The sequence below is a fragment of the Salminus brasiliensis genome, chromosome 11, assembly GCF_030463535.1.
Source record: "Salminus brasiliensis chromosome 11, fSalBra1.hap2, whole genome shotgun sequence".
Taxonomy (NCBI): Eukaryota; Metazoa; Chordata; class Actinopteri; order Characiformes; family Bryconidae; genus Salminus; species Salminus brasiliensis.
Window position 1 is genome coordinate 22,802,933 of NC_132888.1, and position 72,089 is coordinate 22,875,021.

At 41.4% G+C, this 72,089-nt stretch overlaps 2 protein-coding genes across 4 annotated transcripts in view; both read right to left on the reverse strand.

Annotated features, from left to right (window-relative positions):
* Positions 1 to 17,479: 17,479 nt before the first annotated feature.
* On the reverse strand, positions 17,480 to 60,229 carry snx19b (sorting nexin 19b). 3 transcript variants are annotated; one of them, XM_072692226.1, is made up of 12 exons: positions 60,130 to 60,229; positions 57,017 to 58,693; positions 56,108 to 56,246; positions 55,903 to 56,003; positions 55,681 to 55,800; positions 54,076 to 54,197; positions 53,887 to 53,980; positions 52,594 to 52,777; positions 50,065 to 50,191; positions 25,364 to 25,548; positions 23,601 to 23,688; positions 17,480 to 21,785 (listed from the first exon to the last, which is right to left on the reverse strand). In XM_072692226.1, exons 2-12 carry the CDS (start codon positions 58,676 to 58,678, stop codon positions 21,662 to 21,664), a joined length of 2,946 nt encoding a protein of 981 aa, XP_072548327.1. In that variant the 5' UTR covers positions 58,679 to 58,693; positions 60,130 to 60,229; the 3' UTR covers positions 17,480 to 21,661. The 3 variants fall into 3 exon arrangements, with proteins under 3 accessions (XP_072548327.1, XP_072548326.1, XP_072548328.1); XM_072692225.1 differs by having other exon boundaries at positions 57,017 to 58,716; XM_072692227.1 differs by lacking the exons at positions 17,480 to 21,785; positions 23,601 to 23,688; positions 25,364 to 25,548 and adding an exon at positions 32,019 to 32,067 and having other exon boundaries at positions 57,017 to 58,716.
* A 4,357-nt stretch (positions 60,230 to 64,586) lies between these two features.
* rps6kb1b (ribosomal protein S6 kinase b, polypeptide 1b) overlaps positions 64,587 to 72,089 on the reverse strand; it is a 10,729-nt gene continuing 3,226 nt past the window's right edge. The window contains exons 6-15 of the mRNA XM_072692228.1: positions 71,694 to 71,751; positions 71,385 to 71,485; positions 71,177 to 71,267; positions 70,570 to 70,660; positions 70,272 to 70,379; positions 70,107 to 70,169; positions 69,921 to 69,998; positions 69,719 to 69,826; positions 69,496 to 69,608; positions 64,587 to 65,537 (exon numbers count right to left, since the gene is read on the reverse strand). Coding sequence (XP_072548329.1) covers positions 65,291 to 65,537; positions 69,496 to 69,608; positions 69,719 to 69,826; positions 69,921 to 69,998; positions 70,107 to 70,169; positions 70,272 to 70,379; positions 70,570 to 70,660; positions 71,177 to 71,267; positions 71,385 to 71,485; positions 71,694 to 71,751 — 1,058 coding nt within the window. The 3' untranslated portion in view covers positions 64,587 to 65,290. The remainder of the gene's footprint in view (positions 65,538 to 69,495; positions 69,609 to 69,718; positions 69,827 to 69,920; positions 69,999 to 70,106; positions 70,170 to 70,271; positions 70,380 to 70,569; positions 70,661 to 71,176; positions 71,268 to 71,384; positions 71,486 to 71,693; positions 71,752 to 72,089) is intronic.

Genomic DNA, 72,089 nt, shown 5'->3' on the forward strand with positions numbered 1-72,089 from the left:
GCATAGGCTGAGGCACTTGACCACCTTATCTCTGCAACTGTCCCTCTTCTTCTCTCCTATGGACGGCAATGTGCCTTCAAGTGTAGATGCATTAGCTCACCCGTGGCCAAGCACGTCTTCTGTGTTTCCACCCCTGAGCTTCCCATTACCGCCTCTCACCAGTGTACGCAGAGATAATTTAGCTCCTATCAAGGAGTCCTGTCCACTCCTGTGAGGAAGAAGAACCTGCTTTCCCAGGGTCACGGGCATGTTTATCATTCCCAACCAGATCAACAGTTCCTCCCTCCTAACGTTACTGCTGTTAGTCCAAGTAGGGTTCCTTCTACATAATTATGGTATGTCAGTAAGTGGCATATATTTGAGAGGTGGTATTAGTAGTGTCATGCACAATGATTCTGTCCGGCCTCTAAGCCTTTGATCTTGTCCAGGGATCTATCCATGGTCCTGCTTGCACTCACGCACTGACCTTTTGAACTCTGAGAGTGTTGATATTGTTCTCTCACTGAGAACAGCTTAGTTACTCCCTCAGGATGAGGGTTGCGTGAGGGTTGCTTTGCTGCCCAACTCTGCTTTTGTTCCCTAAATCAGTGACTCTTCTTATAATTGCAATGCACTGGAGTTAAGAGCTCTTGGTAGAGATTACACAGTCTATGCCTACTTTGTGAATTATACAGACAAGAGGAAGGGATATGCACATTTCCTCCCAATACATATCCCATAGGAAGGTAGAAGCAATTGGTTGCATTAAACCAAAGGTCTGGAGCCTCCATCAAGCCTCAGGGTCCATTCCCCAAAAGGAGCATATCTGAATTGTTGGCTTTTTAAGGGCAGTTACTGACATTTGCACTGTGGCCAGCTGGGCTTTGCCATACACATTTATCAGGTTTTATTGGTTTGATGTCACTGCACCTTCACTTGCACATGCAGTCCTCAGTGTTGACATCTCTTTGGAAAGATTGTAGGCACATCTTCAATATATCTTACAAAGGGCTCAGGGTGTCTCAGCAGTCTAATGTGTTGCCACTACAGCCCTGGGGTTGCGAGCTTGAATCCTGTGCCATGCCGCTTTGCCATCAGCAGCCAGAGTCTGAGAGAGCACAATAGCACAAGCTCTCTCCCGGTGGGTAGATGGCACTCGCTCCCCTCGTTACTCTTAAAGCGATGTTGGCCGGTTCAGGTGTCTGTAAGCAGGCAATGGGTTGGACAGTTTGAAAAGAGGTGGTGGCTGGCATCGCATGTGTCGGAGTAGACATGTATAGTATATGGCTTTGGAAAGCATGCAATACTGGAGTTTCCCAAAGTGAGATACTAAACGAATGCTGAAAGGGCATGTTTGGTCACTCGCGGTTCTATCCCTGGTTTTGTGATGAAAGAGTGAGCATCTCACCACTCTTTCCTTTTTCTGTTAAGCACAGAGAAGAACATACTAATATCACCATGGTTTTCCATAGTGTGATACCTCACTTAGTTTTTTATAGACAACTGTGGTAAGGCAAGCAACCCTACATTTTTCTATATAGTTTTTCACCTTGTATTAAAGCAGGGGGACATAAAATTAACATTAGATATGTCCCGAACCAGAATTAGGAGTCAGGGTTTGGTCTCCAGTTGGTCTTCATAAAATGTGATGGTGTCATTCACTGCATTATGTCAATAGCATATTGCTGCCAGAGTGAGCGACAGATAAGACAGGTGGTATAAAATACTTTACTCAATAATCTAATCAGTCAGTCTGACTAATGCACTGAGTACTGGTAGCATCGCCAGACAACACCATAGACAACTGATTGTTTGTAGTCAGCTTCAAATCCCATTGACTGCTCCACTGACAGATGAAACCACACAGCACAGTTACAGTACCACACTGTGGTAAATATATTCAAGGCGTTACAAAATTCCACACAGTCCGATTTACTGGTTCTGTTTCACCCCTACTTCCGACAGATAAACTGCAAAGTAAGTACACTGCCAATGTTTTGGAGTGCAGGTGCCAGGCAGTGCTGGAAAAATGGCCATGCCACAGAATGTGTAACACAGTGCTGCAGTGTTCTTACACTCTCTTGTAAAGTGTGATCTCACATTGCAGTGGGGTTGCTCGTTTTGAGAGTGTGGGTGAGAGAGAGAATGAAAGAGAATGAGAGAGAGAGAGAGAGAGAGAGAGAGAATGAGAGAAAGGCCGAGAGAGACGGTAAGGCAGAGAGAGAGAGAGAGAGAGAGAGAGAGAGAGGGAATGATTGAAGCAGACAGCAGCTGCAGCTGAGAGAGGGCTATTAATCGGGAATTCAATAAACACATACCAGTTTCCTGAGAAACTGTCCACTCCTGCAGATGCTCTTGTCAGTACATCCAAAAGGACCAATCAGCTGCTTTCTAGCAGAATACAATAGAGATCGAACACCTCGAAATAAACAGAGGGAAAGGAAGAAAGCCTGGTGAACCAGTTTCACATTTAAAAGATGGGTAAAGTAACTCTATTAATGATCTGATATTCATCTGCTGACTGGGGAGGAAAGACTTAAGAGGTTGTTGCATTTTTTAGATATTTAGCTGTTATGGGGTGGTGTTACCCAACAACTACTGTTGCAAGAAAAAGTAAGAGAGCCTTTTGGAATTACCTGGATTTCTGTAATGATTACTACTAAAATGTGCACTGACAATGTGGTGGACAACCTAATAAGACATGAAAAGAACTGTCTAAGTCTATGTTTATTGATCACATTGAGTAAACATCCACAGTGCAGGCTAGAAAAAGTAAGTGAACCTCTGTGTGAATCGAGGTTGGGTAGTAACAGAGAGAATACATGTAACGGCAGTACATAATCAGGATATTAAAACAGAATTTTAAAACAAATAAAACAGTAACAGTTGTGTTACAGTGAAAAATGAAGTAATTTAATTACAGGTACATTTAAAAAATAGGGTAATTACCAGCAGAATTACATCACAGCTTAACATTGATCATTACTCCTATCATGATTTTTTTCTATAATTGAGTGAGCGGGTGTGGATTTGTGAAATTTACTGATATGGTTGTTCGTGACTTTTAATGCAGTAAAAATGCATTCACTCATAGAAATAGAGACAACTTTATTGTCCCAGTATTTCTTAAAGGTATAATGGATTCTTTGCGAAATGCCATCGGAGAACCACAAGTTGGTCTTTATAAAATGTGATGAACTTAAATAAACTCATTATTTTGGATTCTGTAGCCATTAAATTTTTCACAACTAAAATTCTTCATGAGCTACAAACAGCTCTTTAAGAAGTCATTAACAGCAAATTTGTGAAAAATGGAATAGTAACAGAATCCAAAATAATTTGTATATTAAAGTACAGTAATCTGATTCTTCTGATGAGATTGGAAATGTGGGTTTCACTGGTGTGTTGCAGCTCATCTCAAGTTCAAGCCCAAGACCATGTGGATGTGTCACAGTGCTTGTGGGAACTTGTTCCTCCAACTGTTGTTTGAAGGACAAAGAACACTGCACACCAACACCAAAAGGAGATGTTGGGTCATGTAACAAGACAATAACCCAAAGCATGCAAATAAAATAATGAAAAAATGTCAAGAAATAATGGGCTGAGGTCAGAGTCCTGACCTTAACCTTACCTTTAAATGTGTATTATTAATTATTTTTATTTGCATTATTATGAGTATTATTATTATCATATATATTATCATTATACTCAACTATCCAGCTTTAAGCAGAGGAGGATAGGTTTCCATGCTCTTTAAGGAGGTTACCCAAGTTTACAACAGTCAACACTCAACTGAACTTGTGACACTGTCTGCTGTGATCCACGTTCATCTACAGCTACACGGAGGCCGAAAGGTTGTACAACACCAAGCATCTACGTTACAAGCAACTCTATGGTCTGATCTTGCTACTGCTATTAATGCATTATTATTTCATAACTAGCCATATCCAGATTCTATGCTCTATATCAATACAGACCTAATCAGCTTCTTATAACAGTGAGGGCTATTCCATGAGGCAACATAAGACACTGACTGAGCTTTCACGTCATTGGCTCACAGGCTCCATACCGTTTCTGATCCTGAATCTGTCAGCTCACTTAGACCTTGCAATATACAACAGCTTTTCTCAACCCCTCCTGCTTGTAAATGAAGTTACATGCAGTTGGAATATTTCAAGTCACAAATACCTGCTTTGATCATCTACCAGTTCGGTGTATCATACAGTCAGTTGCCATAAGACAGGCCTTACTTTTCCCAGTTAAATCAGGCACCATGCTGCTAATGAAGACCATTTGTGTCCCCGGTTAACCATGGGATCAGTCATTTAGGGACACACTGCCCCTAAATTTTCCAACTTCAGGCATGTAGATAACAGCCTAGACGTCTTAGCTATTGGTTCCTAATGTTCTGGATGGAGGTTCATCAGGTACAAGGTAGGCTTAATGATAAACCAGGAAAGAACTATAAGTTTATAATTCCCCCCTTACTCCCCCTTATATAATTTTTTAAAAGGCACTAATATTCAGTCCCATCTTTAATGTTTGAGACAAAGGCACATTTGCTCCTCTGCTCCACAGTTTATAATTCCAAATCAATCCAATCAGATACGATTAAAGTACACATTCCAGACGTTAGGCCACTATACCCTAGGCTTTTTGTAGTTTTCACTTGAAAACCTATGCTAATCAGTTACTATTATACATGATTTAAGCTACTATTAAGTATAAATTACTTTAGCTACTATAATATCCAGTAACTGCTTTGAAATAACATGTGAAATGTAATTTGAGGATATTGTAATTTGGGCCTTGGGGGTTTAAAGGTTTAATTTCAAGGTATTTGCACAGTTTCAACCTTTTGAAATGACACCACTTTTTTAACTCCTTAAAACTCCAAGGGCCCAATCTTACACCCTGCGTAAGGCATGTCGCGATGATAATTGCTATCTTACACCCCTCTAACAGTCTAACTTTTTTACGTCTTTCACCTATATATATATATATATATATATATATATATATATATATATATATGTATATAAAACATAGGTGCAGCTCTGACTGAAAACGACCTAGGCAGATGTCAACAGTCTGACGTTCAACGCAGCAGAACACAAACCTATAGTGTGCGCAAGTTGTCAGCTATGCACATTTTTATATGAAATAAACAGAATACTACATAAAATAACATTAATCTAGAGGCGAGGCGCTCCAACGCTTCAGCAAGCCTTCCCAGATCGAGCACAATGCGTCACTGAAATAGCAATCAGCCACAGTCAGTCGCCTTTTGTCATGGCTTTGGCATGTATGGCTGCCACAGTTACTGCCACACTTCTAATTATTGATTATGTAATTGCTGAAGGCAGTAGCATGATCAATTCGGAGGTGTATGGGAACATCTTATCCGCTCAATTTCCAGTAAATGCCAAAGAGAAAGCTTAAGGGAACAAGGCCTCGAAACAAGCAGGAGTTGAAGATGGCTGCACTAGAGGTTTGGCTAAGCGTCATCAGAGAAGATACACCTGGTGATGTCTATGAGTTGCAGATGTCAAGCATTGCAAGATGGCATTGCACGCAAGAGATCTACAACAAAGTACTAAACATGACTGCTTTAATTCACCCATCATTGCAATGTCCCAAACACTATGGTGCCCTGAAATGAGAGGGGCTGCTCAAGAATTGTTGTCATTTTAACATGGTGAAACTGAAAGTATGCAACTACCCTTAAATTAAAGTCTGAAATGTGAAGAATATTAAAATTAAAGTATCAAATACTTAATGCCTCAGATATCCTTCATTTAAAAGGGAATTCCTCCAAGTGTTTGCTCCATTCTATAAAAATATACAGGAAATTGTTTACAGTGCTGGTGATAGGAGGATGTCAGAAGATTGTAATGCCAGTAAAAGCCTTATTACATTACCTTACATTTATGAATATGCTGCTGGATACCCAGGGCGTTTTGATGGAAGTTTCTCAAACGTATTTTACCAATAATGTCTTTTTTTCTTAAAATCCATGCAGAAGAGAGAGTTGTAGGGTATTGTGAGACAAAATAAACTAAGACAAAACTCCCCAATGAAGAATTCTTTTTTTTTTTAGATTTACTGCCATTTTACCATTACTTACATGTAAACCTGTGAAGATACACATACGTCTACTGGTGGTTTGAACAGTAAATACAATATCTATTTATTTACTATATTTGAGTTGAAAACACTGTAAGTTCACTCCTCCTTTGTAGTACAAGGACTCTCAGTTCAGTTTATACTCTCAGCCCACATTTCGAATGCCACAATAAGACAAATTAAGACAATCAGCATGTGCAAAATAACTGTGTCAACCATCAGAAAAACACTGAGCAAGAATGGTAAGACGATGATTTTAATTTCTAGAACAAATTCTAACATGGTGAAAAAAGCTAACATTTTTCAAAAAAACTTGTGCCCACTATGAAGCATGGTGGTGGTAGTATGGCGGTATGGGGATGCTTTGCTGCAGCGGAACCTGGACATCTGTCTGCTACTGCTCTGTGTTGGAGAACTCTTTAAGAAAATGTCTAGTCATAGGTTGCTGGACACCGTAAATAAAGAGCTCAGTATAAGTTTATGGCAGGATTCCAACTATAAATAGGAAAAATATGGAATGGATTTAAATATGGATCCCAGTTTGTGTGCTGTTCTTCCAATAGATAGCTAACATGCATCTGACTAAACGGCAAACAGTATCAATCCTTGATCACACCCAACACGTGCGCACAGACACGTTAGCACATTGCGTGATGTAAGTATAAAAACAAGGCTCTCAGTGGCTCTGGTCATGTGAACTCACCACTGTGAGTCCAGCAGGCTCAAGTCCTCTAGATAATGCCTCATATCTCTACTGACAGCCTGAGACAAATGAGTCTAATGAAGAACACCCACTCGGAGCAGACACAGAAACAAGAGCTGTGCATGTCGCAACCTTTCCAGACTGCTTCACTGTGTGTGTGAACATGGAGCTGACAGCTTGACTGCTCAGCAATAGCATGACTGAGGCATGTGGAGTGGGGCAGCTCTCAAATCTTATATATGCTCATATATGCGCCCAAGAAGGAAGGAAAAGAACGTAAAATCGGGTTTGTGGAACTGGCATTGTAAAAATAGTGGTGCTCAAGATTTTGGCAAAGGTTGAAGGTGGAAGGGTCCTGAGAAGCAGTTTGGCAGTAACTGCTAAAAGAGATGGTACTAAGCTAATCAGACTTCCTTATCATACAATGCTCTCAATCAAGAGGCAACACAAGCACACAGTGGACCAACAGTGCTCCAGAGCCTTGGTGCAATACAAACCAACACACACACACAAACACACACACACACACACACACACACACACACACACACACACAATAATTCTGTCCAAATCTGTATTTAATGCCCATTTTACACATAAAAACAAGAAGCCTGAAGCCTGAACATGCAAATCACACCATCTGAACACCCTGTACATTCACTGCCACCCAGTGGATTTGCTCAATCAAGCCCAAACACACAAACTATGACAAAGGCGCCCTCTGCAGGCCACACAAAAAAAACTCAGCACCTCAAAAGGCCTCAGATTTTACTTCTGCAAGGTTTGAGTGGAGGAATAACCAGGTTTCAGTGTGCATGCTTTGCTGAAATGTTTTTTGAACTATGAACCTTTTACTTCAGCTTTCCACAGCCCTATAAATCAAGAAGCAAAAGATATCCCTCCTAAGAGTCCATTCTCTGACCCCCACTACAATATCACATCAGTTCTATCCTACAGTGGAAGGCAGGCAGGGGGCGCTAAGTGAGGAAAAACTCACAGTTCAGATATTACACTGAACAACACAGGCCACTCAAAACCAGTACACAGTCCTCATGGCATTGCCATCCAGTCATATTCATCCAGGACCTCAGTCAACAAATACATCCATACTGTCCTAGTCACACTGTGGACATACCTACAGATTAAAAGAGGTTGCTGCTATTTCCCACATTTCAGGATTATAGTGAAAATAATAATCAATAATGTGAGGAATAATTGGGTTATTTTTAAAGCCTTGGCATGGCTTTGTACACTTTTGACAATTTTTAAAGCATCTTCATGAGAATAATGGGATACTTTTTTTATGGGGAGGGGATCATAAAAAATCACCAAATGAATATACATATAGCGGTCAAAATGCACCCAGCCTTGAGATAAGTAATTCATATCTCTGACGTTTCTGTGCACTCCAGCAACTGTATGTATTTGCTCAGTTCCACTAGCAGCTGATTTATTTTAATGAAGCATTGGTTAGATAAACTAGGTACATTATATTTGATATTTTAAGCAAGTATTTATTTTTGTTTTGTGCAATTCTAGAGAGAAAAAAGGAAAGTAGCCATGTGAACCAAGAAAATACCTTTTACCAAGGTCCCAAGAGCCTCAATTAGCTTGTTAAGGCCCAAATCAGCCATGGGCTCCTCTAAGCAGCCGCACTCTAGCAGCACTCACTTAGTAGGAATAACTAATTCCTACTTAGTGTCTACATTTTCAGGTACCGCTTCCTTAGCTTGTAATAAGGAAAATGTTAGTTAATGGGAACAGTGGATGTCAAGTTGAGGTCTGGAAGACCCAGAAAACTTTGAGAGAACTGTGTGTATGACTGCTACAATTGATAAAGTAAACGAAAACCCCCATCTGAACGCAAAAGACCCTCAGGAAGATTTAGCAGACTCTGGAGAGGTGGTGCACTGCTCTACTGTGCAGCGACACCTGCACAAATATGATCTTCTTGGAAGAGACCTGATGGATCTTTCCAATTGTTAATCACAAAAGGGATTGATCATGCTTGGGACTACCTTAAGAGGTGGAAGCTTCAGCCCTCACAGTCCCCTATAACAAACACCATAGAAGATCTGTAGATAGACCTGGAAAGAGCAGTGCAGGCAAAAAGAATGGACACAACCCCCCTCCCCCCACACACACACCCCACCCCCCAAAAACGAACTGAAAGTCCGAGCTGGACACAACAAGCATTTTCATTTGATTATCATCAGAAAACGAAAAGTTTTAAACACTTGGTCAAACTGGCTGATCAGTGCAGTTACATAAGTCTGACAAGAGAAGGACGAGCTCAGGGTCCTATCTGTCTTTACCCAGGATGAGTCCTCCTGCATATTATTACATAAGACTGAAATAAAAAACAACAAAAGCAAAAAATACAAAAACAAAAAAAAAAACAATGTCTCTCCATAGTGCCAAACTCAAGCCAAGAGCTTTTGTGTTTTAGAGAAAGAGCATTTAGAGAATGATTGCATAACGACAGTGAGAACATGTGTTTTCCATGTAAATGAGGCCACGAAGGTTCATTCTAATCTTCAGTCATCTGGAGGGGGAGCAGGCAAAGCCGAGGAATAAGAGAGAAAATTCAGATCTTGTGAAATCAATTATCAGATCTGCATATGGTTGAAATTTTCTGTGGCCATGACACAACAAATGATGAACCAATTAGGAATATCATTTGTCTTCACAGTGTGACAGCTGTCAAATATAACCCAATCCAATACCACAACTGTTGCACAACTCCAACTCCATAATTCCACTTTTGAGAATGTGAAATGTTCTTTAAAAAGAAAATCTGTATTATCATTACCACGCTGGCCAATCAGTACTGGGCCGGCCAATTGGTACTAGCCAATCAGTACTGGCGAGAAGGACATAAACAAGGAATAATCAATAATCAATAATACACATTGTCGCTGTCATGCAATAAAATCTTTTTTAAAAACTGCAACTTTACAGGTGAGGAAGCCAACATAAAAAAATCCCAAGTCATTTTGGAGCATTTCTATTAGTCCATTCATGAAATTACTAACTCAGCAGTCTAATGCACTACCACTACGGCCTGAGTGGCCACGAGTCCAAATCTCGAGCCATGCTTTCTCTACTTGGGTGGGTAGATGGCAATTTCTTCCGCTCATCACTCTTAAGCGATGTTGGCCAGCCGGCACATTACACCATGATTAATATATTATGATTATGATCAGAGCAGTTCAACAGTATAGATGGTTTGGTAACTTTTGTCAATAATTTATAAATAGTTCTGACCAGAGGAGGATGGGTCCCCCTTGTGAGTCTTGGTTCCTCCCAAGGTTTCTTCCTCCAGCTCTGAGGAAGTTTTTTCTTGACACTGTCACCATTGGCTTGCTCACTGGGGGTCTTAGACTTTTCATGTGTTTTAATGTTATTTATTTTGCTTTTTTCTGTCTTTTGCTAATTACTGATGATGTAAAGCTGCTTTGTGACAACAACAGTTGTAGAAATCGCTGTACAAATACATTTCATTTGACATGCGTCTGTTAGCTGGTGCTGTGGAGCTGTGGACCTGCACTTGCAGAAGTTTGCAAAGAGGCGCTGGCGATGGCTCCTCCAACTGCCATGCCACTCCAATTTCTGCCCAAGGCAGTTCAAAAAGAGACGGTGGCGATGTCTTCACAAGTATCGGAGGAGACATGTGTAAAGTTCTTATGCTCCTAGTGCTGGGAGCAATGTTAGTGCTAGGTGAAGGTACACCTTTTTTCGGGTTAATTGGCCGAAAAGAATTGGGAGACAAAAAAGGAAAAAAAATACCAAAAAAAAAAGGTTCCTTTTCCTCTCAAATACATTCCCAAACTACAGACTTAACCCTTTTGAGAACCAGCCCATTTTCTCTCAACGCTAATCTCCTGTATTGGAAAGCTTTGAAGTGTAAATAGTCTACAAGACATTGGCCTTTCCCTCCAGTCTCACGGTTCTGGGTGTGCTTCATTAGACCTGCTTTTCCAGCCTGTGGAGAGGAGGAGGCCTTTTCACCTCAGTAACCAACACATACACTCCAAATATGTGAGGCAGACCGAGACCACACTAGTTGGGGGCTTCATACTTACAGTCACCCAGTGTCCCACATGGTCAGTTGCCTCAGCGACCGCAGCCTAGCAGTCTGTAAATGTGCCGCTGCAGAACAGTCAAGTGCAACCCTTTCACCAGTCGCTCGGTCTGTAAAAGTGAATGGATTCACGCCATACTGTGGGTTAGGTCACTTAAGGAGTTCAGTCAAACTACATCTACACTATTAAGGATGAAGCTTCTTGAAATGGCTTTTTAGGCCATGCTACAGAAGAACTACTTTTGGCTCCATGAAGCAACAAGAAGTGTGAACGTCCAGGTAAAGGTTCTTCACACTCATAAGCCGAAGTGGTTCTTCTAAAGCATTTGAAGCCCCTTTATTTTTAAGAGTGTAGGGTTGCACCACAGCAGAAATGTGCTTTGATATCCAGGGATTCCCATAAACACACATGGACAACCTGAGCATTCTGGGGTTATGCATTTTTTTCTAATTTATTTCCTTTATTTCTAAAAGGTTACAAATGCAGCAAATAAAATGGGGTCATTAACCAGAGTTCAATAAACACACCATCAAGGGCCCTATTTTAGCTGTCTTTAGGCTCGTTTTAGGGCATGTCGGTAGCATCAGGAAAAGTGCGCCTTGCAATCAGCCAATCAGCGTGTCACTTGCCATTCCCTTTAAGAGGCAGGTGCGGTCTGACTTTGGCGGGTTGCTATTTTAATGGCACGCCGCACTCGGTCTGAGAAGGCTTGCTGAAGCGGTGGAGTGTCTCACCTCTAGAATAATGTCATTTAGTTTCTGTTTATTGTTGATGTAAATATTTGCACAGCTTCCAACTGGCACTTGTTAGGAGTTTGTGCACTGCTGTGTGTTCATGTGTGTATAACAAGAGTGGGTGTATGTTGGGCTGCACGCACCTGTGTTGACAACTCACTGCCAAGATAGTGACGAACATCTGACTGTTGACATCTGCCTAGGTTGTTTTCAGTCAGTGGGGTATATGTGTTTTCCGTTGCCAAGATAGCAGCAATACGCCAGAAATTCACCTGAACACACCTCATTTCGAGACCGCCTTAAACGAAGCAGGTGGAAGGTGTGGAAATGGACTGTTGGCAGGGTGTAGGAAAGCAATGAGCATTGCGATGCATTTTGCGCAGGGTGTAAGATAGGGCCCTAAATGTGTGTTGGCAAATATCGTTCAAATTCAACCATCTATCCAATGCCAATATCTTTCTTTAGCAATTACCTGTTGATTTCCCCAACACCCTTGGGGGTCTTGCCTGAATGTGACTTTTAGCCATGTGTGTAAAATACAACCCTGTTATTTTTCCTCAGAATAAAACACACTGTTTTGTTTTATGGAGGGCTCGTCAAAAAATGAGCTAAAATGGAAAGAATGAAGCTCTCCAAGTTGAAGTTTCACTGGCTTTTACGGCACCGCAGCGGCTCACAGGTGCCGAATAGCATGACATAGCATACCGTAGTGTAGCATAGCTTATGAACATTCAGCAGCACTTTGCTTCTCTGCATTTGGCCCTTCTCTGGTGGGCCTAGCAGCAACTTTTAGCTCTTTTAGCCTCGTTTCCATATTTCTTAAAGAAGCTGTTACTCTTTACCGTTCAAATATTTTATAATTAGCAATGAGTCTTTGATCTTTGAATGTTATTTGTTTAAAAATGTGGACAATTTTTAGTTCAGAAACCCAGTGATTGTGAACACTGCTACTTGCACAGGTGTTAAAAAATCAAGGCCATTCTCTGTGTGTCTCTGACTGAAAAGACTGTTTACTCTCTGCAGTCATATTCGTTTCTCTCCTCATGGGCTGGTTCTCTTGAGGTTGAGCGCCGACGCCAGCATGTTCATTCAGCCAAAACAGCGCTGACAGGGATTGACTAGAGCCAACGTACAAACCACGGTTGATGGTCAGCCACCAACACTCAGCGACGGCCTTGAGGCGTCTCACTGATGACAGTCGGTTTGGTCAGACAGGGGCTACAGATTGAAGTCATGCATTAAAAACAACAACAACAACAACAAAACCCAAAGAGACAATATTGTTTTGTCATCCAAAACTAGTGGATTAGTTTGGCATATTTGGTAGTTTGTTTGTTTTTCTGGTGTTTTAGCTGCAAGGCTAATGTTACTAAGAAATAATGGTGGCTTATGCACACCAATTAGCATCATGCCAAAATAATCATTTACTCACCCCAAACTATGCTGTAAAGCATCTTCAAATAGAAGCTTTTGCAGTTTCTGACACAGAATGGGATACTGGTATCTATAAAAATGGACAAAACTACATGCCACAGCAAACACATTGGTGGTTTTGATTATAGCTTTGTTTTAAACCTATTTGGTGGACACCCTTATCCAGAGTGACTTTCATTTAGTAACTTATGTCTATTTATAATAGATAACGGTTTGTCCTACAGGCCAGGAATCATAGAATATCTTGTCATGTTATATATTTAATGCCAGGCATGTATTAGATTCATTAATATGATTTATCTACTTTCTACCAAACATTCAGATACTTCCACTCAAATCTGTGGATGGACGCTGGCGTGTGATTCACAGAGGGCCTTTACTAACTGATTCTTCTTTGGCCTCCATGAGTTGTGTCCAGTTATAGTCACTGTGAATCAGAAATGAGTTATTACTTACCAACCGTAAAAGGTATAAAGGGTATTTGTCACTGTACTATGTACAGCGAAATGTGTCCTCCGCATTTAACCCATCTGTGGTAGTGAACACACACACACTAGTGAACTAGGGGCAGTGAGTACACACACACCCAGAGCGGTGGGGAACAGCGAGGGTAAAGGGCCTTGCTCAAGGGCCCAACAGTGGCAACCGCTCAGCCACCACTAACCGCTGAGCCACCACTGCCCAACTACTACATACTAATGAAGAAGAAATTATTTTGACTATAATGCCCTCACCAGTGAAAAACCTCCACAAACACATAAATTAACCACTTGCCTTATATACTGTTGGACCTACCAAACATCAAGCTCCGCTATAATATTAAGGTAGGTGTCAAATTGATGTCAACAAGGATGACCAGACCCAAGGTTTTGCCAGCAGAACATTGGCCAGAGCATCACGCTCTCTCCACCAGCTTGTCGTCTTCCCATAGTGCCTCCTGGTGGTGCACACATACTCTAACATTCTCCATCTTGTCATGTGCCACTATGATAAGACATTCAGCTATTTACTTCATCTGTGAGTGTTCGGAAAGCTTTGCCCACTAATTCTGACTTATTATGGCTGTTAAAAGACTTTTGCACCTATTTGAAAATAGCTGAATGTTAGTAGAGGGTAAGAAAACTAGATCGTCATCCAGTTAGATGATATTTTAAAATATGTAAATGATAACACGCTTATAAAAATGTGTTAAAAAGCATAAAACCCACGTAACAATTTTCAAACACTGTATTCAGCCTTTCCTGACCCGGAGAGACCCATCGTAAGGCCTTGATGTAGCATGTAATATTCAGGAGAATTCACCCTTCTCTTTTTCCTGTATAAGATTAAGGTCTAGTAACATAAACAGACCCTTAGCCAAAGCTCTGTTTGTCATTGGAGTCCCAAAAAATTGGTCCCAGAGACTTGATCTGATTTTAATAATGGGAGGTCTGTTTTATCCATTTTTGTTGATTTTGGACCGAGACCACCGTTCCTCTGGCAAAAAACGAGAGCTTGGCAAACGCATTGAGAAATGTTTTTCTGAGCATCTGCTTAGAACTGTTGAATGTTAAGATCCTAAACATGCACTTATATGTTTAAAATGTTTGCGGAAGAACTGTTTGACCTTGTCGAACATTTGATCCATAGTGTTAGAAAAGAAAGAAAATAAAAAAAACGATTTACACAAATGTATTAAATCACCAGTGCTTAATTACTGAAGAATTCAATTAAATTATCCTAAATAGGAGCAAGGAATTTTCCACAGTCCAGTAGATGGAGATGTGTAATGGATGTACACATCTGTGGAACTGTGACACATTTCATGTTGAATTCATATTGAATTCTTTATTTTTCTGTATCTACAGAATTAAACCGAGTCTAATGAAATATTTTAGCATCTATAGCTCCCCTAAAGCAAGGTCACACAGGAATGCAACCGGTCTTAGTCTGTGTCAAAGAAAAAAATGGACACGGGAGCACTGTCCACTTTCCTGCTACAACTATGTTACCAGTCACACAGTGTCCTACAACTTTAGCAGTGCTCCCTCAACCCCCCACCAAAAAAAAATGACTACCACTGACCTTTCCGAAGCTGCCAACCACAAGTATCCTGTCATTAGGAATTTGATGAGCAGCTGAAAAAAGTCTTTGGGATGTGCAACGCTCCCTAATCTCTAGTCCAGCCAGGCTGCGGTCAGGCAGGCAGCAACGTGCCGTGGAAGAGCACCAACTTTCCTCCAGCTCAGGAAACAGCCAGCTCCAGCACAAGGCCTCCAGCAAACACAGAGAAGTTGATTTAGTTGTTATCTCTAATAAACAGCCAAGACAATCGAATTACTTCATTTCACTGAGCAGATTGCATCTCTGCACTGTCTGTACTGAGGCCCAGTCAAAGCCACAAATCCCTTAAGTCCAGCTCAGCATCAAATAACACTTACAGTACCGTGCAAAAGTCAGAGAACACCCTGCATCTATTTAACGTCCACTCGTTCATTCGCTTCTTTAGGGTCTGACATTTACTCAGACGGCTCAACAACTACATATAAGATCAGACGTTTCCGAGTTTAGCCTTTACCTTTTGTACAGCTTCCTTGTACACCTCTTTCAGGTGACCTGAGGAGACCTCTGAGATTCAGGCTTAGAAATTTCTCACCATCCAAGTAACCCAGAACTGAGGAGACCATATTTTGCTTTTTTATTATTTTGATACACAGGTATTCATCCTGATTAGGCTGCTGTGAAAGGAGGAGTGTGTAGGCAGTGTAAATGTGTGTGTGAGTGGGTGGGATCAATTTGCCCCCTTGTATTACATTTTACAAGCAAAATTTATTAACCACTTAATGCAGACATCTTACGAGACACACTAAGGTGTATTACTCTGTAACAATAGGTGGTTCAGTAGAAACTGGTGGGGCTTTTTATTTGGTAATAGAATAGCCCCACTAGATGACAGGGTTGCGGGTTCCAAACCTGGGCTCGGCAACCATGAGCATGGCTCTTTACCCACCAAGCTTCCCGGGTGCCCACCGCTCCTGGTATTACTGTCACTATGTGTGTATTCACTGCATGGATGGGTTAAAAAGGAGGAGGTGAACATGGTTGTCTTGTCTTGTCTAGTAGAGGCTTGTAATAACACTTTCAGCCCACCGGTGGACCACAAGCTGTTAAAGGGGTTAAAAAGCAAGTTTTCTTTCATTTGAATGCCAAAATAATAATAAAAATAATAAAAATATGTAAACAAATTTGGCAGCAGCCATAAAATATATACTACGCATTACAAATGCACTAGATTCAGTCCGGCTGGCGTGTACGAAAGGCCATTTGGAAATCGCAAGCAGAGGACATGTCCATGTCCCTACCAAAACCTGGGGTTGGTCACTCTCAGTTGTTGTGAGAGAAGCAGCAGCTTCAGCAGTATGTTCTGTAGAAATGTCTGTATGCTTTTCTCATTAAGAGCTTCTTAAAGTTCCACATCAGTGGAGGGTGGACAGACAAGCATGTGGATGTTCTTGAGCTTTAAGGACTGTGTATCTAATGAGGGCAGGTTTGGAGGTCTGGCACACCTATAAAGGAACCCGTTTTCTTTTCTACCTTCTTAAGCTAGTAGATTATTTTATATTGAGTCTCCTCAGAAATGCTGCATCTCATGTACTGATTCCCTATTGACATCCCCACCTATTGACCTAAAATCGGTCTTCTCTCACAGCGTTGTGCAAGCTTTCTGGTACTATTTATTATTATTTTTATGAGTGCATGGTTAAAGCTCTTAACACCTCTCTTTTTCTGGTGGTAGCATCCTGAAACACTGAACATATTTCCTATGATCTGTCCCTTTCAAGCTGAAATAAAAAAAAAAGCAGCTACAGCAGAACAAGTGACAGAACCAGCTAGCATCTGCTGGAGTCTTCTAGGGTGAGATTTGCTGCAGGCATCAAAGTCAGGAATCAAAATGAAACACTTGATTATGAATCATAGTCCAGATGAACAACACTGATGTTTTCCAAAGATGGCTTTAGCGTAGCCAGGAGGTTGATGTCTTAAACAGAAAGATCCACCTGTTGCACATCTTGGTTCGGACAACACTAGCGAGACGCCGTGTCCTGAACTGTATTGGGTGTTGATTATAGAGGTTAACTGGTCTATTGTGGCGTGAGGATTGCTCTGTACCACTTGCCGGAGTTGCCATTCTCCTCTGCCAGCATGTGGGGCACCATTGTTTTGCCATTGGGAGGTCCATTCTCAGGACACGTTTATTGCGGTTCTAGGAAACCCCACAATATTGCTACCACCCATCGCTCGCTACCCTATTATCAGGATTATATGTGCAGCAAACCCTGTTTTGGTCTCTGTGACAACATCCCGAGCAGAGTTCATTCCAAACCAAGGGTGATTCTAATATTCTGACATGACTGAGACTGAGACTGCTGCTGACCAACTTTATGGAGATGCAGATTTATTTTTCCAACAGGACTTGAAGAATGCACCTGCACACAGTGCCAAAGCTACCAGTACCTGGTTTTACAGACCATGATATCCCCTGTTCTTAATTGGCCAGCGAACTCGCCAGACCTTAACCCCATTGAAAATCTATGGGGTATTATGAAGAGAAAGATGCGGTACGCCAGACCCAACAATGCAGAAGAGCTGAGGGCCACTATCAGAGCAACCTGGGCTCTCATAACACCTGAGCAGTGCCACAGACTGATCGACTCCATGCCAGGCCGCATTGCTGCAGTAATCCAAGCTAAAGGAGCCCCAACTAAGTATTGAGTGAATTTGAGGTTTTCATTAGTTGTCAGTTATAACCATCAAAATGAAAAGAAATAAACACTTGAAATATATCAGTCTGTGTGTAATGAATGAATATATTATACATAGTTTCACATTTGAATGGAAATAAATCAACTTTTTTTTTTAATGATATTCTAATTTTATGACCAGCACCACCCCCCTTCTAACCACGTGTATAACGGTCTCTCACCATCTCAGTCCAGATGTTGCGGTTTGGTGCACGCATACATGCCGGACATGTAGCCCATGTGTGAAGCCAGGTTCCACCCAGTAACCCTAAACTGTAGGCACTATGCAACATGCCCTGCTAAGCTCAGTTCAAGATGATTGGTGTCTGACTATGGCGAGTGCAAATGACACAAAAGAGCCACAAGACCTGCCTGCTTCCTTCCAAACTGTGTTTTGTGTTTGAGAGAGTATCTCAGAGGCGGACTATACCAAATTATGTGGAGGAAACTGCAACTAGCACTACTGTATGTTAAAGTAAACATGAACAGAAACCTAGCTATGTGCATTTGGGGGATATTTGGAGGGCATTTGGACAGCCAAACCATGACATGATCTGATCTGACTCGTGATACATGTGCTCTTAACAAATGTAAAAATTGGGATAACACCTGCGTAGGTCATCACTAAAGAGATCTACACTGATTAGGCACCCCCTTATGCCACCAAAACAGCTCTGACCCGTCAAGCATTGTGGCATTGACTCCACAAGACCTTTGAAGGCGCCCTGTGGTATCTGGCACCAAGACGATAGCAGCAGATCCTTTAGGTGTCCCTTAAGGTGAGAGGTGGGGTCTTCATGAGCATCATTGTGCTTTGGTCACCGGTTTACTGGTTGCCTTTACTTAGACCTGCTGTTGGGGAGCTGCTCTGCCATCACGGCCCTTCCTGCGCTTTATTAAGAAAGGACTGTTTACTTTTTGGATATTTTGTGCTAGGGGGCATTTCTAGTGCTAGGGGAATAGTAATGAATGGACAGAAAACATGTTCAGCATGTAAAGTTTTGCACATTACCTTTTACCACAAGCACGTAAATCTATAAGGCTTACTGTGGCTGGAAGCTGGGTCGTCACACATTTGTACAAGAAGTAAGCCTGTTACAACACCCATTTAAGCGGCAACATGATTGTATTTCAAGGCAGTAACTTTTAACAATGTAATAAATCCCAAAATAATTCCTCCAACACGATTACAAACAGTGCAACATTCAAGGCATAGAAACAGACCTACACACAAAACTGACCCCTTAACAATGCCATCAAGGTTGTGCCGCCATTACATGAATATGTGCCGAACATTACAGAAGCAATTTTGCATGGAAAGCATTCACACAAAAGTAAAAACAACAAAAACAACAATACTATATAAAAAAACAACAAAAAAAACAACACATGCCGGTACATTAGAACAGGCGGTTCTAAGAGGAAAGTTATGGATATCACACATAACTGAGCACATTTTAACTGAGCATAATGGCCACAAACACACATCCACATACACGTTAAGGCAGTTAAGACATCTAGGATCACTTTGAAGAGGCAACAGGACAACAACAACAACAACAAAAATATATATATATATATATATTCCGTCCAGTATTTACATCCACATATAAGTTAACAAATACACATGGCAGCATATACACTACGGTGCCAATTTTCTGTACCCATGATCTGAAGCCTCTACCACACAGGTGCACTTTCTAGGCTTACAATTACTCAGTGTAGCCCCTTTAGTGCTTTGCAGAAGCAGCATCTTAGTGTATTACGCTGGTATGAGTGCATCAGGCACAGCAGCGCTGCTAGGGTTCATACACAGCTCAATGTCACAGTAGTCCGCCAACCAACATATTCAGTCAGCAGTGGTTCTGTGGTCAGAAACCGACCGCTGATTGAAGTCTAGAGGCTGACTAACAAATTGTACATAGAACAGGATGAACTAAGAGGCAGCTGTGTCAACAAATGCAGCTACGGTTATACCGAAATGGTTTTTTTTTTTGTTTTTTTTTTTAGGATTTCATGTACGTACTGTATGGTTTAAAAGTCTTAGGCCACGATGAACATCCGAGATTTTTGAATTTTGACAAATTTATAACAAGGAAAACGAAGGGACAAGGAATATAAATTTAAGCAAGTTTGTTAAGGCCTTTGTAAATAAATAAATAAAATAATAATAATAAATAAATACATAAAGAAAGAAAAAAAATGAAGAAAAAGAAATTTGTTGTATTGAAGTAACTCTGAAGTGGATCTGATCCACTCATCAGAGGCCTTTGCACTATGTTGTGGTGTCCCCAAATACTAAAAAACACCAACAATTTATGTTAATATAAATTTGTAATATGAACTTAAAGAAGGCAGCAAAATAGAAGCATTCTTACTAGTGGTATAGTGGTTATATATATATCAATTAATTTCTGTAGGGCTACAAACACAGTTAAATGAATGACCTGCATATATCATACGTTAACATAGTACAGCCTAAATATTCTGCTCTTCCAGAGCACAATTACACAATAAATTACACAAAATGTCTGGCCTTTTTCTACCTGGGCCAAAGCAACACACTCTGATGCTACTGCCATTATCACACTAATGTACTTGCTGCACTGAGAATTTTGCCTCCTCCAAATAATATCTGTTGATGGAGGGGTGAGACAGAGAATGACCAACTGTGCAACAACAGATGGGCTATGGTCAGTAACTGTATACCAACAAAGTGCACCCATATAGTCGGCGTTTCTGATAAAATCGCAAACAAGTGTACGCTCAGCATAATTTAAATAATATCACACACACACACACACACACACACACAACATCGAAGTCGGAAATGGTTTGGAACAGAAAGGCGGCGTGTACACCGTTAAGACTTAACCGTTAAGACAATCCGTGTTAAGACAACTGGCCCCTTCTTGAGCTATTCCGAGTGATCCTGGATGTACAACCTTTCCTTGTAGGTCGACATTGAAGGCCAACATTAAGAACCGAAGATTCAAGTCACGAGCCATGCGCACACAGATTAAGTGGTAAAGACTTTGAAACATAGCTGAAAGCCCACAAAGCACGTACAGTCTCAGCATGACACCAGAAACACATGCCACATATGTTAACACGCAGTAAAGCGGAAAGTGCTAGGATGTCATGGAAAGAATACTCCTCCCTGAATGCAGGGCAAGGAGATAAGACAAGAATAGGCTAGTGATGATTGCAGAGGAAGGCTCTAAGCAAGACTGGAATCAAGTGCTTGACAGTGCAGCCCTCACGGGAAAGGGCATAAGAGGGAATCAGGTGGCTGGTAAACTTAGAACTGACTTGGAAAGGCCAGCAACAAAGCCGGGAATAAGATAGGAGGACGGTCCGGGAAGAATCCGCAGCCAATTTCCAATCTGCCCCGACGCTATCGAGTTTGAGATGGCATTTCAGGGACAGAGCGCGGCCGTGTTAAGTCCATCTGTAAAAGGTTTGCCCGAAAGCTTGAGCAGGAAGAAGGTGGATAAGAGCTCGCGAAGGCAGTGGAGAATCCGCTAATTCGGATCCGGTACAGGGGTGTTTTGCAGAGCAGGCTCGAGCTGATAAAACACAAAACAGGTGACCAGTAATCAGAGCTAGGCCGGATGCATGCATGTGTGTTTCAGACCCAAAAACGTAAGAGCTAAATTAGAGCCAGACCCTAAAACCATCTCGAGACAAAGTGTCTGTTCCTTCGCTTGACCGTACCCGTTGAGTCTGACCACTGACTGCATTCAACAACAAGTGTGTGTGTGTGTGTGATGTTTGTGCAAACACATGGGTTTTCAGGGGTGATGCCTTCCAGAGCTCCTATGGTGGTAGTTTCTCTGCATTTTTGGAAAGGCTGTGGAGCAGGGTTTTCTGAAAGTCCTCGTCAGATGCCTCAGGGATGAGGAACTCGATCAGCAGCTCCCACACGCAGTACACCAGATGCCTGTACAGAATCACAGTCATGAGTCAGACACAGCAGTGGTCACACAAACACACACACATACAAAGTCTAATCTATTACTGCTCGTAATGGACTGTCCTCTGAGTTCAGGTTATTCACCTGTTTTAAGGCCATTTAAGGGCATTTCAAACATGTTGTTTCATGTCTACATTTTAGGAAGGGCCCATATCTTACAATTTCAATGCTTTTTATTAGGCCTTCCTGGTTCACTTATATGATATTTGAGTACATTTACAAAAAACAGCCCTACTTCATTTGTACATGGCCATTTTCAAACCTCTCCTAATCTCTCTCATTTAAACAGGCTGTTATTATTACTGTGCATTGTCTTGGTCATGCAAAAGCTTTTAATTTTTCCCCCATTTTTACTTTTTGAAAATTGGAATCTGGCAATTAGCTGTGTCCCAATTTAGGGGCTGTATCCTTTAAAGGACGGGGTATACAAAAGCACAGCCACTGAAAGCTGCGTAGACCGAAAAAGCATATGTGAAATAAGACAGTCTGCTCTGTGGCAGTTTTCTTGATTGTGCAAGAAAGCAAACCTTAGTGGCTGCAGTTGGCACGCAATGAATCTCGGCTGAATCCTTGCTTGGATTCTTCTTTGCCATGGAGAAGAAGGATGTGTTTCTCACCCTGATATAAAGCAGCCTTCAAAATGTGACAGCTTAGTCGCACCACTGTGACGCAATCGGATGAAAAAGGATGCAGCCCCTGAACTGGGACACAGATATTGGAGAAAGCCAATTTTACATCAGCTTACAGATGCCTGCACTGACTAGCATCATGCTGAATGATGAGGGAGAGGGAGGGCTATCCTACCCTCCCAGAGAAAGTAAGACCAATTATGCTCTCTGGGACTCTTGGCTATGACTGTTCCATCACCAGGAATCGAACGAACCTATGATGCCAAAGGCAATATAAGCGCCCCTGACCAAAAAAAGCGAGAAATGCTTGGAGCAGAGTAGCACGAGGAGGCCTTTCCTTCCTTTTGCTCAAGAATGAGGAAAATGCCCTGTAGACTGGAATTTCTGCCACTGCTGGTAGACCCGTATGACCGCATGCTTCCAAAAACCCGCAGGTTCAGCTAATTCCTTCCTACTAATGCAATCATTCCTTTTTGCCAATCATTAACTTTCTTTCTATCTGCTTTTCGGCCCCTTTTCCACACATCTAACGAGACACTTGCTGCACTGCACCACCTCTTCTCAACCTACGAATTCCGCTGCACAACCCACAGGTATTTAAAGCCAGATTATCCTTGTGCAGCGCCATCTGCAGGAGCTTGAAGTTACAACCACCTTAAACACACAAGATGACAATTGTTTTGTCCTGGGAGCTTAGTTTGACTATAAGAATCTGTTTAACATCAAAATATGAATTTAGATTGGCAGAAGTTAGCGGTTGTTCAAAGGTTTTACATTTACTCAAAATCTGTACTGGTAATACTGTAATTTATAGCATAGCAGTTAAGATCAACTGTGTATCTAAAATGTCATTAAACACCCAAAGCTTTTACATAAAAAATTATAAACGCAGATTCCCAGTCAGTGGTTTGTTCCTTGAGCTTTCATATTTACCAAGAGGTTGAAGGTGAACCAGTAATCTACTGTGAACACAGAATTACTTGATTCTAATGACAGCATAGTCTCACGTACACCCCAGGCCTCTTATTTAACGAAGACATATTTGTGTAAGTGCAGGATTTGCAAAACAATAAAAGCCCAGCATGTTACATAATGGAACTGATTGCAGTATTGATTGCTCCATCTGTGTGTGTGTGTGTGTTCTGAGACAGACCTGTTTATGGCAGGGTCCTGGATAGAGTCCAGCACCGTCTGCCAGGAGAGCTTGTACTTCTCAGAGCCCAACATATCTGAGAGCAGATCTGTAAACAGAGCAGACGGCACTGTCACACGCTCGTGCAATAGATTTAGGAGTGCTGAGTGAAGCAGGCAAACTGTTTTAGCGCGGCATTGATGATGGAGACAATGTTATTGCATATTCACAAACCGGTGACTCTTTTTTTTAAATATATAATTTTGCTAAAAGATTATGCCATTAGTTTTTTTTTACGGTTCCCATCCAGTATCTAGATTATTTAACCAGTCCCTGGTTAAAGAAATTCAGGTGAGCTGCTGGTGGAACTGAACAGGTGCATACAGTGTCTAAAGTTCACAGAGAAGTCAGCAACCAACCCTGGTTAACCAAAACTGTAATTCAGAAGTCATATTTCCTTTGTTTTTCAATATTATACACAGAAACACATTTCATCAACTTCCTTGACAGTCTAAAGCCCTATTTGGACGGTAGTAGTTTTACCCTGGGGAGGTGGGGTAACGTAATTATGACCAGAGTTTCTCAGTTATTGTAGTCCCATCCGAATGTGCAGTCAGCCTGCATGCTCTCGATTGCAGCACCTTTTATTCTATGTAAAACGAGCCAAAAACAATAACCCCAGGTCATATTAATCCCATGAGAATCAGCATGTGGGTAAATAGGAGTTTTCTGTGGATCATCGCAAGTATGGAGGCTTCGAGAAAGCATTTAGAAAGCACAGATACCTCGGGCCATTCTGTGGCAAGCCTCAGTCAAATGCAGAGGACGAGCCAAAGGACTCCTCCGAGGCAAACCGCTTTTGTAAGCCGATGGCCTACATGCATGTTATGAACATGTAGCTGCTAATTCTCAACTACAACTTAATTAGAAGTGAGTTAGAACATTACGTGGTTTGCATCACGTTTTTTTAGGTGGCAGCAGTACGGAAATCGAGCAGCCACTCCCATCTCAGCCATTTATGTTGAGATTTCTTATATATTTACATTACTCCACCTCCCCATGTAAAACATATTCCATCCGAATAGGGCTTAAGACTATTTCATCATACTATAATGCATAAGAATCAACATGCAAATATCATTATATCCTCACTCACTGATTTGCACTATTGTGTGTGAATGGCTAGACTTCGTTCTGCTTACTAAAGCAACAACTGTAAAGTAGCACAAAATGTTTTTCAGTCTTCTTGTTTTAGACCTGTTCTAGTTTGACATACAGTACCAGTCACCTGGTTGAATGTATGCAGATCATCATCTTAAAAACCATTTGATCTCAATGCCAGGGTGACGATAAATTTTAAAAAAAAGAGGACACTGGGGACAGGAACACGGATATTCACCGTAGTTAGGATGTTGTGGCTAGTGGGTTTCAAGCAGGCCTAAGTTGTAGGACTGTGGCCGTGTGTATGTGTGAGGGTGGAAATACCTCTCAAAGCATGCAGCTACAGCATGATAATGTCCATTAACACATACACATCGACTCATTTAGCAAGACCAATAAATAGCTTTAATAGCCTATATGACCTACAGTAAGACCTACTTTAACCCCCCCGACCACAACAACATATCTACGGTGGATATATGGTGACCCTAGCATAATGATCAGCACACATTCAACCAGGTGTGTCCACTGAAGCTGCCGTACATGATTACCGGCTTACACGACGATAAGATGTTTGACCACCTCTACTGCAGGGCCAGTGTCGTGAATAAGAGCAACCCTACCTGGCACCAGCTTCATCAAGCACTGCAGGCACTGCTGCTTGGTTTCATCTTTCTGCTGCTGGGTGCGCGGAGGCCGCGGCTGGGTGGGCAGGCACCCCCCTGGCCACACGGCATCCTGCAGCACCTGCAGGTAGGTCACCCAGTACTGCGTACAGGTCAGATTAGCCACGCCGACCTCCAGCCACCTGCACACACGAACAAAAAACAAGCTACAAATAAACACAACGACAAGACCTCCCAAGCGTCTGAATCCATACCCAAACAGCATCGTAACTGTCACAGAGAGTCAGCGTCTGACTCGCAAATCTTCGCGGTTCCAGCATGAGACATTTAAGGTGAAACATCTCCAGACCACAGGCTGGAAACACACATCAGCAGTTGTAAACATGACAACACACTTGCTCTTTCAAAGACAATAAAGACTTCTGGCTTGGATTTTTGGACCGGTCTGTGACGTCTGTGACAGTAACATGTCCTGCTGAATCAGACTTTGACAGCGGTGCGCAGATTTACCGAATGGGAACAGAGAGTGCACAACACATCGTAAAATAACAGAAACACACAGACAAACAAAGCAAACCCCAAGAGGAGAAGGACGGGAAGGACTGAGGAAACAGAACCACATGAAATAGGTTCTGGACCAGACATATGTTCTTTTTTTGGAGCAACAACCATGTCTGCTTCCTCACAGGCTGGACAATACCATATGAACAGGAGTTGCGTCCAAATAGCTGAATGCAACTTGTTTTCCTTGGGGTTGCTGATTGCAGCCTCGCTAACAGTATGGATAGGGCTGATTTGCATGAGGGTCCACATGCAAACAACTGTTCATTGAGCAGAGGGGGGAGAAAAAATGAAGCCGCTTGCTGTTAGTACACTGGCGTGGGGCTAGTGCATTAATTCACAGGTAGCATGTCGGCTCAGGGCTAGGGCCTTAGCTTGTAATTAGAAGAAGAAGAAGAAGAATGTGCCTTTATTGTCATTATACTTACACATTTGGTATATTAATATTTAGGATATTGAGCCAACAACCCTTCGATCAGTAACCCAGCGCTCTTACCACTGAGCCGCCGCTGCCCCTGTAAGCTTGTTTTAGCAGGTTTGCTCAGGGCTAGGGGGCCTTAGCTTGTGCTAATTATACTACACAAACACAGGATAGCATTTTATATGATGGGCATCTTATTCATGTGTGCATGGTGCACACAAATAACCTCAACAGCACTTAATACTGTGGACTGGTCCAAATCCCAGGACTTGCCAAGACTACAGTGCATTAGTCAGCACTGCAAATTTAACTGTGTGTGCGATGTTTCAGATTCAACCCCCTGACGCTAGGTTGGACCAGCCCCTCCGTACTTGATGCCAGTATGGATCAGGAAAAGGGCCCTTCCAGCTATAAGTACGGCTTGACTTGACCCGCCATCCTTCAAGACAAGCGGATGGAAGACAAGCATTCCGACTTTTTTTCTGTCCTGCACCGAAGTGGTGGAACGAACTTCGCCTGGGTGCTCGAACCGCAGAGTCGCTCGCTGTCTTCAATGCAGACTGAAAACCCACCTCTTCCGAGAGTACTTGAGCGGGGTGTAGTGGCAAGTGTTGTGGTCTCCATACTGACTTCTGTATTTAGTAGCATCTAAGCTTGATGTTTCGGATCCTAGTCTATGCAAACTACCTAAGGATATTTTTGGAGTAATTAGTGAAGCACTTTTGTAAGCTGCTCTGGATAAGAGTGTCTGCTAAATGCCCTAAATGTAAACGTAATGGGTCTGGATCTTAACTTTAGCCTAGAGATTCAACCCTCTATACCATAGTAACATTGCATCATCACTATTACAAACACCCTGTATCTCTGAAAAGGCGACTTCACAGGAAAACATACATTTCTACCAGATTTCTGCCAGTGCCACTTTTCGCGTGACAATAACAATATCTAACTATGTTTAAACATGCATTCAGGTGGTGGATCATGTAGTACACCATGATGCCACCGGTCAATGTTTGTGGCAGACTAAATATTGTGCTTTGTGTTCCGGACCACTGGCTCTACTTGGCTCTTGTAAGCACGGTTTTGGCCGACTGAGCATGTTGATGGCATCGGCAGTCGGCCGAAAGGGAGAGCTCTCCTATTGGCTTTTTATTCAAGTGAGTCAGTGCATGAGGAGAGAAACAAAAGAGATCAAAGGAAGTAAACAATACTCTCAAATAAGTTTTCAATGGCAGGACAGGTAGTGTGTTAGCACCAGCGATGGGCATTTAAACCATTCTGGCACAATTTGAATTTGAAGTTTTTAAAGAGATAATATTTAAATATGACTTTTCCAAAGAGAAAACTTAATAAACATCAAATAAAATACAACATACTTAATCGTCTCATGTTTCTTATAGTTTGTCGTATGTGATTTAACTGTTATTTCTTTTTGTTTCAAATTATTTCATTTGTTTTATGTATAAAAGTTCACTTTTAAGTCACCATTTTATCCACCAATACAACACTGCTAAATTCTGTTAGTGTATTTCCATGCTAGTGTAATTTATTCAGTCAGAAAATTCAAGATTGCAATTTTATTATATTGATGGATTTTAGCATTTAGTTTATGTTAATCCAAAAAGGATATCTTTACAATGTTCAAAGAGGAAGTTTTTACACAAGAAGCAAGACCATCATCAGTCAGCTTTAGCTGCCACTAGTTCTTTGGTGTTAGCTTGGTGTAAATGGGCCCTTAGGAAAGATTTGTCAAGTGTTGTCTTTTTAAAAGTACAACTATAAAGTAGCACAACGAAGAAAGAACAGATTCTATAATGACTAACGTCTGACATCAGTTTCTGGCAAAAAACAAAACAAAAACAGCAACATCTCTCAGAGATGAAGAGGTATTACCATGATGTTCAAACCTCTTCTTTTTTTATATACTTTCTAGAAACAAATCACTGCCCTGTGTTAAAAAAGGGGGGTGTTTATCATCTATCTTCAGCCTTTTTACTCTTCCACTATTAAGTAACCACATAAGTCAATAAGCAAGTAACATTAGGCTGCACTGCTAACATTAGCATTAGCAAACCTTGCTGACTAGTAATTTTACCACCAATCAAATACACATCTTGCTTCCAGCATTGCTTTTCAGTATACTGAACCATATGTACATATAATGCTACACATCATATGGTCAGATTCTTGTCAATCCATAACTGCAATCATAGCTGTAACAACGGAATAGCATCAGCTTTACCGAATTACGCAGTTAGCTTGTTTTTGATTAATTCATTCATTCATCATTTTAAGGAATGTTACCAGTTAAAACACATCTCTATTTTATAAGCAGCATTTTTGTTCATGGGGTGCAGCCACAAAGGTCTTATTTGGAAATTCTGCATAACAAGAATAAGCTTAATATTTACAATAACTTTTTTTAAAATAATTATTTAAAATGTATTAAAATTTTCTCCCCAATTTGTTTTTTTTTTTTTTTTAGACAGCCCACACTCTTACATTGCCTCTCTATCAGACGGAATGTTCCCACCACTAGGAAGATGAAAACTGACATAGGACTCCTTCAACATATGCACTACCAGCCATCACCAATTTTCAAACTGTGGCCGATGCAACGTCACCATGCAACCAATATACTCAGAGGAAAGCACAGGGGGCACTCAGCTTTGAGGCATCGTCTGACAGATGCCCATGCTGCCAGAATCACACTGAAGTAAAGGGGAGAAAGAGGGAGAGGCATATACCCACTTGGAGAGAGCAGGGCCAATTGTGCTCTCTCAGTCTTCGGCTGCTGATGGCAGAGAGCATGACCGGGGAAGTACAGTACATTTATATTTCATACTTAAATCCATTTAGGATTTAAGCAACCACAGAGGGCTTAACTCATATTTTTTAGCATTTACTCAACTAATATTTTACACATTCATGGGAATCTCAACTTTCTCTCAAGTAGAGAAATATGTCCTCACTTTGTCCAAACATAGTGGCTTGTAAACAGCAGGCTATGACTGCCGAGCAACTTGGCACATTCATACGCAATAGGCTTGTACTTTATGTATGATCCCATCTGTGTATGTTGAGCATTGTACAGTGGCATTGGACTTTGCGCAACTGTCATGCCTAATGCTGAGTTCAATACAACTGCCAAAGTTGACACTTTTCCATGTTTGCCATATGTGAGCACACTCAATCATGAATGTGTTGTTTACGGGACTGTAGTCTGCATGTGTTCTGAGTACATTCAATAGCACACAAGTCTCTCATTCTCTTTTAATGATTTGCACATTAAAAAAAGTTTAACCTAAACATATCACTACATTTCTCGAACACTCAACAACTTAATCCTCGAGTTCAAGTCTTGCGCAAGCTTTGACTGACTTAAGACCTTAACGTTTCTGAGGTAAGGTGATGGAACGGGGAGCAGTTATGATCAACAGTAGTACATTTTATTCCACTAATGGTATTACAGCAGTTTATAAAGTGCAGCTCATTTGGACTGGCACGAGCTTTGAAAGGGGACACAAGACATTAGTGGGGAATGCATTGCTCGAAGCGAGAGTAGTGGAAAAAACGGGCTACTATGGACAGAACTGAGCCAGTAGAGCTTAAACGGCCCTTTTCAAATGCTAATGGGGGCCTTGATTTTTTCTGACACTCCAAAAACATAAACATGATAAGTATATTCCATTTGGAGCCCTGCCTAATTGGCTTCTGAATTTCTATTGGAAAAAATGACACCACTGCAGTAGTAGTCATTTGGGTGGGCACTGGGACTGGAATGCAGGCTTAATTTAGAGCGGCAGAGACAACAAAGTCATTGTCTCCGGGATTGCAGACAGAATCCAATGCTAAGAGACAACAGCAATCCTACCCTACACCCATTCGTTTCTCGTTAGTCAGTGGCTATTTTCACATTATTATGTCATGCCATACCTTGACGGAGAGGGACAGCGCTGTGGCGTTCGAGAGACCCAGCAGAGAACATTCCACTTCTTTAAGGCGTCTTGACAACTTACTTATGAAGCTGAAGAGTAGAACACAACCTGCCATTGTAGTGAAAACTACTACATTTACAATGAATGCACATTTACAATATATCTCACTATACAGTCAATAGGGAAGCCATAAACACATAGGCTATAAAGCAGGGGTGGCCAACAGATGACCCAGGGGCCGGGACCAGCCTGATGAAGGTTATGAATTTAGGATCCTTGTTCTCAACATCAAGGTCAGTCATTTTTTGGATTTTGACTTCAGACATAGACACTGACCTACAGGCATAAACGCACAACCAGCAGAACCAATGAAGATCTCCATTTCAGGGCTCCTAAGTAGCACAGCCTTCCGAGCGCTGTCCCTATAATCAGGAGATTGGCGGTTCAATTCTCAGCAATGCCTTGGCCATCCACTGCTGGCCGTCCAGAAGAGCATGATTAAGGGCATGTATTTCGAGTGGCAGATTTGCAACCCTGTTATTTTGCCTCAGGATGAAACATGATTTTTCTTCATATGGGGTTCTGCTTATACTGGTTTACGATATCATGATACGATATGATACCAGCACAGCTAGTTGAACAGACGGATACAGCTAGTGAGCTAGGTTTATATGTATTTTGGGGATTTAAATACAGTATTATGCCAAATTTTCTTTTGAATGAGGTTCACAATACGCCAAACGCTCATTATTCATATTACTGAAAGACACATGCAGTTTTCCATTCTAGGCCACCTTAAAATTTGCTCCTTCTGAGTGGGTAGGATGACCCTCCCTCTCCCCCATCATCCAGCCTGATGCTACTCTGACATTTACTCAGACATTTATGATGTTCTTTAGAGATAGACAGTTAGTGGACATGTTGTCGTGTATGTCTAAAACAAGCAGAAATGGTGAACAGGGAAAAAGACTGGGCCTGTTATAAATGGTTCTGAAAATGCAAAAAAAAATGAAAAGAAATGTGAATAATCTGACAGCTTTTTCTGGTCAAAAAAGATCTATTCTGTCTTTCCTGCAGACTGTTTGCTTGCCTTTACGACTGGCAAGCAAACAGACTGGACTGTGTCTACCTTAATTCTGCATGTGCCCCAGTACAACCAGCAGTCTGGAAACACCCCTGCCCTGTAGCATATAGAAATGTATCATTTCCATCCCTCCAGCTTAGCCCTGCATTTTGTCTTGCACATGTTCAAGCATAAGCATGTATTTTAAGCAAGGCTGAGGGTCTGTACAAAGGGCACAACTTTAGTTTAACCCCTTAAACAGCCTGTGGTCCGCCGGCAGGGTTAATCCTAACAAAATAAACTGGTTATAATAACTAAATGGAAGTACATAAAAAAAGGCTATGCAAGCTAATGTAAATAACAGCAATACAATGCAGGTAATATTCAGTGTGTATCCCACCAGCAATAACTATTTAGCCCAGTAAACACTAAAATGATGACTGGAGAAAGCATTCTAAACGTCTCAATAGTATCATACATCCAAATGTTTGTGGACACCCCTTTTAATGAATACACTCTTTAAGCTACTTTTAGCTCATTTGTACCCATTGCTGACACAGACATGCACAGCTTGTCTAGTCCCTGTAGAGACACATCACCAATAGAACAGGACTCCTATTCTGAGGTGAAGTGGTGATCATCCAGCATCCTGACCTCACCATCAATCTCCTCCAAACTCTAGTAGAATGCCTTCTTTCCTGGACAGTAGAGACAGTTACTGCAACAAAAGCATGACAAACTCTTTTTAACATCCTTAATTTTTTGACAGAAACAATGCATGAGCAGGTGTCCCAATACTTTTGTCATTTTACTGAATTAGAGACAAGGCTTTAGTTTGGGGCATAAATCGTAACGTTAACATTTTTGGGCAACTCTGGACTAAACACGGACAGGGACACTAACCTGTAAATTGCCTGTGTGTATCAGTGGACCTGTAACTCTTTCAGTAAACAGTTCTGGCCCAGTTTTCAATTTCTAGAACTTGGTTAAACTACAGCTCATATTCTTCAGTCTGTGATGTATCTAGAACGTTCAGTTATGGGCCTAGAGTGACTTGTTTTTTTCCCCCTCATCGTTGGTTGATTACACAGTTTAGTTCCTAACTACACAAGTAGTTCATCTGACGCATGAAGGTCTTCAGTTCTGCTTGTGAAGGCCTAACCAATGGAAGCGCTCACTTTACCGTATTAAGCAAAGTACCAATGAACAAATTTTTTTTTCTTTTAAAGAATTCTCAAAGAAACTTAAGAATTAAAGGAATCTAGCACAGTAATACAAGTTCAACACAGGCCTGAATCTACTGAATAAAAAAAGGGTAGGCCTAGAAGGCACTAAAGTTTCCCCACCGCAGTAAAAGACACTGAGGTGTTTAGAAGAAATGTTTATTTTAAAAATTCCAAATCAAAACACTTCTTCGCTGGTACGAGAAGAAAAAAGCCTAGCAGCAAACAAACAAAGGATGTTTGTCAGCATTTATCCATCATGGAAAAACGCTGATCAAATTTTCCAAATTCAGCCATGCGACGGTTGATACCGCAAGATTCCGACAGGATTTTATTTATGAAAATGTGGGCCTTAAAACCCAAACAAGGTTGCGTGAAGTATGAGAGTGTAAAAGTCATTCAGTTGGAGGGAGATGATTAATTCTGTGCTCCAGCCCAGCGCAGGTGTCTCCAGCAGGTGCCTATGCACGCTAATTACTCCAAGAACCTTGTCCAAATACAGGGAATAAGGCGACTGATTCAGGCTCCGCCGGCTTACCAAATGGAACATGATGGTCTGTCTGGGCAGCCAAGGGTTGTATTGCATCAATTCATCTTAGGGAATAATCAAACATTGAAGAGAGTCTGGGTCATGAGCCAGTCTTTAAACAAGCCATTACTTACTAGCAGACTGTTTTAAAACCTGAGGGAATTGTTGGAGTAAAACAGAGTGCCTTTCTCCAGTCCAACCCAACTGGTTTATCTCAATTGCATCCATCTCCATAAAGGAGAATCGGCTGTTGTAAAACAACACAGGCTTTATCTTTCAAGGTTGAGGGTGAGGCTTGGTCAAGCGCTCCCTGGTGGTGGTTGGTCCTGTTTATAGCCAATCTTATCCGATGTGTGTAAAATAAAGGCAAACAAATGAACACCTATTTACCGATAATGACATGCATGTAAAGTCTTCTACATCTGTGTGGAAGTGTCTCCAGATGGACCTGCTAGCGGTGGCTGAGACCTACAAAAGGCTAAAGATGGAAAAGTCTCACCTGGAAATTATTTCCACAACCAGGTTCTGCTTAATAGAAAAGCACACCATTGATCTTTAATGTGATCTAATTTTTAACAGTGTAAAAATGTTACATAACATAATAAGGTATGAAACGTTTGTTTCTAAAAAAGAAGAAGAAGAGGTCTGGAATAAGTTACAACCTATTTCAAAGGTTTTGGGACCCTAGTAAACCACACTGAGAGCTATTATCTCTATTTGAAGAAAGATTTCAATAGTGGTGAATCTTTTCGGAAGTGGCAGGCCTACCAAAATTCTCCAAGAAATTGGAGAAATTAGAAACAGCGGCAAACCGTGGCAAACCCACCTTGAACTGCAGGCCCTTATCACAGCTCCGATAAGGTCAGTGTTTATGATTACACCATTAGAAAGTGACTGGACCAAAATGGTATCCATGGAAGAATAGCATACAGGGTTGTCTCACATTTGCCAAAATATACTTTGATCTAACCATCAAGCCTTTCGGACTAACGTTTTGTGGACCGATGTGTCGAACACAGCTAACACAGCATTCCACTAAAAGACCAGTCAAACATGGTGGTGGCGGCAACGTAAGCCCCATCTGTAGAAACCACGAATTCTGCTCTATACCAGATGATGCAGGAGAATGTTTGGCCATTAATCCATGATCTGAAGCTCAAGCGCAAATCGTTTCCTTCACCTAAAGGCTCAAAAAGAGTGACCTGATCGAAGTTTTAACTTGAATCCCATTGAGATGCCATGGCAAGACTTTAAACGTGTGGGTCTTGCTCAAAAACTCTCCAATGCGTCTGAATTAGAGCACTTCCAATCCTTTCTTTTCCATCTTCTGACACTCGCAGTGTGACCAGACATTGGGCCTCATTCGGCAAGATTTTTCCAAGACTTTTTTTTTTTTATTATCAATAATACTTAAATAGTTCTGATCAGAGGAGGATGGGTCCCCCTTGTGAGTCCTGGTTCCTCCCAAGGTTTCCTTCTTCCAGCTCTGAGGAAGTTTTTCCTTGCCACTGTCGCCATTGGCTTGTTCACTGGGGGGTCTTTGATCCTGCATGTCTTTTAAATGTTATTTCTTTTTTTTGTTTGTTTCTGTCTTTTACTAATTACTAATTGTGTAAAGCTGCTTTGTGACGATAACAGTTGTAAAAAGAGCTATACAAATAAATTTGACTTAAATTTGTTCTTGAGAAAAGTCATAACAAAAAGTCTACACCAGACTGTTTACAGCTACGCTCTTGTAATGATGGATCCCATTGGCTCCGTAAATTGAATATTGGCTATTAAAAAGTGTAAATTATTATAGAAAATGTAGGGCTAGCTTTTGGAAGATGTTCTTTAATTATGGCATCAGCCACCGCAGCTAGACTAAGACACAGGCTGCAAAAACATGTAAAAAATATTTGCCAACCGAATACATCTAGTGACTCCTATGGCGTTGACAGGTTACGGTTTCCAAAGTTCTGTCATCATAAGATCCCCTCTGTAAGATATTTGTTCATTTTAGATCTATTACAAGAACATACTGTAGAAGCATCAAGTCATAGTTCGCACTGAATATACTCATGTCTGTACATCTTGCCCCAAAAAAAGTCATGCCCCTGTCTTACCCTTCGCTTACTGGGTGATGAGGAGAGATGTACGGATGGATTCGATCACAAAAACACATTAAAACACAGCACATTTTCCTCTAAACCCACCTTTATTTGGGAACAACCTATTCCTAGAGTGATCTTATCTGATTACACAAGAACCTGGGAACTGTTTACTCTCGGCCTCAATTTGTCTCACCCTACATTGCCAAATGCTTCATCAGAGATATTTGTAAAGGCTACAACACTAGCACCCACTGCCATAATCAAAGCGTTCTCGGTTTACATCCCAGAAGATCAGGACATTCTGCAGCAGGCCTGCAAACAATAAGAGACATGGAGGAGTCCTCCAGCACTTCTCCACGAGGTCCCACTGGTTGTTGTCTTTATCGAAGATGAGACTAATTTACCATCTGTGCCTTCATAAACGTGCCTTTGTGGTTGTTTGACTTGGGGGTGATCGAGCATGACAATAGCCCAGGCTGCTGGAAGTGTGGGTGAAAGTCTAAAGTGCTAGAAGCCGCGGCCAACGTCTCCAGGCTGGTGGATCAGAATGAGAAAGGGCCAGCAGGGATCTGAGTACAAACGCCCAGCTCCTTTTTTTTGTTCCTGACCCGGGTGTGGGAGGCTTTCAGTCAGTGGGCTTTTCCCAAGCCCCTACTCAGGTCTAAGGTAATTAAAGACCCAGCAGCAGCTAATACTTGAATGGAGGAGAAATAATGAGTGCAGAATTGAAAGACATCAGGCCATTATGAGGACTAAATTTGCCTCCGCATGGGGTTAAGTCTTTAATATGTCAATATGACGCTGGAGGAGTAGCATTAGGAATTCTCTTTTCAAAGCTTCAGCCAGGCACTGCTTGAACAGTGTGATAGCCACCCTAGGTCTAAAGCTGAGTTTACCAACAGACAGCATGGTGAAACTAACCAAGGGAGTGTATCATTGGTTGTAAGTCTCTATTCAGTTCTAGGCTAGCACTGCACGATATATCAATTGTTCATCACAATGTGGGCAAATACTAATACTGATGACCGCAATATGTAAATGCCCCCTCTAAAAACAAATTGAAATCTTTCATGTGGGTGTTTTGATGAATCATGAATGCAAATTATTATTTACCATTGACCTTACAGTATCCAGAAAGTGATTTAAAAAAAATGACCCATTTTGACCTCTTGTTGTTCATGAAGCTTACTTTACATCTGATAGCATCTGCTGCCACCATGTGGTTTTACAACACTCTCAATTGCACATGACTGCATTGCAGCTGGCCAAGCAAGCAACAGGTTAAACTGAGGACAAGATCAAAAATGGTGATTATTAAATGTGATCTGTTTGGAAAGCCAAATTACTCAACTAACTAACTAACTAACTAACTAAAAACAGGTACAATCAGTTGGATAATCCCTACATATCCACCACAAACAATAGCCCACATTTTTAGGTATGGAGGACTGAGGATGAGGATTTTTGAAACATTCAATGTAAGCAACACAATCTTGGGTTTGTGGGTTTGTTTCTCTCGGCAGTAGTAGAATAATAAGAGTATGTGAAAATAACGAACTAATGAACTTTAAACACTGTGGTCTCTTCACTGAAAAGAAAATCCAGCAAAATCAAAACACAGCTGTAAAACTAGCCAATTCCAAAACCCCCAAACTGTTAGATAACAGTCCTGACTCATTATAAATATTGGCACCCTGATAGCAAAGGCATGGCGATCCCTATTCTGGAAGGTATCCTAAGCTGGAAAAGCAGGGAAATTAAACAGGTACTTTGTGGCGTTTTTATTTATTAAAAAAAAGGTCAAAAGCTATGCTTAAGCAAAAGCCACACTAGGCTAAAAGCTAACTCTAGTTGACCCGCTTTACAATCTCTTCAGCTATGCTAACCTCACACAACAACAAGAACAACAGGACATCAACTCTATCCACTGCTGGATTGATGTATTTGGAACAGGTTACATTAGGTACATTAACCCTTTAAAAAGGCAGATGGCCCACCGACCCACCGCCAAAAAGTGTTACAAGCTTCTATTACCAAAGAAACAGCCGGAGGACAGAAGTCCCTGTAGTTACTGAGTAAGACGTCTTAGTGTGTACTAAGCCTTTGAGTGTTAAGGGGTTAAGTAAGCAATTTATTAAGTACTAGATTATTAGGTACACCTGCTGTCATGTACACAAACTACGAATTCCAACAAGTCGTAGGCACTGTCCAAGTCTAATTATAAATGAGGTACACCAACGCGTTCAAGTGAACGCTGGAATGAGAACGACAAGTGACCTTACCGTCTAGTGTATGGTAGTAGGTGCAAGGACTGCCAGTTCTAGCACCTCTCAAACAGCTGTTGCCCAAGGCTTGTCAAGCATTTCAAGGGTTTATGGTGTGCAGAATGTCATGTAACAATGCACCACTGATTAAACAGGCCTCAAAAGTTCTGAGTTCTGATGTTGTGAAGAAAAAGGATCTCCAGTGGGCACAAGAACATCAAAACCAGATTGCTGGGGAATGGAAATAGGTTTCTTGGTTGGACAAATCCATGTTCTTTTACATCGGGCTGATGAAAGAATCTGAACTTGGTGCAAGTTCTGTTTGGGATCAACAGTACAGGCCAGAGGAGGCCCAGTGAAGAAGAATGGCACTGGATATCTGAACCTTGTTGCTGTTTATCCGCAAGTTTATCCGCATTCAAGTAGGCACTTCCAGTATGATTCTGCCATGTGCCAAGAAACGTACGATTCCAGGAACCCACACAGAACCAGATCATCTCTACCCAATACCACTGGGATGAGGTAGAAAGAGCTGTTTGCCTCGAGACTGCGCAACACAATTTATGCATGGTACAAAACTTAGTTATGCATGGTCCTGCACAACATATCCAATGTCTTGTAGAAGGCACGTCCCAGTCAATTCAGGCTGTGCTGAAGGTCAAAGGAAGCTCTCTACGCTATTTGATAGGTACCTAATAAACTGGTGGCTCAAAGTACACTAAATATAATCATACCAGGCTGTACTGAGCCATTCTTATCATGATCAGTCTGAGATGAAGAAGACCTTCAGCAGCAGCTAGATGATGGATAGCAGGGCAATTGGTTGGAGCTTTCTAAATGGCCAAAAACGTGTGAGTCCTGCCCTAGTCATGCCGGCTGCATAGCCTGGGCTCGTGGTATGAGCGTGATAAAAGTTCCATTTCGAAACTCTTAGCATCTACTCTCTCGGGAAATGGTCAGACCCAGAGGCCCTGCTCCAATTGGCGCTGGACCGGTGACAGACACTGGATTCAATCAGTTGTCCTTTGAGACACCGTTGGCTGTTTGTGTGGCTGTACTAAAAGCGTGAGCAACAGTCATCTCAGGTTTCTGTCCCTAGGCTACCATGCCATCTCGACGGCGTCTCGTCCAGCACATCGAGTGGTTTCATTAAAAATGCCGTGGCACGACTACCGATGGCTACTCGAAGTGGTGATTTAATGTTTCTGACAGTTTGCAATAGGTACAGGTCACATTTAAAATGGATCCAAACCAAAAGCACATACCCAGGGCTGGGTGAGGTTTCAACTAAGTCAGATTCCATCTCGAGTTCTGGCATTGCACTCCAGCCAGCATCACCGGAGAGTGATTTTTAGGCTAATTCATCAACATTTATGACAGGTTCTTGAATTCAAGGCATAACAACAACAACAACAGGCATGATACCACACAAAATGAATCAAGCTATGTTTTGGACCATGTTGGGGAATTAATCATGAAGTCTAACTGTTTTCCATCAATACAGGATTCGTCAAAACTGGAGTGGACACTCATTTAGTCATGCCGGAGATCAATATCCCATCCAATTAAACTTTCCTTTAAAGTCAAAAAACACACACACACTATATATATATATCAAATGTTCCCTTTGCAGTTGATGGGCCAACACATGTGCCTGAAGTACATTTCTACACATTCAAAGCTTATGTAGCTAACAAGTAATCTTTTCAAATATCTGTACTTGAATTCCCCCAATTTCTGAGACATTTCAAAGCAAGCTGTTCTCATTTTTAAGTGTACATTTCACTAAACCTCCCCAAATCCTGAATATTGACTGAACTCCTATGCTTAGTCCCAGTTACAGTAACTAAGCTTTCTGACAATCTTTCATCAAAATACAAAATACCATTATGTTGTGTAAGGGATTTAAGATCAGATACCTGGCCAAGAGTTTGAAGGCAGAGAAGAAATCTAGTGAAATCTTTTTATAAACCAAACACATAAGCAAAGACGCATGGAAGAATGTATTATCAATTAAAGCCATCCAAACTCATGCAGAACAACTACGTCTGCTCCAAATTAGAAGGCTTTGTAAGATTATTACAATTTTCACAAACTATATTCTTTGATAACTGAAAACTCCATTGTTGACATGGCCCACATTGTCAGATCGAACTTTTTTTTACCTTTATTTTGATACTTAAACAGTGATATCTGAAATACAAATGATTATGTATGTTTTGACCCCAAATTATGCACAGTTATTTAAAAAAATGAACAAAAGTGTGGTAAGAAGTAGAGCTGGGCGATATGACCTCAAATCAGCATCATGACTAACTGAACATTTTACCTGGATTACGTTTAATGAGCGACTTTAAACTGCTCAAGTTGCTCAGTTGGCTCGACGTTTGAGTTCTCCTCCATGTTGCTGACTGGACAGGGTGGAATCACATGGCTACCCACGCTGCAGTATGTTTATAAAGGCACACTACATGCAATATTTTCTTGCTCTGTGATATATATTGCCATATTAAGAAAATAAAGGAATCTGCAACAGATGACACCAGAGGTTACTGATCCAAAATGTCACAATACTAATAATGCACTAATTGTGTATCCAATATTGGAGTAAAAAATGGCCATGAAAAATGATGAAAATTGAATATGAATGTGTGCTCATTGCGATAATGATGCTGAAACGACATACTATGCAGCCCCACATGAACTTACACAGTGCGGAAAATGGTAACAGTAAAAAAAAAAAAAAAAAGGTAGTAAAAGTATTAACAGCAGTGATTCCACTATAGAATTGCTGCCACTGCTGTTTCAGAATTTTACAATTCCACAATTGCATCGATGGCATTTAATTTGGAACAGCAGATACTGGATGTGGACCCAGTCTTCCTACCTCTACCTGACAAGCACCTGAGCAGGGAGGAGCAAATAAAAATAAGAAGAGAAGAGAAGAGGGAAAGGTAGATAAACTAGCTAATATCAAGTTAGATAGGTTTGAGATTAGGGGGGGGGGGGGGCGGCGTCTAAAAAATTTAAACCATTTATTGTAATGGAGGTATGCACACTGACACAGCCAACAACACATGACTCCGAGTACTTTTCAATTCCTCAACGTGTCGTGCCAGTCCTACATTAAATTAAAGCCACATTGGGACCACAGGGAAATGTACACATAGAAAGGCATCCAGTCTTTTAGTAAACAAACAAAGACTTGGCTAAGGCCAAGTGACCTCAGCTAATGTAACTATCCTAGCCTTGCACAGCTAGTGTCTTTCAGTTTGGTCAGCCTGTCGCTGCTGTTACAAGCAGTTTGGTCGCTGCTACAATTTTTTATTTTTATTTTTTTAAATGAAAACAGCATACATTTAAATAATTGACAAGGGCAAGATTATGTCAATTTTTGGATTAACTGCCCAGCCTTAGTGAAAAGCTAAAAGAGGAGGTGTTGGCAGCCATATAGAAAATAGAAATTTGTCCCAAATTCTGAATGTATTTATGCAATAATTTAGAACTTCCATAAGGGCAACAACTTTGTAAATTTGTCACCAAATTATGTCTTGAAATATGCATTAGAATCCGAGTTTCTTCACCAATACAATGGTCTGGAAGAGAGGCAAATTTCATTAAAAACGGTCAGTGTGTACTCACCAGGATAAAATCTGGGTCTTCAGACTCAGGTGAAGCCAAACAAAACAGTTGAAAAGGGTTTCCAAGAAGGCAAGACATACACATAAACAAATCTCATTTACATAAGCTTACAAACAACTCAAGCAGGTTGGATAGCCCGCCAAGTAGATCTTTCCAGTATTTGCTGCACTGGAGTCATTTGTGTACTAATTTAAATGATAAATGGAGCCTTTGGAATAAGTACAGCTAAAATAAATTTGACTGAAACTCTAATTGCACACAGTTTAGAGGTCCCCAGAAATTACAGACACAAAACTAAACGATTTCCTCATGTTCCTTTCTATGTTAAGAATGGGCAGATTTAAGGAAATATGTGGACTGCCTAATCAAATACGGCCATTGGACGTGGAGCCTCCAAACGAGAAGAAATTAACAGCAAAGTAAATCATTTTGACTAGCGGAAGGCATCGCTTATGCGCTCCAAACAGACTCTGACAGTACAATATGTAAACCATTTCACTTGTGGGCTCATAAACGCATGTCATCTTCACACAAAGTGAGGTGAGGGAGGCAAAAAAATAAAGAATTGGATCCACGGAGCACAGCTGCAGAACTAAGCTACAGCGTCTTCACCAGAACAGAACACCATAACAAGGGCCTTTCTGGAAGAGTCGGACAAAGAAAGGTCTTATAAAAGACAGTTCTAGAAAGATAATTATGAGCAGAACTACACTACAGGCCTAAAAGTGTCCAGACATGTCTTCTAATTAGTGAATTCAACTACTATAAGTAACTGAGGCTTGATTGAGCCCATACAACTTAGTATAATCTCCATAGAAAAGCACTGCCAATAGAATGAGCTTAAGGTAACAATGTCCAGTGCCAGCTAGAGGGGTATTAAGCTGTGAAGCTGTGGATCGGGGTTGTCTGGAGTGATGGAGCTCCATCTAGCACCTCTGAGACCAGCTAAAATAGCATGTGTGGTCTGGAACTAGGGCTGGGCGATCTGGTAAAAATACAAGATCACAATATTTAAACACTTTTTTTTTACGATACACAATATTTATCACAACACATGTAAATCACAGATTAAAACGTCAGTAATTTTTATGCATCTGCTGCTCTTCATCTAATTAAACCAGTCCAATTACACCGTTTGTAATGAAACCTGCAGCTGATCAGTGTTTATTAAGCACTAACAGTAACAAAGCATATTGTTATCATAACAAAATTGATCACGATACGATAAAATATCGTCATACTGCCCAGCTCTATCTGGAACTAATCATCCAACATCAGTAATTGACCTCATTAATGATCTTGGGGTTGAATACAAGCAGTTCTTCACAGCACTGATGCAACATCTAGCATAAAGCCTTTCCAGAAGAGCAGAGGTACCAGGCAGACATACCTCAGAATGCTATTGAATGCAGGAGAACTATTGGAGAAGGGTGTCTACAGACAACATGCACTTAACATAGAGTTATACAGACATGGTCCAAAACACTGGTGCATCAGTGCTCCCATCAACCATGAATGCGTATCTTGCATCTTTCTACTGGAAGTCTGGACCGCTCTTCCTCTGTCAACTGCTCCATGTCTCTGTGCTGTTTTGAGATTTTTCCACAAGCAGTATAGGCTTTACTATAGGTTGGATTTAGATCTGCACTCATTGCCGGCCACTTCAGAACTCTCCAGCACCATTTCTTAAACCATTTCTGGGCGTGTTTTTTTTAGGTCAGCGTCCTATTGGAAGACTCATGACCCCTGATGGAGACCCAGCTTTCTGACACTGGGACCTACATCACGCTCCAAAAAACTCTTCGGCAATCTGCAGATTGCATAATGCCACGCTCACTTGTAGCCTCGGGAGTTTCCATACTTTCCACTAATTATGGTTCGTACATTTGAAAGGTCCAAAAAATTTTGTCCAGTTCAGTTTCATTACATATAATCTCAATAAAAAGAGACTGTGGATGATTTAACTGCATGATTAAAGCCAAAGGTATTCTACAAGATAACCTGGAATATGTCTCAGTAACGACATGATGATTAGTTTTGGTAGTAATCAAGGGTATTTAACCTACTGCCATTCTTATAATACAGCAATTTTCCATAAATACTAGCACGAGTTGTAGTGAGTTCATGCTGTGAGTTTTTCGGTTCCCTTGGGCCTCAGGCTTTCAACCCTGATCGTTGGGAACCACCTCTAGGATTTAGAACCCTATTACATTTGAATATACACCTTATATGCTACATGTCCAAATATTAGTGGACACCCCTTCTAATGAATGCATTCAGCTACTTTAAGTTGCACCCTTGTCTAGTCCCTGTCGAGAAGTACTGCCAAGTACTGCCAAGTACTGCCAATACAATAGGACTTATGGAGCAGATAACCAATGAACATATTGGCACCATGCCTTATGCCAATATGAGGTACAAAGCCCCCCAGCATTGAGCTGTGGAGCAGTGGAAGAACTGTGGCAGCCAACAACGCTTTTTGCAAGCAAATCCTCACAGCAATGCTCCAAAATCTAGCAGAAAGCCTTCGAAAGAAGCAATGAATGAACAGCTGTCCCGATACTTTTGTCCATACAGTGTTTGTGGTATATATGACCCTTTCTACTGCGGGTAAAATAGAGTATTCACTTCATTTATGATATTAATCACACTGATGTTGCACCACAGTCTCCTAGCTTTTAATGAAGTAGACAGTATGACCATGTGTCGTTGCTGGGATCCTGAGATAATGACACTTTGAGAAGTAATCCTTTGATGACTTGTAAATGGTACACGGTACATAGTTCCAATACTGGTCGGGAGGCTTAGGGCCGCCCGTTGCATTCTTTAAATCGAGACGACTATTGACAAATGTTTGTCTGGGATGGAATACATTTGTACCAATTATGCACAGATGCCACGTACTCCTAAAGCGCATCCATTTTTGGCCAAAAGAACCTCGGTAAGTCTCACTGATACGACCCAGCATCTCTCTCTCTCTCTCTTCCTCTCTCTCTCTGGAAAACAAAAGTCAGGATAGAACTATGCCTCTAATTAGAAAGAGCCTAAACATTTACGTGATACTAAAGCTCTCTTAAGCTGGTCAACTCAGGTATAGGCAGGAAAACACGTCGACGTTTGCACTCGTGATACGCCGTTGTTGCAGTTGCTTCTCAGAAGCGGGATTACGGCATGAGGCTAATTTTACTCGAGCACTCAAGTCCGTAGTCATGCAGTTTCCAGGAATCTAACAGTATCCTCTACAGGCCCCATGAGAGCACCATGTTGTCCAAGAGCTCTACATGATGAATCTAATCATTTCTGGCAAGGATGAAGAAGGCAGCTGCGAGCGCCAAGCAGAAGATCGATTAGGTCCTAAATTCTGAAGTGACAGATGAATTCCAAACGCAGAGGATACCGTCAGATTCCAGTTCCTCACGTCGCTGGCATTTGCAGCGACACGTTTTAATGGACCGTTTCCATCCGATCAAGGCGCCCGCCTCTGACAGATCGCAGCGTGATGGCGCTCTGCCACTGCCAACACATCTCTCCACAAGATTTAACACAGCAGTTCTTCTGATATCGGCTCAATCCAAACACTGCAAATGGCTCTGCTTGAGAGATTAATGCACGCTCTGTTCGGGGCTGGGACACCGCAGAAAGAGCAATGACAAGGTTATGTAACGTTTTTTTTTTTTTTTTTCTTCACTCCTTCGGATCCCCGCTATAAGCCCCCCGAGGGCAAGCCTGTACTGCCGTGATTTAAAACAAAAAGTCTTTACATCTGTAGGAGGTTCCAGAGGGCCGTCCTCATGCCGCTCCTCGGCACAGCAGCGGCCCTCCGTAACTCAACCACACACGGGATAGAATATCTACGTGCTGTGAACCCCCGCCGCTCAGAGCTCTCTGCGGTTGACCAACATCTACTCTAGACCTCATCATTTAGACAAGAGAGGTGAACTGCGCTGTCAGTGAGAAGTATTAGCCATTTAACAATAACAAGTCTGATGAAGCGACGAGGCCTCGCATTCATTACCTTGAGGCTCATTTGCCTCTTGAAGGAGATTGTAAAAAATGACGGCTCTCAGTTCAGCGGAAAGAAAAATAGCTCTTAACAGCAGTAAATGAACATCAGAGCTATTGTGAACCAGCTCGCAGGAACACTTTGTTTTCGAAGGAGGAATCCGTGGACCTTTTAATCAATCACCTGCGTGAGACGAATCAGAAGAAAGGCTTTCTCTTTAGCCTCAGACGTTCCATGCTGGTGGCGCTCATCCATCAGTTATATATTAAACAGAAGGTTCCAGCAGGTCTCAGCAGGTCTTTGGATACACCTGGTCTCATTTCATTTATTTGGTACATTCACATTTTCAGCAGATACTCTTCACCACACAACTTTAAGTGGTAAACAAATGCAGTAGTAGGACAGCCTGGATAAGGAAACAAACGCCAGTGCCTCTATATGCCAGAGTCTGGTGTTATCCACTGGGCTATTCAACTTCCTCACAAGCTGCTATGTTGCTTGAGGTTCCAATTTGCTAAAGAGGCTTAAAACTCATACTTGTAATGACTACAAACACTAATCACAGCTGTTTCAGCCTTCAGGAATAGTAAAAGTTAATGTTGCACCGATACAGATACCACTACCATATCGGTATCGGCACCTATTCTGGCACTAACATACAGTTTTGGTACCGGCAACAGAGAGCACTGATACCATGAAGCTTACTGATGCCTGTTTATTTATTTATTTATTTATTTTACATATACTGGCCTAAAAGTTTGCATACTAAACTGGCCTTTTATCAGTGCTCTGAAATGTGAATTAAAAAGCTGTTTGGTGAAGCTTAGAAAGATTATGCTTCCCTACCTGCACTGTGTAACTTTTCAAATGTGCAGTTCCTCAACCAGTAAACACTGTTCTTTCAAGCTTATTAAATCTAATTTGGGATCAGATATTAAAAAGTACAACCTATTAAAAGTGGAGCACTGTAAATATCAGGATTTATAGCCGTCTATCCAGTATTTAAGTCAGAGTTGGTTTCAGTATCGGAACTCGGTATCTGCAGATACTTAAAATAAATCGGAAAGGAAAAAGTGGTATAGATGCAGTCCTAGAAAATGTGTCCATCGAAAGTGCATTAAGATCACTGCGTTGTTCACGGCGCTGCCTAATTTGAAATCTACAACAAAAATTCTATTATTAGATCTCATATTCTCAATACAGTTAGTCATGCTTAATCTACAAGTGGTATCAGGGTACTCACGTTTTGCCCTTTCAATGTGGCCAAACAGTGAATTTCCTTCAGCAGCTAATGCTAATCTGAGTTAAGCCTCTACAGTTCCTACAGTTCTGGATGTGATTAGGTTCAAAGAAATTTGGCAAACTGAATACAAGCCTACTTTTTCCAGCAGTCTTTAAAGCTGTCACAGAAATTGTGAACTTTTTCTATTAAACTGACAATTTTATGAGTAAATTACAGGTCAAAATGTAAACACCTCAGCAATTACAATACATATGGATTGTGTTGCTACTTAGTTCCTGAATAAGTTCAAGTATCATTCTCATTTACTTGTGCAATCTGCTGGCTGGAGTGGATGGAGTACACAAAAAAAAGTGTCAAAAAAAGTATACTATCCCTGCTGAGATTCCATCTAGACTATGGCATTCCTGGTATTTATTCTCCTAAAACATTTTGCCATCATTTGATCCAATCTTTTGTTATTCGCTCATAGTGAGTCATCCATTTATATGGAGTTGTACAAAAAGTTATGACTATGGAGACTTATAAAGAGACACATTTCAAGAAAGAAAAATGAAATGAAAGTGAACATTTGAAGTTAGAACTACAGTGGGAAAAAAAAACCCCGTAAAAACAGGGCAAAAGCCCCAGAAATATTGTAAACATACATTATAAACGTGAGTCAGTCATACTACATTACAGCACTTATGCCTAAAAAACATAATAAAACATTCTTAATATCATATACAGCTTAATATTAAGGTGCAAACTGCTTGTAAGTTCAGAGACAGAGTGAAGTTTTCCTTTGAGTCCAGCAGAAAGCTTTGGCCGTAGGGGTAAACCGAAACGGGCCTCTCCGGCACGAAGGGCGAACCCATAGCAGTAGTTAAATCAGAGGTAAAGGGCACAGAAGAGAAGGGCAAGCAGTCAGTTTAAAACAGACAGCCCTCATTTCCTTCAAGCTGTCATCAGCCCTCAAAACTCCAATCCCTTACGAATGCATTTATGTCTTTCAAAGTCACTAAGCAGCAGGTGAAAGAGATGGCAAGAGCTATGGAGTAATATTTAACAGTATTCACACACTGACACTCATTTCACACTGTGAAACTTGCCTCTGTCGGATTTTAGGTTGGGCAAGACTCAAAAACAATCATTTTGCCATAAAATAATAATACTAAACTCTTCTTTAAGCAACTGGACGAAGCACCATTAACTTTTGTGCGAATATAATTCATGATTTATGCCTCTGAAAGTCTAAAACAACAGAAGGTGGTGCGACTGATGATCAGGGAGGTCAGTCAGACTATTATAAAGATATTAAACACACTATAAAACCAAGTTTACTGAAACGCAAAGATCGGATCGGATTGGTATCAGTCGATGCTCAGCATTAACTGAAAGGAAAGGATCAGAACAGTGGGGCAAAAACAATGGATACAATTGTGAAGTCTATTGACTGTGGAAAACGGCTACGGTCAGTGATGATATAACCGCATTCAGCTCAAATAACTGTGATGAGGTGGCTCCATTAGAACTGTGACAGACCAAGCTCATGCACACTGTATAATGTTACCCTCTTGCAATCAAAAGAAAATTAAAGAATTATGCTGGAAGGCAATAACCCACAGTCTTTTTTTCAACCGCCAAAAGCACTGCACCAACTGTCAAGCATGGTGGTGGTAGCATCATTCTCCAGTGCCACTTTGCTGCCAGTGGAACTAGTCCATTGCACAAAGTGGATGTAATAATGAAGTAGGACTGCCTTAGAATTCTTCAGCATGACCAAAGTTAGACGGTTGGACACAACTGGGTGTTCCATCAGGGCAACGACCGCTAACACACATCAAAGGTGGTTGTGTAATGGATAAAGCAGGCTAACATTGAGCTTTTGGAACGGCATTCCTTGTCAAAAATATGTGGACCGTGCATAAAAGCTGGGTCTGTATCAAGAAACCAATAAAATTGAACTGAACTCTACCAATTCTGCCAAGAAGATTGGTCAAATATCCAACCAGAATTCTGCCAGAAGCTTGCTGATGGCTACCAAAAGCATTTGGTCAAGGTGTAACTTGCATAAATACTAAACATAAGCTGTTACCCTGTGTTGATTTCATATAGCTACCAAAAAATTAAAACCTGCTTTTTTATTTGAAGGTGTATGTTGACACTCATATTGACATGAATGTCAAGCCCAATATTGCCATGACATTCATGTCTATGAGGAGTGTATGTAAACTTCCGAACACAACTGTATAATGTCCAATGATATTAGATATTGGCACCGGCCATTAATTTCCCATATCAGTGAATGTCAGTTGAGTATGCACACAGTAGCTGAGAACGAGGCCCTTTCCACACATCTGTTTTAGGGGGAACATTTTCTTCTATGATTGTCCCACTTTCCACACTATACAATTATTGCCTTCACAGTCAGGCCAAAACATTGGACACTATTTACAAGGGTGGGTTTCAAGCCAACATTTTTTATGCAGACCATGACCAGCGTGCTGAAAAAAAAGGCTCCAAGGCTTTTCAGCTCTTGATTAGAATAGCGCAGACTGACAAGTGGTTACGGCTCGATTGGCTAAGAGCACGTTCTATACCCTCAGAAAGTGTGATTTTCATAAGAGTAATACGTGAACTCAGATCATGTCTGATTAGTCTGAACGCAAATAGAGCAGCAAATCTTGACTAGCATCTGAAACGAAAATTGGCTCGAAAATATTTGTCTAGACTGCATCATTGCGTCAAACCATTTTCAAATAAAATCACTAAAGCTGGTCATGGTCATGAGGATCGTTAATGTTCTCCTCGACGTCCTAATGAAATGCAGCCACGGAGCATAATCATTAACGCCAATATGTGATTATGTTAATGTGAAAATTATTTCACTGACCCAATTTGGGGCGAAAACAACAACTTAATGTACTGCAAATACGCACAGCAGAATACAGTTCTGAAAACGGAGCATTATTTTTAATAACAAGTGAATATGCTTGATGTTTATAAACTAACCCATGTACTTGGGTGTGCATAACTCCACCGTGTCAAAACTGGCTGGACTTTTTCTATTACGGAGTCATCTATTCCATTGCCATCATCTAAACATGCAAACTGAACGGCCTTGTAAATTAAATCCAGACCATTAATAAGGTAAATGTAATATGGTGAGACCCTCAAACATCAAGCAATCCAGAGGTGGACCCAAAACATCTCAGAAAAATAAGAGTAATGCTAAAAACCAACTTAATTTGCTATTTGGTACACTGTTTGTTCAAATGTTTGTGGACACCCCTTATAATGAATGTGTTCAGCTACTTAAAGCCGCACCCATCTAGTACCTGTAAAGAACCACTGCCAACTAAAAAGGACATTCAGGAGCAGATAAACATAAACCTAATGGCACCATGCCTAATGCCAGGTGTGGGCTAGAGGGACTGTTAAGAACGGTGTTCTCTGGAATGATGGATGGTGCTCCATCCAGTACTTTTAGAATGAGTTGCTGAGGAGTCAGGGTGGTGATCATGCAACATCCTGACCTCACTAACACTTTTTTTTCACTAAATGCAATCAAATCCTCACAGCATTGCTTCCAAATCTAGTAGAAGGTCTTACCTGGACAATAGAGACAGTTACTCTAACAAAACCACTTAGCAACTTTTTTTAATACCCTTGATTTCAACCATGAATGAGCAGGTGTCCCAATACTTTTGTCCTAAATTAGTGCAAGTGGGTTTCATACCGGTCTATGAGGGTCCCAAACAATAGTCTGATGCTCCTCTGGATATTTTCAGTGCAAAGCCATCTCCACTGCTCCTTCATCAGCAAGCACAGCACATTTAAGGCCATGTCAGCAAGTACAGTCTCGCCTGCAGGATAAACAAGGGTTATTATGTAGAGTACATCATTTACTATTGGGTTCTGTGGACAGGCAATAATAAAAACAAATATATACCTGATCCTCAATATTGTTTGAACCTGTGCGCAAAAACATTTGAATACACATTTATTATATCATAACATTAACAACCACTGACAAGTGAAGTAAATAATATTGATTATCTGGTTACATTGGCACCTGCCAAAGAGGTGGGATCCATTAGGCAGCAAGTTAGGTCTTGACATTTATGCATTGGAAGCAGGAAAAATGGCAAGCATAAGAATCTGAGACACTTTAACAAGAATTAAACTGTGACTGCTAGATGACCATGTCAGAACACCTCCAAAACAGTAGGTCTTGGGTGTAAACAAGGTCACGAGTGCCCAAGACGCATTTATGCGATCCATGAAGGCCTCAGCTCATAACTTACAGGACTTAAATGACCTGCTGCTGCTAACGTCTCTGTGCCAGAAGATGTCTTGTGGAGTCCATGCCCTTGATAGGCCAGAGCTAATTTTGTGGCACGAGGGGGGGATCTACACAATATTAGGCAGGTGGTTTTAATATTATGGCTGATTGTTGTACATCATATGTCATATATGGTCATCACTGTGGTATATTTGATTCTGTAAAAAAAGCTTGTTCAGAACTATGACCAAAATCTGTCACTTACCCTTTAGCAATTAGCAAAATGTCTGAATCACTGACTCTCAATCATGGTCCTGGAGTAACCCCGTCCAGCAGATTTTATGACTTCACCTGTTCCAACTCGCAACTCTAATGTCAAGTTGTTAGCCAATTAAGAAGCCCTGCACGAGTTGAAGTGAGTGTGTTACAGCATGAAAAACTGTATAATCTGCAGAAAAGGGGTACTCCAGCACCAGGACTGAAAATCTGAGATACAGAGTAGGTAGACTTCATACAGGCAGAGGTCAATCCTCTTAACGTTCACCTGTGACGCCACTAAATGATCACCTAATAGTGCAGATGCAGACAAATAATTTGTTATGTGCCATGTTGTTATGTGTCTCTTGGCTGGGGGACCACAGAGGAAGGAATTCATGGCGGTGTGCAGGCTCTGCACTCTGGAGGAGGCATCTACTGGTCTTTCACAGTTTTTGTGGTGTCTGGACATGACTGAGGAGAGAGGTCCTACTAGAGGCTTTACCCATTAAACAACGAAATTAGAAAAATAATCATTTCTAAATGTTTAAAGACTTTTTATGTAAAGTTATGAGCTAATTAACTAGTATCATTAAATGTTTTCCTATTTAAAAGAATACCACCATACACAGCCCCAATTAGCAGGCCTGACAAGCACTCATGCTTTGTTTGAATATGCTGCCCTCTACAGGCAGCATAAACCCTATTACACAGCAGTTTCCCAGTCTTCTTCAGAGCAGTGACTACACTATATCTAATGACACGGCAAATATAAGGATGCATGACATTAAATTGAACATTTATTAACTTCTCATTTATTCAAATACACTAAGAGAGTATATTCATCTTTGGTGACTAATATGATTTTAATGTGTAAGATTTACAGTTGTAAGTGTGAGGAACTGAAGCATAGAGAGAAATCCCAGGGTTTAAGGGGTTAACAAGCCACCAAACTACCCTTCTGATTTCCCCCACATAAATACAGCTGTATTTGTAACACAGCAAATGCAGTTCATTCTGGGCCGATCTGGTGCTCCATCTAATCTGGGGCAGTTCAGTAGCTCAGTGGTTAGAGCACTGGGTTATTGCTGACAGGGTTGTGGGATCCATACCCAGGTTCATTAAGCTGCCATTGTTGGCAGCAAGGCCCTTAACCCTCCCTTTCTGCGTTAGATCACTAGTGTGTACACAAGTGTGTGTGTTTTCACTGCACGGATGTCTTGGTCAGTACACACACACAAAATACATTATCTATAAGAGAACCCACCAACTTCATCAGAAATATTCACCCTCTTTAACCCTTCAAACCAGTGTCTACAGATATCCCTGTAGTTACTGCATAATACGTCTTAGTGTGTAATAAGGCTTGCTGCGTTAAGGGGTTAAATTGACTGACCCAATTCAACAAAGGTCCAGGCAATCAGGCAGTTTTATAGGCACTGTGCATCCAAATTAATCTGTAAGAAAAGTAAATATTTTTCTATGTTCACTTCAAGGAAGCTTTGAAATCAATTTTCCAGACTGAACTCAAAGCTAAGCCTAGACTTAAGCAATTTGCAGTGATGATCTACTAGGTTCTGGTATTAGGACAACAACACATTTTTGCCCTAGTGATGTGTTAGTATTGAGTACTGTGATATCAACACATGGTTTTGAATATAAGATGTGGGTATTGTGGCAACCCTGTCATCATGTTTGGGTGCTGTTGCTTTACAGTAAACAACCTACCTTGATCATGTGCAACTGAACTTTGTAACTTTAGTTTTGCGCATGTGCAGGGCTCCATATCCCCCCTCACACCACTGCTGACGTCTCGCTCTCCATCTGCATCTCTGCTCGGTGCCTTATTCACAAGATTCTCCCGCTCCAGAATGGCACTCTCTAAACCGTTTACAGTGAGGCAGTTTAAAACCTAAAAAGAAAAAGAGCTGGACTTTAGATATGCAAACTGTGCTTCAGAAGCACAGCCAAATACTTCCTCAGCATATTTGCTGTGCTGAGGAAGTATCTGGCTGCAATCATCCAGCCCTCACAATGCTGAATCAGCCCAGAGCAGCAAGCCGGGCCACCACAATCGCTGCAGATCCCATCCTCTCAGGGCATCACCCATTTCAAAGGCTTCCCTCCAGAGACACTTAAGAAGTTTCTCATGAGCTGAGTCAGCATCCACTCCTTGACAGTATGCTTTACTGTGTGTTCACTGTGCACCTAAACATATTCAGTGATGTTGAGGTCTGGACTCTGGGGTGGTCAGTATGTTGTTTTGAGAAAAACAGCAGCTTCCACAGTTTTTTTTTGTTAGTTTGCTTTACTAAGTAAGAGCTTCTTGAGCGATCTGAAGCAAATCTTAAAGCCTTCATCATTCACAGTGGTGATCTGATGGGAACACTTGTGGTGCTCTACTGGGTCTTCTACAGTTGTTAGGTGTTTTTTTTTTTTCACGCTGGTGAGGGTGAAGACCAACACACACTCCCTCCAACACAAACTGCCTGCAACATCACCGGGCAACCAACGTGCCTGGAGGGAAGCGCGGCATACCCAGCTCCAACGCACCAGCCTGCAGACGCCAGTGACAGTAGATCAGGTTGGTGACGGCCAGCACCACAGTGAAGTGATGTGATGAGAGAGTAAGGCCAATTGTGCTCTCTCTGGGCCCTGATGTCGATGGCTAGCAGCATGACCGGGATTCCAACCAGCGATCCTCTGATCATAGTGACAGTGCCTTATTCCATTGGACAACTCGGGCCCCCATCACTTTTCTAAGTATCTTCCTATTTTTAGCATGTATTGACCTCTTGAAAAATGAATAATTTGAAGGATACTGAATGAGGATAGTCCTGCCTATGCCATATATAACAAAATATGTCTTGTTTGTCCATTATTAAATCATTGTTGTTGTGCATTTACTGCAATTTGTGTGTTCTCTCGTCTTCCATTTTGTCTTCTGTACTAGACAATTCAGGCCTCAGATGCAAATACCATAACTCGCAAATGCCACTAGAGGAAAGCTCTTTCACTTACAGTGCTACACTCACTGAAGCAGTAAACCACTTTAGGTCTCATGTCAGACATGTTCAGAGCTGGGGCGACTTTACTGGCAAAGCGCATCCTGGGCCTGAAAACAAACAAAGGCACAATCTCAGAATCGGCCATAATGACGAACACTACACACTGGTATTCTTAACTATTCTGATAATCTTATTCACATACTTAGATTTCTTGTCACAGAGTAATTTCCCATCAGGCTCAGTTTCCACCTCATCAGTAGGGCTCTGTGGCTCTGAGCGGGGGAAGGCTGTCTTCAGGGTGTCCACGATAACATTCACCACAATCTGCAAGATCGCATAGAACACCCTGTCAGCATTCAAGCAAGTTACAGTGGAGTTGTGTTCAAATAGGGATAGGTTAGAGGAGGTAGGAAGTGGGGAAGTGGGTACAGGAGGGTAGGGTGGGTAAGATTTCTAGCCTTATCATAGGGGTGGGCACTATGGTATATATTAAAATTCTAAATCTGCAGCAGTTCAGACTAATTACACTGTAATGAAAGGTGCAGTTGATCAGTGCTCTTTAAGCACTGACTATATCCTTGATATGCTTAGAAAAGCATACTGTGTACCACAATAACTAAATTTATAAGGATATGGTAAAATATTGTCATATTGCCCACTCCTAATCATATTCATAAAAAAACAATCCTTTTCCAAACAAATTAAAAAAAAAACAAATACATGAATTATAAGGAATACACTGTACAATAATTCGGGGTAGAATATGAATCTGATATCTGACATGCCAATATAAAAAAACATGATTTGGCTTATAGTGGGTGACCCTGGCTTTATAAATGAGAAATGAGCTGGCAAACTGCAATACTAATCACTGAAAAATTAAGAAATTGGCTAATTGCTTGTATAAGAACACTTGAAGACTCTGATCTTGGCTTATTCCAGTTGTGCACCTTCAAATTATGCATAGAAAATGTATACATTTATATCCATGTGTAAAAATGTATATTGCCTAGATACAGTGATGCTCGTTAAGTCATTATTTCATGAAGTTTCAATACTTTCAGGTATTGGTTCACACTACTCTACCTACTGCTTGAGGTCTGTGATTCACAGACATCACCAGGGGATGAGTATCTTCTATGGCTTTGCAAAGCCTCTAACAAAGGCCTTTTAGAAGTTTTCATTTTTACCCGTGTTGCTTTACCAGTAGGTTTGTGGATCACTAGCTGTAGGATGACGTGCCAGCCACTGGTTTTGGAGGCATTTACTGGAAACTGAGCAGTTAAGATGTTCCTATACACCACAGAATTCATTGTGCTAAAGCAATCAGCAGTTACATCACCAATAAGGATCATTTTGCCCGTTCCTGTGGCAGCCATACATGACCAAACCTTGACACCCCACCACCAGTTTCACTAAGGAGATTTTCAGAGGATTCAGAGAATTCTGAAGTACTGATGGGTTAAAGGAGTATTTTTTTTAAAGCTTTGATATTTGAATCACCTGGGCCTTTCCTTATAATGACCAAACGAGCCATAGCCCTAACAGAGCTAATGAAGCTCTGAGACCTTGGTAAGTTTCAGAGCTCAAATCACTTGGTTTGCTCAAACGTGGTGATGAAATGCTGAAATGAATGGTTCTTCTTTCACTTTACGCCTATTGAACATGCCTATTGAACATGCCTATTGAATATCTCCTACTCACTTAACTAGTTCTAGTACCAGAAATCTTGACTAGTGGTGAACTTTTGCATGCCACTGTACACATACACGCATACTGTATATTATATTAGATTAATTAAACGTACCTTGTCTATGCGCGAGACAATGCACGGCTTCTTCACAAAAGCAATTCTTGCGTCAGTGTTCAGGGCGAGGAACTCTTGCATTTCTTCACTGTTGGCAGTTTCAGGTATGGCACAAAGTTGCTGCAACAGAAAGCAGTCAAATTCAGTTGGAGCGAAATGCTGAATGTGCACCTTTTCACAGTACAACAACAAAGTCAGTGCCATCAGTTCCTGGCGACGCACCTTCAGGAATGTTTCCAACAAACTTTTTCTGGCCTCCACTTTGTCGCTGTCCATGTTTCCAAAAGGGAGGTCAGGAAAGATTTTCTTTGGACCTTTCACATCTAAAATGACATGACAAGTACAGACTGACTGTAATGACAAAGAAGGAAACGGGACGACATGAAAAAAAACTCTATCTATTAAGCAGACAAACTCACAGACTCACGTTTAAGGATTTTGCGTAGTTCAGGTTTCTCCTCCAGACGCGTCTGCAGGTTTAGGAATTCGCTATAGCGGCGACTGACTGTGTGATAAGCCACTGGCTGCACCGTCCCCGGATTCTCAGAGTCCATAGCGGTTTCATACTGTGAATTGTCAACATTGAAAAATGCATTTGTTGGTGCCCCTTGATGTCACAACCACGAAATAGCTGACGATTCATATAAACAATTAGGATTAACCTTATTTTTTTCTCTGTATTCAACTATTACAGTACGAGCCTAAAGGCTCTAGAGGCTGAACTGGCTGAATAGCTATTTTGATTCCTAGCAGTCTATAGTTAGTAGCTCCCCCCTGATGACAGACTAAGATCAAGCTCAAATAAACAAACATTAGTCTGTACTGTATGCATCTGCCCCATCCCAGGGATAAAAAACGCACCCGGTTCACATTCTGCTTGCTGCAATGTAAACACTGGGAAAGCTAACATAAGCTAAACAGCTACACGGTTAAAAGTATAAGATTTCTAAATTTCTTCAGTTTGAAATTGTGAAGAAACCTCTTAAGGTGCTTTGAGGAACCTTCAAGGAACCTTTTCTGGACCTTTTCCTCCACAGTTTTAGAGAATTTCCAAAAGTTCCTCACGGATCCTATTCTTTTAATAGCATACAGTGAACATCACAGCCACTCTCTTGTATATATTTGTAGGATATTTAAGAGGGCCCATATCCTACATTCGTTCTTATATTTTAGATTTTCCGGAGGTCCACTTGTGCTGCTTTATGGTCCAAAAAATGTCCATAATGCATTTTTACCCTCCATTCTACAACCTCACTTTATTTCTTAGAATTAAACAGCCTGGTTGTGTTACTGTGCCTTTAAGACAAACATATTTTACTGGACAGGTTCAACTCACCTTCACAGTGTAGAGTGTGTACGGGTGTGATCCGGTTCCTCTGTGCTCTTTCGCTGTGATGGTACCCGTGATGCGAAGGTTCTGAATAATGACTGGACCCTCAGGGCTGCTGAGGGGTTCAAAGGCGAAAGGAGAGAGAGGCATGGCTCCAGTCGACGGTGAGGAGGCCTGCAGAGGATCCGTTAGAGGAAGCTCATTGGGATTCAACACCCCTGACTGCTCAACACCCGTCTGTTCCGCATTACTCTTCTCAAGGTCCTGCAGAGCACAAAAGCTGGAGGACAACTCTTCTGCCCCATCGGTAGCACTGGAAGGTTGGTCTTGTATTTCCGAGACGACCACCTTGGGACACGTGCTCTCTGCAGCGTTCGAATAGACACGGAACTCCTCCTCAAGGTCTAGCACGCCATCCACCGGCGTATGGCACTCTGCGAGTCTTTCGGCCATTGCTTCCTCTGGGCCTATCAGAACCAGCGACTCCAAGGAGCTTCTTTTGAAATCGTTCAGAGGAGACTCCAAGTCAGAGTCAGTTTCCTGAAAGAAAGGATTGGATTTCCCAAGTCTGGGATAATCTCTCAAATGAAAACCCGGATTGGCTGAAGGAAACGACTCGACCGGTCTGGCTTCTTCCTCCTCCAGGTTCTGTGGACAGTAGAGCTCTGCAGAGTCAATGACATCATAAGCAGCCAATTCTGGTGTATCAGCAACAGAGGGGACGTCAGGCTTCACTTTCGAGGACAAAGACGGAGGATCCTCCTGGTCCTGCTGAGAATCGTCTTGATTTAAAACCACTGGTGGAGGAGAAGGACTTTTCACCGATTCCCTCTGAACTGGCCTGGCCTGTGGCTTACTGGACTTGGTAAAGACTTCTATGATCAACATGTTTAACCAGTCTGGATCAGACAGTTTGGCGATTAAAGGCAGAAGGACTTTGCACGTTATAAGTTCACACACCACAAATCTTCCTGTCCTGGTTTCAAGATGTGGTGGAGGGACAAGAACATGTAAAAGCAAATCAACAATTGCCCTCGCATAGTTTACCTCTATGGCCGGGCTTTGTAGAGCTGGATGAGGTGTGCAAGTTTTGCTGTATGCCTGCCACAGGCTTTCATTACTGCTTTCGCTTTCCTCCTTGTGGCCTTTATTTTCAGCCACGATTTCTTTGGCTCTCAAGTAGCACTGGAGATGGCATCCACAAAGATCCAAAGTCCTCAGTGTTAAAGCTTTCCTGTCCACTTTCTTCGCCCGGCGTTTCAGCTCCATCGACATGGAGATCATAGCGTTGTGCACCTCTTCCTCAAACTCGCGCTCTGAAGAGACGGTATTGTACCACGAAGAGACGAAGTCTCGTATGATCTTACTTACAGTGTTCTGGATCTCGTGGTCCAGCTCCAGCTCACTCTCAGCATTCGACGGGATCTTCTCCATTGTGACAAAACGCTCCAGATGAATGACACTTTCAGAGTCAAGGACAGCTTGAGATCCGAGCCAACCGCCTATGACTACTAAGAGGCTGGTGAACACGCAGAGAAGCCAAACGTTTACCAGTAGGTGAAAGAGAATCATCCAGGCCAGGAGTGCACCAAACCCAAGAAGCTTCCTTTGCACCATAAACTCAGCCACCCCACTGGGGGATGTGCCTAGATGCTCCGGCTGAGACATGGCAGCGGCAGGAGGCTGTAAAGCAAACATATGAAGAACTTACTTAAATCAATGCAACATGGTGGACACCCCCATACCTTGAGGATTAAGTTAATAAGACATTTAGCCTAAATGAAAACCCAAATGTATATTAAACAAATACATGCAGAATGTAATTATGACAACTGGCTTATCCAGAGCGACTGACCACTGAATTATGTTTTCAAGAAGGAGAAAGTACAGTTATGGATCTTGCCCAAGGACTCTTATTGGCGTAGTGTGATGTGGTTGAAAAGTTAGGGAATTGAACCCTAGTCTGCCTTGGAGAAAGCACTACACTGCACTAAATCAAAAGGTCCAAATCTGAGACTGCTGGGGTAGGACAATGTAGGACACTGTGGCTGAAAGGTTTGCAATCCTTTTGTAAAAATAAACAAACAAACAAATAAATAAATAAATCCAGGACTAGGGTTAGGGTTAACCCAGGGTTAGGGTTAGGGTTAGGGTTACCCCAGCCTGGCCAGCTCAAGCTGGTCTACAAGCATGGTCAACCTGACCAAGCCAGCCAACCAGTATGACCAAGCTTGACCAAGCTGCTCAACCAGCATTCCCAGAATGACCAGCATATCCAAAATATCCAAAAGCTGCTTAACCAGTATAGGGCATGTTTCCACCTGATTGCCCAGCTTTCCAGCCACCTTGACCAGCTTAGACCATCTGAAACCAGCTACCGGCAGAAGCTGGTCTTGAGCTGGATTTTTCAGCAGGGTAGTGACTAGACTAGTTCTTGCCGATGTAGGATATCTGAAACAAAGTAAATGGCAATACTTCAGCATTTCAGCTTCGTGACACATGGGAATGTTGATGTAAATGATTGCACAGGGCACCAACACTCATGTTTTCTATTTTTTCAAATGTTAGTGACCTCCCTGACTTCACTAGCTACTAGCTAACCTGAGCGAATAAAAGAAATAATGTAATGTCAACAGTAGCGAGTTTACGTTTCCCATTTTCCCACATATCCTCAAGTAAATAATCAGAAAACGGCTCCGAAATGGTGTTTAAAAATAGCTAAATGTCCCTAAACTGAGCGAAAAACGAGAAATGAACACACAGCTGTCTGAGAGACGCGCCAACAGGCGCTGCACGACAGCTAGCTAGCTAGCTAACAACACCGGCAAAAGCTAACCCAGTGAGCTAGCACTAGCTCCCTAACCTGACAATGTCGAGCAGACACTGGATAACTATCTTATACCGGTTATCCATGTTATTACCTCCTATTCTTCGCTCTTTAGCTACATATAATAGCCTACAAATAAACCGAAGCTCAGCAGCAGTGCGTTCCTGGGCTTGGCGAGCTATAGCGAATCCAGCTGTCATCAAAGTCCGACTCACCGGAACAGCCGAATACAGCTGTGTGTTACCAGCTGAGGACAACATTTCAGCTAAATAAACACACCCTGAGCGTTTACCTGCTTACACAGACGGACAGCAACGTTGGCGGGGTACAAATCGACTCGTCCAGTCAACTCATGCTGTACTGGAGATCACATCGGAAACGCCTTCTCCTGTGTTTTGGTATGGCTTCTTCCGCGGAGTCCCACCACACGCGCACTTTCACTACCGCCCCCTTCAGCCCGCTCACTGAACTGCACCACCACCGCACACAGTCACACAGTCTGGAGAAGGGGTGGGACCGCAGGGCAGTAGACAAGATCGTTCATAATAACAGTCATAAGGACCAGGCCTATATTTATCCTATATTTGGTTCCAGTTGTTATACCTTTGGGGTCAGTGACGGTCTGAGCTTTACAACACACGATAACAGGGTTGTGGGTTCGATTACCGGGCTCGGCAAGCTGCCACTGTTGGGCCCTTGAGCAAGGCCCTTTACCCTCTCTGCTCCCCGGGCGCTGGAGTTGGCTGCCCACCGCTCTGGGTGTGTGTGTGTGTGTGCTCACTGCCCCTAACACATGTGTGTGTGTGTGAGTGTGTGTTCACTACCAGATGGGTTAAATGCGGAGGACACATTTGACAAATACGTGCACCTTTACCTTTACAAATAATGGCCCAACTCTGGACCATCATGATGGACAAAGCAAAAATCATAGAAACTATTCAATGTTCCTGATGTTAAATTAATATTTAATTCATGTAAAATAAATGTATATAAATTAATGTAAGACCTACCTATGAGGCATGTCATAAAAATACCATATTTCAGTACGGTCGGTCATAATGAATCACTGTATTACTGTTATTATGACTACTTTGGTAGCGTGAGGCTAGAGCATTAGATCGGGACAGTTTAAAGCCCATCCTCGGTTTTAAATACTGTACCCTTATAATACCGAACACTGTAACGCTTACTTGGAAAACACGCTTGGAGGACAACGCTAGTGACTGCATACATTTCCCCCCCTTCAAGTCAGTATATAGCAGATACACCTTTGCTCACAATCACAGCACTGAGTCTGTGTGAATAGAGCTCAATCAGGCTTGTACATCTGGACACTGCAATTTTACTCCATTCCTCTTTGCTAAACTGGTTGCGCAGAGATCAGGTGTGAACGGCCCTTTTTAGGTCCAGCAGCACATTCTCTATGGGACTGAGGTTTGGGCTTTGACACGAACCACTACCGAACATTACCCTTGTTGTCTTGTCTTCAAACATTTCTGTGTAGGTTTTGCTGTGTGCTTTCTCTACATTTCGCTGCGTTCATTTTAACCTCTACCTAAACAAGCTTTCCAAGGCCTTCTGCTGAGAAGCATCCCCACAGCGTGATGCTGCCACCACCATGCTTCATAGACGTGCAGTGTTTGTTCTTCAGACCAAAGAACCTTCTTCCAATTGACCTCAGAGCTGCTGAAGCTTTTAACTCCTTCAGTGTGGTCATAGGTGTTCTGGTGACCTCCCATACTAGTCTCCTTCTTACTCAGTTTGTGAGGACAGCCTGCTCTACTCCTTCCATTACTTAATGATGGATTTAACTGAACTCCAGGGGATTTTTTGTTTTTGCATCCATCCTGAGTTGTACTCTTCAATATCTTTTTATCTTTTGTCTTCATGGTGTATTTAGAGCCAGGAATCCTGATTAACCAGTGACTGGACCTTCCAGACATGTCTTTCTACTACTTGAGACACACTCACTGCACTCAGGTGATCTCCATTTCAGTGATGGTGAGACTACTAGCACCAATTGGCTGGACCTCTGTTGAATGAGGTCAGTCACTTAAAAGGGGGTGAATATTAAAGCCAAGTTGCACGGACCATAATTCTCTTCTATGAAAGCAATAAAAGGGGACACATCCGAAGGGATCAATACTTTTTATAGGCACTGTAGATGAATGACAAGCATAAAGCTGCTGAATTTTGAATAATGGTTTCAATAAGAAAAACAAGAAATATGGGTGGTTCTAGATCAACCAATAAGACCCCCTAAAACTCTCACAATCTAAATCATGGCGGGATCACTGAAAATACTAGAAGGACATTTGCCACTTTGGGGCTAAGATCTCTATCCTTTGTGTGCTGTTTTAGCTTGAGCTCGAAAATGACTGAATTTTGAATTTTGAAACGTTGATGAATGACCTGGAGATAGATATTTCTAGGAGGCGGACAGAGCTTACAATTTATAAAGACGCAATACTTCCAAAACCAACAAACTGTGCTCCTCAACAGTGTGTTGTTTGTGGTGTAGACGTGTTGAAGAAAAGAACTTGCCGAGGCTCTGCTCCTAACTGAAAACCAGAAAGCGAAGGTTCTCTTCTTGGAGACCATGTTTAAAAAATAAAAGACATTTAACCGAACATTTTGCTGATGTGGAAACTGTACCTGCACAGCTTGGCCATTTGAATTGGCAGCCAATAGAGACCTCCCTAAAATCGGATCCAAACTCGAACTGAAAACAGTTGGATAATCCACTATAGTACTAGATGCTTTGTGGACAGTAACATACATTCAACTAAATACCTATTCATTTCATTTTTGATCATTTCCCTGCACTCCTAACCACAATCTGTCAAGTGTCACCAGATCATTTGTTAACAATGTGAGCATATGTAGACCATCCAAAGGGGGGCTACAGCATAATATGCAAATTAACCAAGGCCCTGAAATGTTAATGATAAATTACCTATAGATGGATATTCCCCAAGGATACCATAGAAGGTGACAGCCTAAAGCTTAAAGGCCCAGTTTGGGGCACAAGTGGGCACATACATGGTACAAATATGGTACAAATAAGAGAAGAAAAATGGTTAAAATGTTGCCATTATATGAACAAACTAGTTTGTTCACATAACCAGCACTTTCCATGCTGGTTGCTAACTTACTGTTGGGTGGGAGGTTTATATTTGGTCAAAAGATCAGCTGGCTTTCATGTTTGTGTTCGAGGAGGAGGCCCCCACCAGTTTGCAAAGCGTGACCGTAAATATACGGGACAAAATGGCAACGGCAATATGCTGGTATGCTCCATGTGATCACTAGACAGTAAAAACTACCGTATTTGTGAAGCAAGAAGCTACATACACTATATGAACAAAAGTATTGGGACACCTGCCCCCTGCCCCTGAAAAAAAAAATCTTGTTTTTTGTTGGAGTGTCATAGGAAAGCATTCTGCTAGATTCTGGAGTATTGCTGTGAGGATTTCACCGCATTCAGCGACAAGAGGGTTAGTGAGGTCAGGGCATTGGATGATCACCACCCCACCTCCTCACAGAAGTATTGGATTAAGCTCCCTAGGATTGAACTGTGGAGCTTAATACCCCTCTAGCCCACACCTGGCATTAGGCATGGTGAACAGGTTCATGTTTATCTGCTCCAGAGAGGCCTATTCTGTTGGAATTGCTTCCCTACAGGCACTAGAGAAGCTGGAGTGCATACATGCATTACTGTGTAATATAACGCATTTATTCAAAGGGGCGTCCACAAACGTTTGTGCATATAGTGTACATTCCCAACTGGTTCAGCTACAGTTTTCTTAGATCAAAAAAAAAAAAAAAAAAGAAAAAAAAGAAAAACACTTGAAATCATCAACCTTTTATAAAAAAAAAAACCTGCAAGGACATCCTTCTGAAATGCAAGAAAGACCAGTTGACCGTCTTAATACTCACAATACTCACTCCAATTGTGGTAAAACGTGCTGATGTTTTCAATAGGCTCAGTTCCAGTCTGTGTGCGGTTTGATTTAGAAGTTGCATAGCTTAGCAAGGACAGAAACATGCAGCTTAATTTCTTTAAAATGTGCATCTTCTCCATCCTCTATCGGCTTGGAGTGTTTACATACAAAGCACACCTCTTTAAATGGTGTTTAAAACGTTTGTTTGAGAACAGGGCCACTGAAAGAAAGCAGCCAAGTGGACCCTGGTGAGATTCTAGACAAGGTTAGCAGCATGTTTTTCAGAACTAGATTTGCACAAAGTATCAAAAAGTCAGTACTTCTTAAATGCTAGAATCTCACAGACCACTTACTACCATAACACTCAAATATTTAATCAATTAAACACTTTATTAAAATGAACTGGCACCTGGTTTAGGCTGTAGTGGGCCTGGAGTTTTCTGCCAGAGCGTCATTCACGCATTGTGATACAATAAAAGTATCCAAATCAAAATCCTGATTCACAAAAAAAAAAAAAAGTATTCAACAGAGCTAAACAGCACATTTCAGTTCTTGGTTACTTTTGAAGATGCTTGCAAATTCCCTTTCAGATCAGTGAACGGCTGAGAATCCTCAAACAGCACACAGAGAGGAAAAGTACGACGGCTTTAATTTACTATGTTTAAAAGAAAGGAAAAAAAAAAATCCTTTAGCCACGGGAACACAAATGCATTTTTCATTCAGCACAAATGCAAAAGCAGTTCCGATTGTGCTGTACATAAAAAAAGAATAATAATAATAATAATAATAATAATAATAATAAAAAGGATTTAAAAGTCAATGTCTTTCTTTTTTATTGAGGCTCTTGTGTACTGACCCATCATCTATATAGTACTGTGGGATGTACTTAATGATCAAAGAGAATAAAGACATACGCCAGCTTATTAACCTTTGCGTGGTGGAATCTCCACATATTCATCTCTTCTTTCAATTAACAATGATTTCATTCAGAGATGGAAAGCCATTCCGCTTCCCAAGCAATACTGTAAAAACACAAACGCATCCCACGGAACAGCCTTCCGCAATAGCACTTGATCATCCTGCAGGGAGCACCACGTCATCTAAGGTCTGCACATGTAGTGAACAGTGCAAAGTCGTATTTGATTTGTTTTGTTCGTGTGTTTCATATTCCTTTTATGGTACAATCATGAAGTAGTTGTAAAAAGTAAAAAAAAAAAATAAAAAAAAAAAAAGAAAGAAAAAGGTCATTCATCCAAAAGAAGGCCCAATCCTGATCATCCAGCTGATATGTGTTATGACAGGAAGTATCTGAGAACAATGTGGTCTGAGGATTTGGGATGTGAGGAACTGTAGTAGTTTCTCAAGCTCAGTGAAGCGCACATGCTCGTCAGATAGTGAAGGGCAGTCTACAGTAGTAGGAGGTTGTGTGGTGGTGGGGAATTTCCATGTTTCCCTAGAATTCATATAAAAGAAATGGAGAACGCAAAGTAAATCTCTAGGTCAAGCTAATGGTCATAGGTTCATACGTAGATGCTCCGGCCTTTTGGACATGACAGGGTACGCTTGCTGTTTGAACGGGCCCATCGTGGAGCCTGCGGGCTGCCGGATGGGCAGCGGAGCGGTGACTTCAGCGTTGGCTGCGATGTCCATCTGATCCATGGTGGACACCTCCATGGCAAGTTCTGTGGGAGACTGGAGAGAGGAAGCTCCTGGCATGGTAGGGCCTCGGGGCCAGCAGTCCCCAGCAAACTTGACCGGACTGGAAGACAAAAGGCAGAAGGATGACATCAATGACCAACTGCATTCAGGCAAGCTCAAATCTACAATGCCTACGAAAATCATTCACCCCCTTGGATGTTTTCCTGTTCTATTATTTTAATAAACAGAATCATGGCTACTATAATACGGTGCCAATAAATAAAAAAAACATAATGTAAAATAAGTGACTGCATACATATTCACTCACTTTAAAGTGACTGACCTAATTCAACAGAGGTTCAGACAGTTGGGGCTAGTAAGGTCACAGCTAGTGAAATGGAGATCACCTGAGTGCAGTGAACGTGTGTCAAGTGATTGTAGAATTAAGACACTGTCTCGAAAGTCAAGTCACTGGTTAATCAGTATTCCTGGCTATAAATACACCATATACCTCCATTTATAAATAGACAGAAGAGCATTCTAAACAACTCTTTTGAGAAAAGGATATTGACGAGTATAAGCCGGGCATTGGATGCCAAAACAATTCCCTTGGAATTCAGTTAAATCCATTATTAAGAAATGGAAGGAACATGGCACATGTGTAAATCTGTCTAGAGAAGGCCATCCTCACAAACATGACTAATGTAAAAGGCCAGCAAGACACCTGTGACCACTCTGAAGGAGTTAAAAGCTTCAGCAGCTCGGACGGGAAAGACTCTGCATGGGGTCCTACAGTTTACCCAAAGTTATGTGGGAGACTCCAAGGACAACTGGAAGAAAGTTCTTTGGTCTGATGAGACCAAAATGGAGCTTTCTGGCCATCAGACTAGATGGTATGTTTGGCGGACGCCACAAACACGCCTTCCCTAAAGCATGGTGGCGGCAGCATGTATTTAACTCCTTCAGCATAGTCATAGGTTTCCAGGTGGCATTCCTCACTTGTCTCCTTGCATGGTCACGCAGGAAATTTACACATGCGCCATGCTCCTTTATAACTTCTTAATGATGACTTTCACTGAACTACAGGGGATGATCAGTTACACAAATAAAAGGGTAACCCAATACATTTTCCTCAAGCTTATATGTGAAAACAGCTCAATTGTGAGACTACTAGCACCAACTGCCTGGACAACTGGTAAATTAGGTCAGTCACTGTAAAGTGGGTAAGTACTTATGCAATCACTTATTGTACATTCAATATAGTACGTACACACACACACACACACACACACACACACACACACACACACACACACACACACACACACACACACAGTACAGGCCAAAAGTTTGGACACACCTCATTCAATGCGTTTTCTGTATTTTCATGACTATTTACATTGTAGATTCTCACTGAAGGCATCAAAACTATGAATGAACACATGTGGAGTTCTGTACTAAAAAAAGGTGAAATAACTGAAAACATCTTTTATATTCTAGTTTCTTCAAAATAGCCACCCTTTGCTCTGATTACTGCTTTGCACACTCTTGGCATTCTCTCAATGAGCTTCAAGAGGTAGTCACATGAAATGGTTTTCAGGTGTCTTATCAGGGTTAATTAGTGGAATTTCTTGCTTTATCAGTGGGGACCATCAGTTGTGTTGTGCAGAAGTCAGGTTACTACACAGCCCTATTGAACAACTGTTAAAATTCATATTATGGCAAGAACCAATCAGCTAACTAAAGGAAAACGAGTGGCCATCATTACTTTAAGAAATGAAGATCAGTCAGTCCGGAAAATTGCAAAAACTTTAAATGTGTCTCCAAGTGGAGTCACAAAAAACATCAAGTGCTACAGTGAAACTGGCACACACGAGGACCGACCCAGGGAAGGAAGACCAAGAGTCACCTCTGCTTCTCAGGACAAGTTCATCCGAGTCACCAGCCTCAAAAATCGCACGTTAACAGCAGCTCAGATCACAGACCAGTTGAATGCCACACAGAGTTCTAGCAGCAGACCCATCTCTAGAACAACTGTTAAGAGGAGACTGCGCAAATCAGGCTTTCATGGTCAAATAGCTGCTAGGAAACCACTGCTAAGGAGAGGCAACAAGCAGAAGAGATTTTATTGGGCCAAAAAAAAACAAGGAATGGACATTAGACCAGTGAAAATCTGTGCTTTGGTCTGAGGAGTCCAAATTTGAGATCTTTGGTTCCAAGTGTCTTGGCCGTGTCTTTGTGAGACGCAGAAAAGGTGAACGGATGGATTCCACATGCCTGGTTCCCACTGTGAAGCATGGAGGAGGAGCTGTGATGGTGTGGGGGTGTTTTGCTGGTGACACTGTTGGGGATTTTTTCTAAATTGAAGGCACACTGAACCAGCATGGCTACCACAGCATCCTGCAGCGACATGCCATCCCATCTGGTTTGCGTTTAGTTGGACTATCATTTATTTTTCAACAGGACAATGACCCCAAACACACCTCCAGGCTGTGTAAGGGCTATTTGACCAAGAAGGAGAGTGATTGAGTGCTGCGGCAGATGACTTGGCCTCCACAGTCACCGGACCTGAACCCAATCGAGATGGTTTGGGGTGAGCTGGACCGCAGAGTGAAGGCAAAGGGGCCAACAAGTGCCAAACACCTCTGAGAACTCCTTCAAGACTGTTGGAAAACCATTTCATGTGACTACCTCTTGAAGCTCATTGAGAGAATGCCAAGAGTGTGCAAAGCAGTAATCAGAGCAAAGGGTGGCTATTTTGAAGAAACTAGAATATAAAAGATGTTTTCAGTTATTTCACCTTTTTTTGTTAAGTACAGAACTCCACATGTGTTCATTCATAGGTTTGATGCCTTCAGTGAGAATCTACAATGTAAATAGTCATGAAAATACAGAAAACGCGCATTGAATGAGAAGGTGTGTCCAAACTTTTGACCTGTACTGTGTGTGTGTGTGTGTGTGTATATATATATATATATATATATATATATATATATATATATATATATATATATATATATATATATATATATACACATATACATACATACACACACACACACACACACACACACACACACACACACTTGTGTAAATTTGATATTACTTTGTAGAAATCTTTCTTGCTTGTCAAAAAGAGGAAGACATCCAAGGGGTACAGACCATATTTATATATATATTGTCAATAATCAACAACTGTGGGTTGCCAATAAAACCGCCAATCTTTTATTGGCTCCTATTCAGAACTTGGCTACTAAAAGTAAAAAAAAAAAAATGTAAAAAAAAAAAACAGATTATATTATATATAATATTTATTTATTTATTTATTTTTATTCTTCTTTTTTTTTTTTTTTTTTACAACTACAGTAAAGTTATGGGTTTTTCCACTGAGCAGTGCAGTACTGCATGGTGCACCACCGATGCAGTGACCCCTCAATTTGGCTTTACCTACATACCCATGCTGATTCGGGTTACCCCTTGCTTTGGGGGACTAAGGGCACCTTACTACGCCATTATGAATAGGTACATTTGGAAACAGCACAGACAGCTAACTGGTTTAAGTTTAAAGCAAATGTGCATGTACATTTACAGTCGATAATGGTAAGATAACTGGTAAGACACAGTCGATAATATTTTCTGTATATTTTAAGAGTAGAACGGATTGTCACAACAGAGAGGGTTCTTTATTCAGCAAAGAGTATGAATACAAATTGGTTCGATATGAACAAAAACACCATTTTCTGTTCCTACTCCACACTGCTCAGTGGAAAAGAACCATCAGAGGCTGCTCCTCTGGCACAGGCCAGCTAACTCACTGTGGCCACACACTTTGCTCTTTTACTAATCAGATTCAATACTTCGCATTTGAATTTAGTCAATCTTTCCATTCAAAGAGAGATTTTGAGGGTTTTCCCCCCACCAAAGCTTAAATACCACACATGGAAAAAATAAGCAAACATTATTCTACTGGTTACGAGTTCATTTTTAGGTCTGTATCTCAGCCCATCTTTTTTTTCCCCCCACTCAGCTCTTTATAAGGTGGAGATACCCCAGTATAGTGATGGTAAAAATCTGCTTACCTCACAGGCGTTCTTGGGCTCCCTAAAAAGCGGCGAGGTGATCGAATTTTTGGCTCAAATGAGAACTTCTCCTTTACGTTTTCCAACACAGATGGAGCTACATAAGTAAAGCCCTAAAGCATCGGAAAATGACAAAGGTTAGAAATGCAGAGAAAGACCCAAATGTTAGCACTCACTAACATATTTTTAATGACATGCAAATAAAGACAAAGCACCACCTTACCAGGAAGACCTGATTTGCGCTTTCACTGAGTGTGGAGTCATCAGGACTATCAACAGGAGTCTGGCTGGTGAACTTCGAATCAAATTGGCTCACATCCTCAGCAGATTGCTATGGAACCAAGAGCAGAGGTCATTAAAGCTATCGAGGACTGCTTAACCCCCAACTGCCCGGTCAAGAAAGAAAAGAGCAAACCCACACTCACCAAAAAAGGCTTAAACGGTGGCTCTACTTTCCGCGCAAGCAGGTCGTCCCAGTTAATATGCCGGAAGAAGGGATGAGTCTAAGGAAACCCAAGGAATGTAGAGAAGAAAGCCACCCTGAGCAATAGTCTTTACCAGCCTTGAATTCAATCTGCAGGCCCCCCCCCAGCCATTGCGCATTAACTGACCTGCACCTCTGTTGCATCTCCAGGTCCAGCTCCAAGCCGAGATGAGGCACTTCTTTTCAGCAGCTAGACACATTCATTTTTCACATATCATAAATAAATATAAAGCTTTAGAGAAGTCTGTAGTACTGTCATATTGATTACGCAAACGGAGTAGTAAGCTTTTACCCTTTTGAGTAGGTCCCTGGCTTCTTGTGTGAGGTAGGGTGGGAGGTTCAGTTTGCATTTAAGAATTTTGTCAATGGTTTTCTTACGGTTCTCTCCAGTGAAAGGCGGCTAGAAATACATAAGAGTTCAACACATCACAACACAGCACCAGATACATTTGATCAACAATCATTAACAAAGTCCAAAGTTAACTTATCCAGCCATACACTTCTGATAATAACAATAATAATAATAATGACAATAATAATTACAAGAATTACACTACCCATTACAATGAAATTAGAAAATTTGCACTTACCGCCCCAGTTAACATGTCATACATGAGGGCTCCAAGACTCCACCAATCAACAGCACGATTGTGGCCACTTCTCATCAAGATCTCTGGAGCCCTAAGATAAACAGACACGAAACACTGAATATTGTTCAGCAGCATCAAGCCTAGAAGAATAATTCAATTCCTCATATTGAGACAGCCTAATACTAAACCACAAGGCTAATCGAGTTCCACACTACAAATACAAGCCAAGAATACCATTATTATTATTATAATTTATTATTAGAGGCGATTCTAGCAACTTTGTCCCATTATTAATGTTACACTAGCTTCGCAGGACGCCAATGATTGCCACAGGTTTAGGATGATAAGAACAGTCCACAGACATCTGAAATGTGTTCTACATCACTTTCAAAACATCAGAAAAATGAAATACTATAAATATCTACAATTTGGGTGAAAAATGAAGTGACCTGATCTGTTTTTCTTCCGGCATATTAATTAGTGAAAACCACAAATATTGTTAAAATGTCCTGCATGTTTTCAGGACATGGCAGTTATGGTGGACAATGTATCTAATATAAGTGCTACACATAGATACTTCCACTTTGAAAGTACAACAATGACTCACATGTACTCAATAGTGCCACAGAAAGTGTGTGTGACAGTCCCGTCATGAATAGATTCTTTGCACAGTCCGAAATCAGTCAGCTTCACATGGCCTGTGCATAAAAAAAATAAATAAACAAACATCAGCCACGAGGGGGGGGAGGGGTTATGATGATTTTGCTTAGACAAATCCCACATAGCTCCACGTTCTACACACAACTGAGTCTTACCTTGGCTATTGAGCATGATGTTCTCAGGTTTAAGGTCTCTGTAGATTATGCCCTTCTGATGCAGATGGCCAAGGGCCATTGAAATTTCTGCCAAGTAAAAGCTGCAAGTAAAAAGCCTCCAGGATCATTCTGATAATCTTAGCTTTATTTTGACCAAGCAGATCTCATCATTCTCTCTTTATGCACAGCCAAATTTGAAGATCAAGACAACAAAACATCAGTTCACACAAGGTTATAGGCCCTAAAATTAATAGGCTAAATAAAGAAATAGAATCTAAAGGGGAGCAAAAAAAGCAGATGTATCCTTACCAAGCTGTGTCTTCCATAAAAATCCCCTCCCTTTCCAACTGCATGAAAAGCTCACCACCTATAAAAGGAGATAATGAGAGATAATTAGAGGCTGACATATATAAACAATTCTATGCAAAAGTTTAGGCAACCCTAGTCAAATTACAGGTTTCATTTTTAAATGTTTTAACAGCAACACAAACTTTAATGTGGCATTTCTTCAAACAAACTTAAAAGGTCATGTTTCCCGGTCCAGTCATGATCTACATTTTTTTTACTTTCAGAATGCTGTGCAGTACAGGAGCAGGCTTAACCCCTGTCCCAGGCTTAATTTTTTAAGTAACGTCTACTGCTCTGATAAAGTTTTATATTTCTATATACATACACACACAAAGTCAAGACGTGCCACAGTAGTTC

Coding starts and splice junctions, on each gene's coding strand:
- snx19b (XM_072692225.1), bottom strand. CDS start 58,708: ATGTTTGCTTTACAGCCTCCTGCCGCTGCCATGTCTCAGCCGGAGCAT. Junction 23,689..25,363: donor CTTGATGAAGCTGGTGCCAG/GTAGGGTTGCTC, acceptor CTCTGTTTACAG/ATCTGCTCTCAGATATGTTG. Junction 21,786..23,600: donor CAGGACCCTGCCATAAACAG/GTCTGTCTCAGA, acceptor GATTCTGTACAG/GCATCTGGTGTACTGCGTGT.